Source organism: Heloderma suspectum, chromosome 6 (assembly GCF_057233095.1).
Source record: "Heloderma suspectum isolate Gila_16-S chromosome 6, 16-S_ref, whole genome shotgun sequence".
NCBI lineage: Eukaryota > Metazoa > Chordata > Lepidosauria > Squamata > Helodermatidae > Heloderma > Heloderma suspectum.
The window spans coordinates 91,225,348-91,295,233 of NC_139463.1; the positions used below are offsets into that span (position 1 = coordinate 91,225,348).

Consider the following 69,886-nt stretch of genomic DNA (forward strand, 5'->3'; position numbering starts at 1 on the left):
CCCTTTAGGAATTCTCTGGCCTTTTTAGCATCTAGGGATATCAGAGAATTTCGCCACGAATCTCGGGGAGGCCGAATGCCAGCACATTCGGCCCCCCGAAATCGGTGGCGGAACAGTCTGCCCCCCTGCCCCCCCGGGACGGGACTTGGGCAGATCTTCCTGGCGGCGGCGGCTGCGGCAGCGGTTCGGTGGTGGTTCGGCGGTGGCAGTTTGGCAGCGGCCGCCATTTCCAGTTAAAAAAACAAACAAAAAAAAAAAGTGATAGGCTGCGTAAAGATTTACGTAGCCTATCACAGCTAGATTTTTAAAAAACACAGTGATAGGCTACGTAAATTTTTACGTAGCCTATCACGGCTGATTTAAATTGGTGGCGAAATTGGTGGCGAAACGGTCTGCCCCCCGCCCCCCCGGGACGGGACTTACCTTGGGCGAATCCTCCTGGCGGCAGCGGCTCTGGAGGCGGTTTGGCGGCGGTGCGGAGGCGGTGGCTGCGGCGGCCGGTCTTCCGACCGGCTGCCACCGCCACCATTTCCAGTAAAAAAAAAAAAAGTCATAGGCTACGTAAAGATTTACGTAGCCTATCATGGCTAGATTTTAAAAAAATACCGCGATAGGCTACGTAAATTTTTTTTTTTTTCTTTTAAATCAGCCATGATAGGATACATAAACATTTACATAGCCTATCATGGCTGACTACAGGGACGCAAACAGTGGCAGCTACGGCCGCCTCCATTTGCGCACCCGGCCGGACAGGATTCGGGAGGGAGAGACGGAGTGCCTCCCCTCCACCAGAATTTCAGGGGGGAGGGATGGAGCGCCTTCCCCCTGGCCAGAATTTTGGGGGGAGGGACGGAGCGCCTCCCCCCCACCTCGCATCAAATTTCGTTAAAGGTAAGTCACTTTCGTACATCCCTATTAGCATCACCATTACCTAATGGAAGCAAGCCTCAATGGAGGTCAAAATCCGAAGATAGGGCAACTTGGAAGGACTGGCAGGAGGTCCTGTTAGGTTGAGTGATATTATCAGTGTTGAAGTGCTTCCAGCAGGAATGAGAGATGTCTTATAACTTTCATCTCAGGGGAATTACCTATAATTACGTAGGGATGTACGAAAGGCACTTACCTTTCGTGGATTATGTTTATGGTTGGGGGGAAGGCGTTCCGTCCCTCCCCCCGGAAACCACACCGGGGGGGGAGGGGCTCCATTCCCCCCCCCCCCGGAATCCTGGCCGGCCGGCTGTGCTCCGCAGGGATTCTGCAGAGCTGCCGGCCGGCTCTGCCAGCAGCCGGACATCTGGCTGCTGGCTAGCAGGGACGCAAATGGCCTATCATGTTTTTTAAAAAAACCTAGCTGTGATAGGCTACGTAAATCTTTACGTAGACTATCATGTGTGATTTTTAAACTGGAAATGGCGGCAGCAGCAGCCGGTCAGAAGACTGGCCCCCGCAGCTGCTGCCACCAGGAAGGTACGCCCAAGGTAAGTCTCGTCCTGGGGGAGGCAGGGGGGGCAGGCTGTTCTGCCACCGATTTCAGGGGGCCAAATGCACTGGCATTCGGCCTCCCTAAGATCCGTGGCGGAATTTTCATACATCCCTATAATTATGTTGAAGTCCTCCCTTCATGGATCACTGCCTTGCTGTGGCGAAGGGGCTTGCATAACTCAGTGAAGCCATAAGCTATGCCGTACAGGGCCACCCAAGATGGACAGGTCATGGTGGAGAGTTCTGACAGAATGTGGTCCACTGGAGAAGAAATGGCAACCCACTCCAGTATTGTTGCCAAGAAAACCCCTTGGAACGACACAAGGCTAAAAGATATGATGCCGGAAGATGAGCCTCTCAGGTCGGGAGGTTTCCAATATACTACTGGAGAAGAGCAGAGGAAATTTCCAAGTAGCGTCAGAAAGAGTAAAGTAGCTGGGCCAAAGCTGAAAGGTCACTGAGCTGTGGATGTGTCTGGTGGTGAAAAGAAAGTCTGATGCTGTAAAGAACAATATTGTTTAGGAACCTGGAATGTAAGATCAATGAATCAAGGAAAGCTGGAGGTGGTCAAACATGAAATGGCAAGATTGAACATCGACATCTTGGGAATCAGCGAACTCAAATGGACAGGCATGGGCGAATTTAATTCAGGTGACCATTATATCTACTACTGTGGGCAAGAATCCCTTAGAAGACACGGAGTAGCACTCATAGTCAACAAAAGGGTGGGAAAAGCAGTACTGGGGTACAATTTCAAAAACAATTAAATGATATCAGTATGTATCCAAGGCAAACCATTCAACATCACAGTAGCTCAAGTCTATGCACCAACCACTGAGGCCGAAGAAGCTGAGGTTGATCAGTTCTATGAAGACCTACAACACCTTCTAAAACTAACACCAAAAAAGATGTCCTCTTCATCATAGGGGATTGGAATGCTAAAGTAGGAAGTCAAGAAATCGCTGGGATAACAGGCAAGCATGGCCTTGGTGTACAATATGAAGCAGGACAAAGGCTAATAGAGTTTTGCCAAGAGAACACGCTGATCATAGCAAACACTCTTTTCCAACAGCACAAGAGGCGACTCTACACATGGACATCACCTGATGGTCAATATCGAAATCAGATTGATTATGTACTTTGCAGCCAAAGATGGAGAACCTCCATACAGTCAGTAAAAAAAAAGACCTGGAGCTGACTGTGGCTCAGATCATGAGCTGCTTCATGCAAAATTTTGGCTGAAATTGAAGAACGTTGGGAAAACCACTAAACCATTCAAGTATGACCTAACTCATATCCCTTATGAATATACAGTGGAGGTGAGGAATAGATTTAAGGATTAGACCAGATAGACAGAGTGCCTGAGGATCTATGGACGAAGGTCCGTAACATTGTTCAGGAGGCAGCAACTAGGGATGGCGGTGAATTTCTCCCCGAAACTTCGGGGGGCCGAGCGCCAACGTGTTCAGCCCCCTGAACAAGTTTTGGGGAGAAATCCTCCACACACACCCCGCACTCCGCACCCCCCCGGGACGGGACTTACCTTCACCGAATGTCCCTCCCGGTGGCTGGTCCGGCCGGCGGTTCGGCGGGTGTTCGAGCGAGGCGGGATATCCAGAATGTCTGGATATGAAAAAGTGCTGCCATTGCAATGAAAGAAAAAAAAAAAACGCCCCCTGATAGGCTACGTGACGATTCACGTAGCCTATCACGGCTAGATTTGCAAAGTCAGCCGTGATAGGCTACGTCAATCGTCATGTAGCCTATCACGGGTGACTTAAAAAAAAAAAAAAGTGTACGGATAGTGGCGGCCCCCATAGGGAGCCGCCATTCCCGTTCCTTATTTGGTCGCTGTAGTCTACGTAAATGTTTATGTAGACTACAGCGACTAAATAAGGAACGCGAATGGCGGCTCCCTATGGGGGCCGCCATTCGCGTACGCGCTTTTTTTTTTTTAAAGACACCCGTGATAGGCTATGTGATGATTGACGTAGCCTATCATGGCTGACTTTGCAGATCTAGCCGTGATAGGCTACGTGAATCGTCACGTAGCCTATCAGGGGGCGTTTTTTTTTTTTTTACTTTCGCGTTCGCGGCCAGGCGAGGCGGGAAGCCTCCCCCCCCCGGCCTGAACTTCACGGGGGGACCAGCGAAGCGCCTCCCCCCCACCGCGAACGGCCTTCGACGACAGATAAGTGACTTTCGTCCACCCCTAGCAGCAACTCAATCCATCCCAAAGAAAAAGAAATGCAAGAAAGCCAAGTGGCTGTCTGATGAGGCTTTACAAGTAGCTGAGGAAAGAAGGGAAGGAAAAAGCAAGGGAAGATATATCCAACTGAATGCAGATTTCCAGAGAATAGCAAGGAGGGACAAGAAGGCCTTCTTAAATGAACAATGCAAAGAAATGGAGGAAAACAATAGAATGGGAAAGACTAGAGATCTTTTCAAGAAAATCGGAGATCTCAAGGGAATGTTTTGTGCAAAGACGGGCATGATAAAGGACAAAGAAGGCAGGGACCTAACAGAAGCAGATGAGATTCAGAAGAGGTGGAAATACACAGAAGATTCTGTATACAGGAAAGATCTGAATGTCCCTGATAGCCATGATAGTGCAGTCACTGAACATGAGCCGGACATCCTAGAGTGTGAAGTCAAGTGGGCCTTAGGAAGCATTACTAACAACAAAGCTAGCGGAGATGACAGTATTCCAGCTCAGCTATTTAAGATCCTAAAAGATGATGCTGTTAAAGTGCTGCACTCAATATGCCAACAAATTTGGAACACTCAACAGTGGCCACAAAACTGGCAAAGGTCAGTTTACGTTCCAATTCCAAAGAAGGGCAATGACAAAGAGTGTTCAAAATACCGTAAAATTGCGCTCATTCCACATGCCAGCAATATGATGCCCAAAATCCTACAAGCTAGGCTTTAGCAGTATGTGAACCGAGAACTTCCAGAAGTACAAGCTGGGTTTCGAAGAGACAGAGGAACTAGAGATCAAATCGCCAACATTCGCTGGATCATGGAGAAAGCAAGAGAATTCCAGAAAAACGTCTATTTCTGCTTCATTGACTATGCCAAATCCTTGGATTGTGTGGATCACAACAAACTGTGACAAATTCTTAAAGAGATGGGAGTACCAGACTACCTTACCTGTCTCCTGAGAAACCTGTACAAGGGACAAGAAGCAACAGTAAGAACCAGACATGGAACAACCGATTGGGTCAAAATTGGGAAAGGAGTACGACAAGGCTGCATATTGTCACCCTGCCTATTTAATTTATGTGCAGAGTACATCATGAGAAATGCCGGGTTGGATGAATCACAGGTCGGAATTAAGATTGCCGGGAGAATTATCCACAACCTCAGATACACAGATGATACCACCCTAATGGCAGAAAGCGTAGAGGATCTAAAGAGCCTGTTTTTGAGTGTGAAAGTGGAGAGTGCAAAAGCTGGTTTGAAACTCAACATTAAAAAAAACTAAGATCATGGCATCTGTCCTCATCACATCCTGGCATATAGAAGGGGAAGAAATGGAAGCAGTGACAGATTTTGCTTTCTTGGGCTCCAAGATCACCGCAGACGGTGACTGTAGCCATGAAATTAAAAGACGCTTGCTCCTTTGGAGGAAAGCTATGGCAAACCTAGACAGCATAGTAAGAAGCAGAGACTTCACCTTGCTGACAAAGGTTCGTATAATCAAAGCTATGTTTTTCCCATTAGCAATGTAAGGCTGTGAGAGCTGGACTATAAGGATGGCTCAGTGCCGTAGAATTGATGCTTTCGAACTGTGGTGCTGGAGAAGACTCTTATGAGTCCCCTGGACTGCAAGGAGGTCACATCAGTCCATCCTAAAGGAAATCAAACCTGACTGCTCATTGGAAGGACAGATACTGAAGCTGAAGCTCAAATATTTTGGCCACCTAATGTGAAGAGAAAACTCCCTGGAAAAGACCCTGATGCTGGGAAAGGTTGAAGGCAAAAGGAGAAGGGGATGGCAGAGGATGAGATGGCTAGATAGCATCACTGATGCAATGAATATGAATTTGAGCACACTCCAGGAGAGAGTGGAGGACAGGAAGGCGTGGCATGCTATGGTCCATGAGGTCACACAGAGTCGGACACGACTTAACGACTGAACAACAACAACATATTGAAGTGCAAGGACTTACAGATAAGACACCATGTTTGGGTCACACACGTCTTTAGGAATGGTGTAATAACCCACTGCTGAGTGCGAAAGGTTTAAAACAGCTGGCAAACAAGCTAGCCATAAAGTTAATTTTAATGAAGGGACTTTGAAAAGTAAGGGATCTGCTAAGAAGAAGCAGAAGCAGACGCGGTCTCTGATAATTGTGGATATTGAGAGTATGGAAGAGACGTGCTCTGAGGCAGAGGTTATCAATGTTCATAGATTAGGTTTGTCTGATCTGAATGAGGGTGGAATAGATAGGGGGGGAATTTTGGACCCCTCATCAGATATGATTGATCTGATTACCCCTTTTATATCACCTCATTTGGGCTCATCTCGAGTAGCTGAGCCTTTCAATAAGCCTTTTTGTTCTGAACCAGATAATCCCCAGGCCAATATTGTTCTTTTAATACCTGTTAAATTAATTGCAGAGAAATCAGAGTAGAAATTCCAGTGGAGATTCATCATCCTGCACAGGTTGTTGTAACAGAGCGGTCAGAAAAATCTACATTGTCCCATGAGACCTCCTTTGGGGGTCATTTCGATATTTCTGTACCAGTAAATGGTGTTCATAACCAGGGTAAGATAAGATGTAATGAGGTAATATATTATGCTGCTTCACAGGATATTATCCTGGCCATGGATGCAGACTGACATTTAGAGATCTAGAGTAAGCAGCATTTTAAATGTTTCTCATGGAATGTGACAGAGTGGTTAACAGGATGTTATGTTTTTACAGCTTATTAGATCTTTCGACTAGGGGTGGACGAAAGTCACTTACCTGTCGTCGAAGGCCGTTCGTGGTGGGGGGGAGCCCTTAGCTGCTCCCCCCGTGAAGTTCAGGCTGGGGGGGGAGGCTTCCCGCCTCGCCCGGCCGAAATTCAGGCCGGGGGGGAGGCGCCTCACCTCGCCCGGCCGCGAACGCGAAAGTAAAAAAAAAAAAAACTTCCTCTGATAGGCGACGTGACGATTCACGTAGCCTATCACGGCTAGATCTGCAAAGTCAGCCGTGATAGGCTACGTGAATAGTCACGTAGCCTATCACGGGTGACTTTAAAAAAAAAAAAAAAAGCGCGTACGCGAATGGCGGCCCCCATAGGGAGCCGCCATTCGCGTTCCTTATTTGGTGGCTGTAGTCTACGTAAATGTTTACGTAGACTATGGCGAAAATAAGGGCAACGCAAATAGCTTTGCAGATCTAGCCGTGATAGGCTACGTGAATCGTCACGTAGCCTATCAGGGGAATTTTTTTTTTCTTTCATTACAATGGCAGCGGCGGCATCCGGTCGAAAGACCGGCTGCCGCTCCCGCCTCGCTCGAAAACCCGCCGAACCGCCGGCCGGACCAACCACCGGGAGGGACATTCGCAAAAGGTAAGTGCCGTCCCAGGGGGGGGGTGCGGGGGGTGGGGGGGGTGCGGAGGATTTCTCCCCGAAACTTGTTCGGGGGGCCGAACACGTTGGCGCTCGGCCCCCCGAAGTTTCAGGGAGAAATTCTCCGCCATCCCTACTTTCGACATAATTTTCATCCAGGAGACCTAGTTAATATCAGATTTGATGTTGAATGCATATCTCTCCTATGCGCTCAATGCTACTCCCTCTAATACTAAGGCCCAACCCCGTGGGGGGTTGGCATGTTTGATATGTACTTCAGTGGTGTGTACTGTATTGAATTTACCAGCTTTAAGATCTTTACCAATGACTTGTCTTCTTACTTTGAAAGAATATTCAGTTTTGGTGGTTACTGTTGATATTCCTCACTGTTCTTCACCCTTCTTTTATGAGCAATGCTGGTCTGATCTGGCAACTCATCTTTATGAATTTGGGATTAAATACCCTAGGGCATATATGATAGTACTACTTGGTGATTTTAATGCCCATATTGGAAGGGTTAGGAATGACATTGCTGATGATCTTTATAATAGAAATAGGAATTCCACCGATTCTCGTGTTATTAAACCTGGGTCAGCCTTTTGCCAACTAATTGTCAACTTTGATTTAGTGATATTAAATGGTAATACTGATGGAGATAAAGAAGGGGAATTTACTTCTTATAGTCAGAGGGGAGCCAGAGTGGTCGATCATAGAGCTGTATCACCTGCTCTTGTAGAGGAGTTTTTGTAGTTTACAGTATGGTCACTCCCAGAGAGTGAACACCAACCACTTATATTTCATATTCGGGCATTGGAGACTTTAGAGAATTGTGAAAGAAGGGGATCTTTTCCAATAGCCACTGTCAAAATTACAGCTGGCATTCAACTGAAATGGTCTCATACACTTCAGCAAGAATTACATCATGGGTTAAATAGTGAATTAATTTTGGGAATCAGAGAGAAGATCTTGGTTGTGCAAGATACTCCTGCTGCCTTGGCATTATATAATGATCTAGTTACAACCTTGAGGCCTTTTTTGTCAAGAATGTGAGAGTAGAAAATGAAAGGGTCAATCCAAAAACAACTGGTTTGAAAAAGAATGTCTGGATATGAAAAAGTGCCTGCAGTTTGCAGTTAGGTTATATAAGCAATTTAAATCTGTTTGCTGAAATCCTTTTTCAAGCTTTGCATTGAGTATAAACGACTTCTCTGGAAGAAAAAGCTCATTTCGATAAAGGAATCTTGGCAACAGCTGGCTGACACAGTGAGGTTTTGGTGGTTAGTCGCAGCTTCGGAGGGCAGAAGACGACATGAATTGCATTCTTATATAGCTAAAGATCATTGGGAAGTACACTTTTTTGATTTATTTAATGATCCAATTCAGAAGGAAGAGACAGCAGATTCATCTGCATTCTGCATTCATTTTATTCCATGTCTGGCCACCTGTTTGTTGTTGTTGATCAGTTGTTCAGTCATGTCTGAATGACTGGACAATATTCGGGCATTGGAGACTTTAGAGAATTATGAAAGAAGGGGATCTTTTCCAATAGCCACAGTTGAAATTACATTCAACTGAAATGGTCTGATACACTTCATATCACTGGTGTGATAAAAGAGTGTCTGGATATGAAAAGGTGAATGCGGTGTAGAGTTAGGTATATAAGCAATATAAATCTAACTGTTTGCTGAAATCCTTTCTTGAACTTCACAATGAGTATAAACAACTTCTCTGGAAGAAAAAGCTCATTTTGATAAAAGAATCTTGGCAAGAGCTGGCTTTGAGACACAGAATGACACGGTGAAGTTTTGGTAGTTAGTTGCACCTTCGGAGGGCAGAGGACGACATGAATTGCATTCTTATATAGCTAAAGATCATTGGGAAGTTAACTTTTTGATTTATTTAATTATTCAATTCAGATGGAAGTCACAGGAAATTCATCTGCATTAATATCTTTAAATTTACCCAATGTCTGGCCACCTGTTACCTCAAGTGAAATAACATCTTTAATTTCTGCAATTAGGTTATTAATAGTAAGGCATCAGGTGAGAATTTTATTACCCCTGACATGCTTAAAGCTTTTCAGGATTGGTGGGCACCATCGTTAGGGAGTGCACACTGATCCACCTAACTACAGGCCAATCTGTTTGCTGGATGTAATAGGGAAACTTTACACAAGACATCTCCTTTTGAAGCTGGAGTCTTGGGTGGATGGTAATGAACTGCTGGCACCAGAACAAATAGGGTTTAGGGCTGGACATTCAACCATGGACCACTGTTTTTTTGTTGCAACACTTTATCAACAAACATGTGACTAGAGCATCTAGGCAATTACATGTTGCTTTTATGGCTCTTAAAGCAGCTTTTGATTCCATCCTGAGGCATCTTTTGTGGAAGAAATCAATTAAATTGCTTATCAATAGCCAACTGCTTGAGCAATTCGTGGCTTGTATACCGATACCTCCTTGAAGGTTAGATTAGGTACCCACGGGCAATTGTCCATCTCAGTCAAAACCACTAAAGGGATGTATCTTGGCCCCATTACTTTTCAATCTGTATTGGAATGATATAGTTGAATATGTATCAGGATTACAGTTTGTTTGTTTTTTCCTTTAAGAGTAGGTGACAAATTCATCTGAATATAGTTGTATGTAGATGATACAATACCTTTATCCCACTCCCAAATTGGTATTAGGAGATTATTAAATTAGTTTGGTGCATATTGTAAGAGAATTTGCTTAATTTCAATTATGATAAAACTAAGATCATGTTCTTCAGTAGAACTCGGGTTCATAATTGGACATTGGATGGTAAGTTATTGGAACAGGTGTCTTGTTTCAAAACCTAGGAGTTGTATTTCATCAGTCAGATTCCTGGATAGCTCATATTGATTATGCCAAGAAAAAGCTGGAAAAAGCTATTTTTGACATTCTTACATTTTAGAGATCTAGATGGGGTTGTGTGGCTCCTTCAATTTCGGAAATTTCAAAAAAGCAAATCCTCTCTCAGTTGCTTTATGGAGCACCAATTTGGGCAATGGGAAATGTTTATCCCCTCAAAATGGTCCAAAATAAGTTTGCTCAGCTCTTGTTGGTAACCCTAACTTGAATAGCCCCAGTTCTTATTAGATCAGAGTTGGCGTTTTTCCCCATAAAGGTGCTGGTTTACAAAGCAAACATCAATTATTGGTTGAAACTTCTTTTTTGTAAATCAACAGGGTTTTTTTACCATTGGTATATGGGGAAATGAAGTCTAACTCATGATGAAGCTTTGTATTCAGTGTTGCAGCCAACTTGGGATTCTCAGAACGATATTTGAGGAGGCTTGGTTTCCTTGCTTCCAAGACTTCAGTGAGGCAAAGAGTATTCAATGTGAATGTTCAAGTAGATAATGCACTGTATTTTAAAATCAGTGCCCATTTATATGCACCTTTCCTCACTTTCCTCACTGCCCCTGAAACTTCCAACTTCTTTCACAGATTTAATGAGTTTTGAACTCAGGAAGGCTTTCACTAAGCTTGGCTCAATATTACACCATTAGCACTATTAGAGGGAAGATCCAAGGGGATTCTATATAAAGTAAGGGTCTGTTCCTGTGAATGTAGGTCCACGGAAGATCTGGCCCATATGATTCTTTGGTGCCCGAGATCTGAAGTAGAGAATGAGTAGGGTTGGCGGAGAATTTCTCCCCGAAACTTCAGGGGGCCGAGAGCCAACGTGTTTGGCCCCCTGAACAAGTTTCAGGGAGAAATTCTCCACACACACCCGTCCCCCGCACCCGCCCCGGGACGGGACTTACCTTTCCCGAATGTCCCTCCCAGCGGCGGGTCCCAGCGGCGGTTCGTCGGGTCTTCGTCAGGGGCGGCAGCCGATCTTTTGACCGGCTGCCGCCACTGCCATTCCAATAAAACTAAAAAAAACACCACGCCCCCGTGATAGGCTATGTGACGATTAACATAGCCTATCACGGCTAGATTTGCAAAGTCAGCCGTGATAGGCTACGTAAATCGTCACGTAGCCTATCAAGGGTGACTTAAAAAAAAAAAAAAGCGCGTACGGATAATGGCGGCCCCCATAGGGAGCCGCCATTCGCGTTCCTTATTTGGTCACTGAAGTCTACGTAAAGATTACGTAGACTATGGCGAAAATAAGGGCAACGCTATTTGCGTATTTGTGGCTCAGTGTCCACCCTGACACTCTGGCTGTGGATGGACCTGGTCGGCATCTCTGCGAAGCCTCTGCAGAGTGGAGCCGGCCAGGGAGGATTCCGGGGGGAGGGGCGGAGTGCCTCCCCCCCCCATGGATCCCCTACTGCAGAGCCAGGTAAGGGATTCGTACATCCCTAATTTTTTTAAAAAAAAGAAATACTAAAAAACATACTGGTGCCATTTGGTTTACATTTGGTGGTTCTTTGGGGACAATTTTGGAGAAGGAAATCCTTAAAATAATCCTAGCTTATGAACTATGAAAAGAGGTTACTGCCAGCCAAACCATGGTCCATCTAAAATCCTATGGAGAGCTTCCACAGGTAGAGGAGGCTCTCTTCAGCAGGCAGCTGGACATCATATGTACAGGAAAACAAGAATGATGAGCGAGGGGAGCAGAACTAGAATTCTCATTCCCATTTCACCTCCTTGCACCTAGATCTTGTATGTGAGAAGAGTGATTGAATATGGGTGGATTGTCATTACCATCATAATGAGCATGCACAGAGTGGCAATTAGGGATGTCTGAATCAGCAAAACTCTAGTTTGTTGAGGTTCTCCAGTTTCCACTTTAAAGCTTTTCCAACTCATGTAACTATCAGATTGTGAGCATAGATCTGATTTTTTTTCTTTGAATGTGAAAATGATTGTATATGTTTGTGCACAGTTTTGAAACTTATGCATTTTCCTCCCATTGATTAAAATGTGTTTGTGTACATTTTTATATGTACACATTTTGTTGGGTGTGAATTTCCTCACAGGCTTCAAAATGCTTAGATTCTACCACAGATTCTATGCCAGATATGCCACATCCATTTAGGGATGGATGGAGTCACCTCCATCCATGCTCACCGGGTGCTCACCGAACTGCTGCCACTGCCTGCCCCCACTCACCATGCTGCATGAGCCTCTGGATGGCCTGGCAAGAGCCTGGTGAGGGCTGTGGGGCCCCCCATCCCCTTAGTGAGCTTCCATTTTGCATAAAAACGGAGGCTTGTTTTTGTTTTGTTTTTCTTTCAGAAATGTAATGTTGTGTAAACGGCGGTCGTAAGGGGGGCATTTACAGAACATTAGAGTTGTAAATGGATGATTTATGCCCGCAACATTGTGTAAATGGCCCCTTTCCAGACACCAATTTTGCATAAGCAAAAATGCACAAATTCCCACAAAAAGTGCAAATCCCACGAAATTCACATTCTCACACTTCTTAAACCTTTTTGGTTCTGTTTTGTTCCAATTTTATATAAAAAAATAAATATATACTTATATAATCACATACAAAAACAAAACAAAATAGCAAATATATCAGGGGAAGGCCAGAATGAAATGGCATGCTTGCAGAGCCTTCCTAAATGCCTGGAATGCTGAGGCCTGATATTGCGGTGGACCTGCAATGGCAACATATTCCAGAGGCTGATATGAGCGAAGGTGCTACTTCAAGTAATTTGAACCCAATTCATTTAAAGCCTTGAAGTCAATAATGTCACTTTAAATTGGGTACAGAAACACACCAGCAACTAGTGCAGTTGGTGCAGCATAGGCTTTATATGATCGTATCACCTCACCCACACCACATTCTGCACCAGCTGAAGTCTTGGAACTGTCTTCAAAGACAGCCCCAGGTAGAGCACATTATAGTAGTCCAGCCTTCACGTCACTCATGCATGGATAACTGGGGCAAGGTCCATCCTCTCTAGAGCGGGGTGTGGCTGGCATACCAGCCTAATCTGATAAAACATACTCCTGGACACTGCAAGCACCTGGGCTTCCCCAGTTAGCAGAGAATCCAGGAGAACCCCCAGACTACACACGTGGTCTTTCAGGGGGAGTGCAACCCCATCTAAGACCATTTGTTAACCTGCATCCAGAGTAGTTGGTTTCCCCACCAACAGTACTTCCATCTTTTCAGGATGAAGTATCCGCTTATTTACTAATCCACCTCAAAACAGCCTCCAGACACTGGTTCACAAGTTTGATAACATCCCTGAGATGTGTAGATGGAAACATAAGGTAGAGCTCAGTATCATCCACATACTGAGGATAGCTCAGCCCAAACCTTCTGCCAGCAGTTTCATGTAGATATTACAAAGCATGGGGGACAGGATACAACCTTGCTGCACCTCACAGGCTAATAGCCTTGGGGTCAAACAGAAGTCCCCTAACACCACCTTTCATGACCATTCCTCCAGGAAGGACCAGAACCATTTTGAAACCATGTCACCCAAGCTCAATCCATCTACATGATCGAGAAAAATACCATAGCTAATGGCACTGAAAGCTGCTTAGAGGTCCAGAAGAACCAACAGGGTTGCACTGCCCTCATCTTTTCCCCAGTGTGAGTCATCAACCAGGGTAACCAAGGATGTTTTGGTCCCAAAACCAGGTCTGCAACCTGATTAGAATGGATCTTAATAATCATTATCATCCAACACTACTTGGAGTTGTGAGGTCACCACATACTCCAGCACCTTGCCCAAGAATGGCAAATTTGATACAGGGTGGTAGTTATCTGAAACAACAGGATTGAGATTAGGGGGGTACGAAACCCCACTTACCTGGCTCTGCTGGGTTCCACTGGGGGGGGAGGCGCTCCGTCCCTCCCCCCGGAATCCTGGCCAGCCGGCTCAGCTCTGCGGGGATTCTGCAGAGCCGCTGGCCGGCTCCGCCAGCAACCAGACATCCGGCCGCTGGCTAGCAGGGATGCAAATGGCGGCAGCTGTAGCCGCCGCCATTTGTGTCCCTGTATTCAGTCATGATAGGCTACATAAAGACTTACGTAGCTTATCACATCTGGGTTAAAAAAAAAACGCATACGCAAATGGCAGCGGCTACGGCTGCCACCATTTGCGTTCCTTATTTTCGGCCATCTTAGTCTACGTAAATATTTACGTAGACTAAGACAGAGAAAATAAAGGGGAACTCAAATAGCGCCCGCTACGCTATTTGCGTTCCCCCTTATTTTCATTGTCTTAGTCTACGTAAATATTTACATAGACTAAGACGGCCAAAAATAAGGAACGCAAATGGCGGTGGCCATAGCTGCCGCCATTTGCATACGCTTTTTTTTTTAACCCAGATGTGATAGGCTACGTAAGTCTTTACGCAGCCTATCACATCTAAGGGGGGGGGAAACAGACTGGAAATGGCGGCGGCGGCAGCCGTTCAGAAGACCATTTCCTTCCCTATTTGCAGGCCATCAAAGGGAGTGTTTACTACTGTCAGTTTTCAAGTGATGTGGAAAATATGTGCTAACTTTGCAAGGCTTAGCTTTGGCATATGATATCCAGTGGCTAGGGCTGACACTGTATGTGTGTGTGTCTGCCAATTTCCCCACAGAATTTTCTGGAGCTACAGGTTCCCCAGCTTATTCTAGGATGAGAAAATGGAGGCTCCCACCTAGTGACTGCTGAGAAGAGCTTCACCCTTAAAAAAAAATCACTCACACACAGTAGACTGGTATGGATGGAAAATGCCCATAACACCAACATTCCCCCTGAAACAGCACCCAGTCTAATTTTGAATTGAGTTTTTCCCTTGAGACCAAGCAGAGGTGAGATTTTTTTTTCTCATTTTTTTTCACAATGTGAGCATTGTGATTTTCTCCCCCTTATAATTATCAAAATGACTGTGATTAATTCTGCTTCTTGTTGAAGCCCATCTGGAGACCCAGTTCCCACTAGCAGGCTATGCTAAGGACTGAGAGGGGTTGGATATTACTAGTATGCCCTGTACTCTTCAAATCTGGAGCTAGAATCTAGGAGCAGGGAAGGCTCTCTCAGAGTGACCTCAGATGCTTTGGGATTCAGGTGCAAGGCTTCAGAGCAGAATGTGAGGAGAAGGAGGAGTGAATGGCCATTCAACTCAGGCTACTGTATCCTTGGATACTTTTAAGAATCACACAGAAACTAGGCTGATGTTTGTAACTGAGAATGTAGATCAATAATGATGGTATTAGTGCTTTCATTGCTGATGCTGCCTCTCATGGCAGGCAAGACTCAACTTAAAAAATGCACTGTCAGTGATCCCCTCCCTATTCTTCACAGACACTTTCAACCAGGTGACCTCATCATTGGTGGCATAACGTCTCTTGCCTTGATGCCTAGAGATCCAGATAGCTTCCATGAAACCCCCCATCATTCACTGTTTGGTGAACCGCTGTAAGGATTTTTTTTCTTTCCATAACGTATGTTGATCCAGAATATATTCTTAAGTAGGCGAATTCTGCACATCAGAATTAGATACATTGATTCCAACAGAAAATGTAAATGAGGTCATAGTTACGTAATCCCATTCCATTCCCCGGTCCTTCTGAAGGATACTAGATGGAACTGCTTGTCAATTATCCTTTATATCGATGAAATAATTAAAACTAAGCATGTAAGAACCCCCCATTCTCTGGGGGTGGTCCTTAGTTGGGTAATTTGGGCCATTCCAGGCCCCAGATGAATCCTCCGGAGCCCAGCCATATCCGCTGGAGTTGGCAGAGCAGCTCTCTGGCTCCATATATGATGCAGTATGGTAATGGCAGCTGCCATTAGCATATCACAGCAAAACATACAGCTGTAAATGGTGTACTGGACTGTAAATGGCATATTGTCAGTAAAGCAGTGACTTCGCCCTAAATTGCAGCTGTTTATGGCTGTATTTAGGTCCTAGTCAGTGCTTTAGGGCCATAAATGGTGTACAATACACTATTTATGCCAGCATGTTTTGCATGATAGGCTAATGGCAGCCACCATTAACCTATCACGTCAAATAGGGAGCTGGAGAACCACGGGAACTCCTCCAGACCAGGGGGTAAGTGCGACCACTCCACCACAGACCACAGAGGTCAGATTATTTGGAATCCAGCCTCATTCGAGTCCACGGAGGAATTTTCCGGCTTCCCTAATTAAAACCTCTATTTGTTAAAGTAACAGTAGAGGATTCAGCCAGCCCAGGCATCTCATACTACGAATGGGGACAGAGCATTAATTCTTAAGGTCTCCTATCTCCAGAAAATGACTCATTGAATTTAGCCTCAAGAATGGCAGTGTTCAGTTAAACATCAACACCTTTCCCACCTATATGACATATAAGGGAATTCTACAGATGCAGGTTTCTTGTGGGAACACTTCTAGGATGTATTAAAACATTATCTGCACAGTATTCAATGTGATCTTCTTATGAAGATCCTAATTTTGTCTTTGTCATACCCTGGTTTGTCCACAAATGATTTTCCTGCCATGATAAGGTGCTACTAGGATTCACAACTGATTAAAGAGCATATTATTAAACATGCATAACAGCTGCTATTTTAAGATAGGAAGGAATTGTTGACATCTTTTAATTTAGTCAGCAAAACTTGGAAATCTTGTTTTTGAAGGAAAGGACATCTTTAGTGTGTGTGTGTGTGTGTGTGTGTGAATCCCTTCTTAGAATAACATAGCTAAACCACTATGGTATTGCTAAAAGCATTTGCTATGTTCTATGTGTCAGTCTTTATGGTGCAACACACAGTTAGCAGTTTTTGCTGCAATACACTAATGTGGCTACCCCTCTGGGAATAGCTAAATTGGAATAACCTAAACAAATAAAGATGCATGTCTTTTCTTTGCAGCTCCATTAATTAAGACTGAACTTACCCTCTCTACACATACACATATTGACCATCTAAAGCAGCTGAGGTCTGCAGCCCTCAGTTGATTCATTAAATGCATCCTATTATACCTTGGTCACTAATTCCTCTTATGAATCATTTTTCTTAAAGGAAAAACGAAAGAAAAAAAAATGCATTTTTTTCATAGCAAACAAAAACTCACCTAATGCAGAATTCTTCTGCATTATGCAGGCAATTCTTCTACTGAAAATTATTTCTGGCCTAAGGTGCTTAAACCCAACGTTAATAATAAAAAAAAAAATGAGTAAAGCTCTGTCTCTGTACTGACTCAACTTGTAGAACAGATGCTTTTGATGGAGCACTACCTAGTTGCAATGTTTTTTCCATATGCAGAATTTCCTTTGATACAGCATAGACTTCTCATTGCAGTGTTCTGACTAAGTACTACCAACATATCTTGGCCTTGATATTTGCTGTGAAGGAGATCAATGAAAACCACCATATATTACGAAACATCACCTTGGGATCCATCATCTATGACAGCTATGGTGGAAGATGGACCTATCATGCCACAATGGAACTTTTCACAACTCAGAAGAGATTTATCCCCAACTACAAGTGTGGCATTGAGAACAACCTGATGTCAGTCATCGGGGCACTTTACTCTCAAACATCCCTTGACATGGTAGATATCTTGAGCATCTACAAAGTGCCACAGGTAGGATGTGTGAATGTAGCGTGGGGTGATATGTGATATTCACACCTGCATTGTCTTTTCATTTATGTTGATATGAAGACACAGACATCTCCATTTGAGATAGATGGACATTTAATGTGCATTTGTCAGTTTATATGTTTATTCAAGCCTTTGCATAGTTTTCTTCTAAGATGTCGAGTTCCCCATTTACCAGGAAATTGTGATCTGTGCAAGCACTCAGGCCAGCAATGAAGAAAGACTGGTGAGAGGCAGCAGCTCAAGGGCAATGCCAGCACCTTCCCAGGGAATGGCCTGCTCACCCAAGTGATGGAGTGACTGGCTTAACCGTTGTTGGCAGCCAGGAATGAAAGACATTGTTGCACACTGTAGAGGGACAGCAGCAACTAATGGGCCCATGGAAATGGGTATTGCAGCACTCTTATCCCCCCCCACCCCAACCACTCCTATGAACACTTCCTGGAGGGGCTGTGGCTCAAAGCACATGCTTGGCAACCAGAAGGCTCCTATAGCCTACAATGCAGGGAATTATGTGTGGGAGGATTAGCCTGCAGGATACCTATCCTAGGTCACAAGCCAGGCACAAAGTTCCACATCTGGGGAATATGATGCAAAAAAACACAAGGGCATTACAAAGCCAAAGATGTGGGGGGTGGGGATAAGAATAAAGGCAACAGGGCTCAGCATCTGCCTTCATGCAGTAAGTCTCAGGCCAACCCCCCACCCCCAATACATTTTCCCCCTCTATCAAAATACTACAACCTGGGGTCATCACATGAATCTGATTGGTGGGCAATTCAAGGCAGATAAAAGGAAGTACTGCTTCACAAAGTGCATCGTTAAACCATGGAACTCACTACCATGAGGTGAGGTGATGGCCACCAGTTTGGATGCCTTTAAAAATCCTGGAGGAGAAGGCTGTCCATGGCTACTAGTCCTGAAGGCTATATGGCACCTACCGGATAAGAGACAGTATGCCTAGGTAAGCTATTGGGAAATATGGGCGGGCAGGTGCTGTTGCACACATGCCCTGATGGTGGTTTTTCCATGGGCAGCTGGCTGGACCTGTGTGAACAGAATGCTGGACTAGATTAATCGTCACGTAGCCTATCACGGGGGCGTTTTTTTTTTAACTTTTTGGTTCGCGGCCAGGCGAGGTGAGGCGCCTCCTCCCTGGCCTGAATTTCGGCCGGGCGAGGCAGGAAGCCTCCCCCCCCGGCCTGAATTTCAGCCGGGTGAGGCGGGAAGCCTCCCCCCCCAGCCTGAACTTCACGGGGGGAGCAGCGAAGCGCCTCCCCCCCACTGTGAAAAGCTGTGAGACCAGGTAAGTGACTTTCGTGCCCCCCTACTACTGGATCAGAGACAGTATGCCTATGTAAGCTACTGGGAAATATGGGCGGGCAGGTGCTGTTGCATATATGCCCTGATGGTGGTTTTTCCATGGGCAGCTGGCTGGACCCTGTGTGAACAGAATGCTGGACTAGATGGACCCTTGGTCTGATCCAGCATGGCTCTTCATATGTCCTTATTAGTTTGAGAAGGCAGCCACAGAACTAGGTGTGTGGAAGAAAGGGAGCACAGCCACCTGAGTCACTGACACTCAGCCTAATCTACCTCACAGGGTTGTTGTGAGAATAAATAAATAACAAAATACCTCCTCTTCTATGAAATCTTCTCCAGCTGGTCCAACAATAAGCCCACATAGGCAGAAGAACCCACTTCACTACATGGGGCAACAGAGTCCCATGCCTCAGCTGGAGAACTGAGCAAGGAAAAAATGCCCAGAAGAGGCAAGGTCTAGGCCAAGAGACCCAGGAAGAGCCAGTGGAGGACCATCAGGTGAGCCCTCCTCATGAAGGAGGGAACCCCAACAACAGCCAAGGACTATTGGTCAGTGGGGTCTTGCAACCCCATCCTCCCCAGTTGGGCACTTCACCGCGGGGCAGAAGAACACAAGGGGAAAGAGAAAGCCAGGGATAGCATTGGGCTGGATCCAGGTCGTAAGGGACCTCGGGGACATGGCATCAAGACCAACCCAGCATGGAGGCCGCAAGCTGGCCATGTCTGGGGTGGTGGAAAAGGGTTCATATTAATGTTCTGTGACATGGTGAGCCTTTGGCCCTGCCATCCACCACAGTTCTCCTGGCATGTTGGCCAGGAAGAGGGAATCAGGCAACAGGCAGGCTGGCTGTAAGGAGCCTCCATGTCCTATGTCACCACCATGCCTATTCGAGTGGAAGTCAATAAAGTTGTGGCCAATTTATCATCCCAGCTAGGTCCATGTGGCGGAGAATTTCTCCCCGAATCTTAGGGGGGCCGAGCGCCAACGCATTCAGCCCCCCAAAATAGGCAGTGAAATTCTCCGCCGCCCCCCTGCCCCCCCGGGACTTACCTTTGGCGAATGTTCATCCCAGCGGCGGGCCCCGGCGGCGTTTCGGCGGCGTTTCAGCGCAGGCGGGGGCGGCGGCCAGTCTCCCGACCGGCTGCCACCACCGCCATTGAAAAAAAAAAAAAACTAAAGTAAAAAAAACCCCACACACCCATGATAGGCTACGTAACGATTTAAGTAGCCTATCATGGCTAGATTTCCAAAGTCAGCCATTATAGGCTATGTAAATCGTCACGTAGCCTATCACGGGGTCCTTTTTTTTTTTTACTTTTTTTTTCACGGCCGGGGAGACGGGGTGCTTCTCACCGGCCTGAATTTCGGCCGAGCGAGGCGGGAAGCCTCCCCCCCGGCCTGAATTTCGGTTGGGCGAGGCAGGAAGCCTCCCCCCCTTCACCTGAACTTCAGGGGGAAAAGCGAAGCGCCTCCCCCCCACCGCGAAGCCAAGCTGCGAAAAGGTAAGTGACTTTTGTACATCCCTAATATAAAGTCACCACAGTAAAGTCACCTCTCTGGAAAGATTTATCCCCAGTGACACCTCTGGCATTCAGAACTCGATGTCACTTTCCAACCTCCCTTCACATGGTGGATATCTGGAGTACCTACAAAGTTCCACAGATAGAATGTGTGGGTGAGGCATAGGACTTAAAGAATATATTCAAACTTCCATTGTATTTTGATAATGTGACATCTATGAAGTATATTAAACAAAGTCTGTTCATTAACACTTTTGCAGAGTATTCCTAAAAGATGTTCTATACAGGCAAACTGTGTAAGAATGACTTCTTTGCAATTATCTGAAAATATATGTTTTAAAGTTCTAACCTAGAAGAATGTACATTACATTGTCTCATGATTAAAAGGAAATTACAAATCCCATCCCTCCATAAAAGAGAAAATAATAAATCTGGGCATTGAAAGGGGCATTATATGTGGATTTGCCATGGGACTTTAATAAAATATTTACATTTTCAGAGTATTTTCTGAAAGTTGTGATATAAAGACAAGACACAGACGTCTGTCTTTGAGATATTTTTACATTTTCTTTGCATTTGACCATGCATTATATAAAACAAAGTGAGTGTTTTAAAGCCTTTCCAGAGATCTCGTGCAAGGAGTTCTATACATACAATGCCTGATGCAGCATGGCATTTCCGAATCTAGATTTGTGATAGGAGATGTAAAGTGTTAGTGCTGTTTGTAGCTTGCTGTAAGTGTACCGGAATAGGAGGATTCCCTGACAGCAAATAATTTTGGGTTCTTCACATGCAGCTCATCCTTGTTTCTAGAAAATAATGTCAGCACCCTACAATATGAAAGATGTGGCATCTTTCAAGTGCCTCCCAAAAACTAGGGATGTGCAAGCATCCCAGCTTGGGTTCTCCAAGTGCACCCCTGCTTACCTCCCCCCAGCCATGCGCTCATGCCTGCTCACGCCCTCCTGGACTCACCACAATCCCATCTGGTGAGCACCCGCCATTTCCCCACCTTTTTTCTGCGCAGAACAGGGCATTTTGAAAATGTGCCTATTTAAATATGTGCAGTTTGGGTCCCTGGAAAGCTTAATCAGTGCAATATTAGAGGCATAATGTCTCCAGAATGGGAGAACATCGTATTAAGCACTCCTCTGAATGCATATTTACCATCACCATTAATGCAAGATATCAAAATGTACAGATGTACTAATTTCTTACATGAAGTAAAAACATAATTGATTAAGGGCACAATCCTATGGGGATATGCGGCCACCCTCGAACTTGGAGGTGACTGCCAATTCAATACAGGGTAGGAGAAGTCCAGAGGGGATCGTTCCCCCTGAACTTCTGCAGACCTGCATGTTCGGCTAGATAGCCGATTGTGGCTGCTTACCTGCAGGAAGGCGGAGAGGGGGAGGAGGCTGCCGGATGACACATAGGATGTGTCAAACTGGCATTTCCTCCTTTCCTGCCCCAGAATGCACTGCAGAATGCCCCATTTTGCCCACTCTGCCCTACTCTTCTGAGCATGGAGCATGGGCCATTCCATGCTGCCTGTGAGGCAGCGTGGAAGGGGGGCAAGGCCGGTTCTCCAGGAACTGCCCTCAGAGTATGAGCTTCGAGGTCGGTTCCCAGAAAACTACATATCCTATGGCCATCTAGCTGCTGACTAGCGGCTATAGGATTGCTCCCTAAATCTGGAATTCTTCTGTTTGTTCTCATAAACTGTTCCTTGTTCACATATATTCACTGTATATAAGGATTTGAGAACAACAAAATCTACAAAGAATATCAGCGTACATGCATTTCATTTTACAGGTGTTTCTTTCTTTTCCCCAACCTCCATCCCATTTCCATTTCTGCAGTTAACATATGGCTCTCCTCCAGAAATAACTGATCAAACTGAAATCCTTCCCTTCTACCAGATGGTCCCAAATGAAGCCTACCAATACAAGGGGATCATTCAGCTACTTTTGCACTTCAGGTGGATGTGGGTTGGTATCCTTGTTAAAGAAAACGTTGGAGAAAGATTTGGGCGGATTATCTTTTCAATGTTTCCCCTCCATGGCATCTGTTTTGCCTTCTTAGAAAGAATCAAGACATTTTATTCTAGTAGCCTTTTTGAAGACCTGAATGTGCTTCTGGGAACATATCATGTTGCCATGAACAGCAATGCCAATGCAGTGTTAGTCTATGAAAGCAACAGCTTGTATTTGAGGATGTTGCTATGCCTGCCCAACATGGAAACTGTTTCTATTGAGCCAAAAGGTAAAGTGTGGATCATGACAGCTGAGATGGAGCTTGCATCATATTTTTATCAAAGAAATTGGGATGTACAAGTCATCCATGGTGCGCTGTCCTTCTCTGTTCACTCAAATGAAGTACCAGGATTCAAAAGTTTTCTTCGAACTAGAAACCATTTTTTAACAAAAGATGGTTTCATCAAGGACTTCTGGGAACAGGCATTTAGCTGTCAATTTCCTAATCCTTCTGTTAGCGAGACAGGTTATGACATCTGCACTGGAAACGAGAAGCTGGAGAGTCTTCCTGGTGCTTTTTTTGAAATGAGCATGACTGGCCACAGTTACAATATGTATAATGCAGTCTATGTTGTAGCCCATGCTTTACAGGTCATTCAGTCAGGCAAATCCAAACACAGAGCAAATGTGAATAGAGGGAGAGCGAGTCCTCAGGATCAACAGCCATGGCAGGTACAGCAGCCCTAAGGTACAGCACCCCAATAGCTATTAAAGATGAGGAGAGTGTCAGAAAAAAGAGGTCTCATTCTAACTCAGTGCCAACATGGCTGAATACATGGGCATTTAAACCTACTATTTTCAAAAGTTTGGGCAGTAGCCAGTAAGTCTACAGAACAACGGAGAGGGAAAGAGGTTTCCTTAGTGGTCAGGAACCTTGAACCGCAAAAAAATATATCCATCCAAACTCATACTTCTCGGAATTTTGCAATGGAGTTCAACAATCAAAAAATGACCCCCAAATGCATATATTTGTGATACCACCATTAAAAGATGATTACATTAGGAAACCTAACTGCAAAGAAATTTGTGTGGCAAAATTGCAGACAACAATACATTTATTCAGTGAAATGCATAAAGATGCATGCAGTTTTTATGCAAATGGAAAAAAGAACCTGTTCAATGTCTGAGGTGAGCAGAACTAAGACTGGAAATGGTCTCAATGATCAACTAATGCAAGCCCAGAAAAATGAGAAACTGGGAGAAATGGACAGCTATCCCCATATTTTGCCAGCAGAATTCACTCGTAGGTGATGAGCAAACCTCTTTATTTAGTCTAGGGATGGCGGAGAATTTCTCCCCGAAACTTCGGGGGGCCGAGCGCCAACGTGTTCGGCCCCCCGAACAAGTTTCAGGGAGAAATCCTCCGCCCCCCGCCCCCCCCGGGACGGGACTTACCTTCCCTGAATGTCCCTCCCGGCGGCGGGTCCGGCTGGCGGTTCGTCCGGTGTTCGAGCGGGGCGGGAGTGGCAGCCGGTCTTGCGACCGGCTGCCGCCCCCGCCATTGCAATGAAAGAAAAAAAAAAAACACGTCCCCTGATAGGCTACGTGACGATTCACGTAGCCTATCACGGCAAGATTTGCAAAGTCAGCCGTGATAGGCTACGTGAATCGTCACGTAGCCTATCACGGGTGACTAAAAAAAAAAGCGCGTACGCGAATGGCGGCCCCCATAGGGAGCCGCCATTCGCGTTCCTTATTTAGTTGCTGTAGTCTACGTCAATGTTCACGTAGACTACGGCGAAAATAAGGGCAACGCTATTTGCGAAAATAAACCTACTATTTGCGCTATTTGCGTTGCCCTTATTTTCGCCGTAGTCTACGTAAACATTGACGTAGACTACAGCAACTAAATAAGGAACGCGAATGGCGGCTCCCTATGGGGGCCGCCATTCGCGTACGCGCTTTTTTTTTTTTTAAAGTCACGCGTGATAGGCTACGTGACGATTCACGTAGCCTATCACGGCTGACTTTCCAGATCTAGCCGTGATAGGCTACGTGAATCGTCACGTAGCCTATCAGGGGACGTGGTTTTTTTTTTTTTTTTACTTTCGAGTTCGCGGCCGGGCGAGGCGGGAAGCCTCCTTCCCGGCCTGAATTTCGGCCGGGCGAGGCGGGAAGCCTCCCCCCCCCTGGCCTGAACTTCGCGGGGGCAGCAGCGAAGCGCTCCCCCCCACCGCGAAAAAGCTTCGGCGAAAGGTAAGGGACTTTCGTCCACCCCTAATTTAGTCAGGCATTTTAGGAATGGGGTAAACCTGTGAGTTTTGATCTGATGTTTCTACCTCTGTGCTTTATGTATTCTTGGTATTTGTTGTATCATTGTGGACCACTGTTAAATCAATTTCTGATCAAGGATGACATCAAGGATGACATGAATTAAACTACGTTGCAGACTAGCATGGCTGGGAAAGACCACCCCATGCCATATTTGGGAGCTTCTGTCATGCATGTGTGTATGATATAATGAGCACAAAGGCCCCACTCAGTGTAACATAGTTTCCTACATCACCCACTGTATCTTTTTGCAAACCCTTGTGTTTTCCTTTGATATCCAGCTCTACCACTTTCTCAAAATAGTCTCATTTAACAACAGTGCTGGGGATGAGGTTTCCTTTGACCAGAATGGAATATTGGTGACTGGATTTGATATTATAAACTGGGTCACATTCCCAAACCAATCCTTTCATAGAGTGAAAGTGGGAAAGCTGCATCCCCAGATTGCTGCAGAGAAGATCACCATTCATGATGATGCCATCACATGGCACCGCAGCTTTAACCAGGTAGGTTCTGACTGGAGGTAACATGTTCCAATTTTGAATGCATTTCTGGTATGATGTCAAATCCGATACATGTCTACTCACAGTTAAGACCCACAGTGTTCAATTAGGAATATTCCGAGGTAGTTGTGTATAGCATTGCAGCATAAGGAGACTTGGAGAGCTGTGTCAAATCATGATATGACATGACAACATGTAATTGAGGTGGAAAAGTTAAAATGCAAGTCAGGAAAAGCAACCATCGAGGCATGAATTCTGCGAAATATGACGTGCCCACAAATACAGAAATGTACAAGGAGTTGTATTTAGCTTGGCAAGGAATGTAGACAGCAGTGCTAGCTCTAGCTTTGGAGGGCCCCCGGGCAAGACACTTCGGCCCCAGTCAACCTTCTAAGCAAGACACTTGCTCCTGCTGCTCCTCTTTTGCGACCTTCTTCCACCTGCTTGTTTGCCAGGCACTAAGCCAATGTGAATGCAGACAGTGGCATCTCCTGTTGCTCCTTCTCATCAGAACTGTTCTCTGGACCAGAGGATGGGGCTGGTGAGTGAGCAGGATGAATTGGTGAAGAGGAGGAGCATCGTCAAGGTGGCCAATGTAAGAGGGCCCCTGATGGTGTATGTGTCATTGACAAGTGCTCAACCACTCTGCCCTTTGACTCTGGCCCTGGTAGACATGAACTGAAGTTCAGCAGTAGCAATTATGGTTGGTTTGTTTTTTCAGCATCCAATCATTCCTGAGAAATTGTGTGAAGTGGGTGTAAGATGAAGTTACTGAATGTCATCTTTTCCCTCCATCACATAGCAAAAAAGAAGCAAAAACTGCCAGAGAGCAGCAGTAGCCCATTGGATTTCAACATACTGTAGAACTTTGAGGATACCATTGTTCAGCACCTACTGCCCATTCCCCTAACTGTTCCTCCACCAATCATACAATTTTCCAAACATCAGATCTCATTGTTAATATTCTTATTTTTTTCTGTTTCTGATCTAGGCATTGCCCCTGTCTTTGTGTACTGAAAGCTGCCTCCCTGGTTATTTCAGGCGAAAGCAGGAAGGGAAGCAGATTTGCTGTTATGATTGCCTCCCATGTCCCAAAGGAAAAATGTCAAAGCAGAACGGTAAGAGTTGTGATGTGCAGGGTTATCTTATGATGCTTAGGAACATGCATGACAAATCCATGGAGTGGAAGCCAGACTATTATACAGTTGTGTGTGCAGGAGGCAAATTTGCACGCACACACACACACAGCCAAGAGTGTCCCCAACTGCAGCATTTAAGACATTTCAATTCTGATGAATGGCATCCATCCATGTACCTGTATGGAAAATGCCATTTATTAGTGCCGAGACTCAAGGAGACCCAGTTTTCCTTCACAGATATGGGAGAGAGAGAAAACTCAAAGAAGTTGTGACTAAGTATTGAACACTTATCAAAAACCAGATATTAATAATATGCTGACAGTATATCATCATACTTAAAAAAGGTGAGAAGCTTATAATTTCATTTCTTTCTTTTATTCCTCACCCTGCTTTAAGTGAGCTCCCTTTGCTTACTTACTCTAACTGACTCTAATGCAGGGGTGGGGAACATGTAGGACTTCAATCATTGTTGCACTACAACGTCATTGGTGATGATGGTTGAGGCTAATAAGAGGAGGAGTCAAGCATCTGGGGTGTGACATCTTGCCCGCTCCTGCTATAATGGATTCCAAAGGCCCAAAGAGACAGTACTTTAAATCCATATCTTGCAGCTACTCTAAGGTAGGTGCAGGTGGGGAGGATGGATGATCTAGACTGAGACCCTAGCATGAGAGTGGAGATTGTAAACAGTGAGGTAAGGGGAAAATAATGGGGGTTCTTTTCGACTTCCTGGATAATGCACAGGTTTGTTCTTGGAAAGATTTTGGTATGATGACCACTCCTGGGTAGAGTGACTGTGGTCCTGAACCTTCTCCATTTCTAGACTGTCTCTCTGACAGTGGATTGTTACAAATCCACAAATCCTTAGGTATGGTTTTGTAAACCTTTCTAGATTGATGAGCAGTAACAACCACTTTTTTGAGCTTCTCAGAGATGTGTTTTGATAGTGGCATGCAGTGTTTCCTCACAACCATATGGTGAAAACCAAACTCAGAAAGTTTCTGATCCTTTTACAGGGTGGGTCCTCCCAAACTCACCCCTGAAGTACAACCTCACCACTTAAACACCTAATTCTAATTACTATTTTTAACTGAACTGATGCAACTGGGGGTTCACTTACTTTTGCACATACCCTAACTCTTAGGTACTCATTTGTTGTATTTCACAAGACACAGAATTGGCTAATGTAAATACTATTGGATGTGCAGAAAAGTACTGCTGTTCATGAAGGGTAGTAGGGATGTTGGAGAATTCTGCCACGTATTCCAGGGAGGCCAAATGCCAGCGCATTCGGCCCCCAAGAATCCATCGTGAAACGAAGCCACCCACCCCACCACTCTGCAAAATGAGCCTGGAACAGAGCCTACCTTTGTCGGCCGTTTTGGTGCTCCTCGAATGGCAGCCGCGTCTCTTTCGAAAGGCCGTGATAGGCTACGTAAGTATTTACATAGCCTATCACGGCTAACGCAGGGACACCATTTGCGTCCCTGCAGAGGCCGTGATACACTATGAAATTATATATGTAGCCTATCACAGAAATAGGAAGGAACGCAAATGGCGGCCGCCATAGCTGCTGCAATTTGCATCTGTGTCTATAGCTGTGATAGGCTACGTATATATTTACATAGCCTATCACGGCAAAAGACAGGAGCACAAATGGAGTAGCAGCCTCCATTTGTGTCCCTGCGGAAATATGTACATAGCCTATCATGGCAATAGGAAGGAACGCAAATGGCAGCCACCGTAGCTGCTGCCATTTGCGTCCGTGTCTTTAGCCATGATAGGCTACGTATGTATTTAGGTAGCCTATCATGGCTAACCCCTTCATGGATTACTGCCTAGTTGTGGCAAAGGGGCTTGCGTAACTCAGTGAAGCTATAAGCTATGCCGTGCAGGGCCACCCAAGACGGACAGGTCATGGCAGACAGTTCTGACAAAATGTGGTCCACTGGAGAAGGAAATGGCAACCCACTCCAGTATTCTTGAAAAAAAAAACCCATGGAATGTATCACAAGGCTAAAAGAGATGACGCCAGAAGATGAGCCCCTCAGGTCGGAAGGTGTCCAATATACTACTGGGGAAGAGCAGAGGGTATTTCCAAGTAGTGCCAGAAAGAGTGAAGCGGCTGGGCCAAAGCCGAAAGGACACTCAGCTGTGGATGTGTCTGGTGGTGAAAAGAAAATCCGATGCTGTAAAGAACAATATTGTTTAGGTACCTGGAATGTCAGATCAATGAATCAAGGTAAGCTGGATGTGGTCAGACATGAGATGGCAAGATTGAACATCGACATCTTGGGAATCAGTGAACTAAAACGGACAGGCATGGGCGAATTTAATTCAGGTGACCATCATATCTACTATTGTGGGCAAGAATCCCTTAGAAGAAATGGAGTAGCATTCATAGTCAACAAAAGGGTGGGAAAAGCAGTACTGGGGCACAATCTCAAAAACGATAGAATGAACTTATTATGAATCCAAGGCAAACCGTTCAGCATCACAGTAATTCAAGTCTATGCCCCAACCACAGAGGCCGAAGAAGCTGAGGTTGATCGGTTCTATGAAGACCTACAACACCTTCTAGAACTAACACCAAAAAAGATGTCCTCTTCATCATAGGGGATGATGGACCACTGATTTTGTTGTTGTTGTTGCAACACCTTATCAACAAACATGTGACTAGGGCATCTAGGCAATTACATGTTCTTTTATGGCTCTTAAAGCAGCTTTTGATTCCATCCCAAGGCACCTTTTGTGCAAGACATTAATTAAATTTCATGTCAGTAGCCAACTGCTTGAGCAAATTCATGGCTTGTATACCGATACGTCCATGAAGGTAGATTAGGTACCCACGGGCAATTGTCCAACACAGTCAAAACCACTAAAGGGATGTATCTTGGCCCCATTACTTTTCAATCTGCATTTGACTGATATAGTTGAATATGTATCACGATCACAATTATTTTTTTTTTCCTTTAAGAGCAGGTGACAAATTCATCTCAATATAGTTGTATGCAGATGATACCACACCTATATCCCACTCCCAAACAGATTTTAGGAGATTATTAAATCAGTTTGGTGCATAGTGTAAAGAGAATTTGCTTAATGAAAAACCTACATAAAGATTTACGTAGGCTAAAACGGGGAATCAAAAAGGGACACAAATAGCGCCCACTAGGCTATTTTCATTCCCCTTTATTTTCACCATCATAGTCTATGTGAAACATAGATTAAGAGGGCAAAAATTAGGAACACAAATGGCGGCGGCCTTAGCCGCCACAATTTGCACACGCAGTTTTTTGTTTTTTGTTTTACCCAGAGCCCTCCGTGGCCGGAAACCCAGTTGCAGATGGTTCTGGCCTGGCTGGGACTGCTTGGCTGCTCTGCGGAGCTGCCCCAGACTACAGCCGGCTGCAGAGGATTCGGGGGGGAGGAACGGAGCGCCTCCCCCCCAGGCAAATAGCGTTGCCCTTATTTTCACCGTAGTCCACGTAAATCTTTATGTAGACTACAGCGACCAAATAAGGAACGGGAATGGCGGCTCCCTATGGGGGCCGCCATTATCCGTACGTGCTTTTTTTTTTTTTTAAGTCACTCGTGATAGGCTATGTGACGATTGACGTAGCCTATCACGGCTGACTTTGCAAATCTAGCCGTGATAGGCTACATTAATCACGTAGCCTATCAGGGGGCATTTTTTTTCTTTTATTGCAATGGTGGCAGCGGCAGCCAGTCAAAGACTGGCTGCCGCTCCCGCCCCGCTCTAACACCCACCGAACCGCCGGCCGGACCCGCCGCCGGGAGGGACATTCCGCAAAGGTAAGTCCCGTCCCGGGGGGGGTGGGGGGTGGGGGGGTTCGGAGGATTTCTCCCCGAAACTTGTTTGGGGGGCCAAACACGTTGGCACTCAGCCCCCCGAAGTTTCGGGGAGAAATTCTCCGCCATCCCTACCGCTGAACCGCTGCCGAACCACCGCCGAACTGCCGCCGAACTGCTGCTGGAGCCACTGCTGCCAGGAAGATCCGCCCAGTGTAAGTCCCATCCCAGGGGTGGGGGGTGGCAGACAGTTCCATCACCGATTTCGGGGGACCGAATGCACTGGCATTCAGCCTCCCCTAGATTCGTGGCAAAATTCTCTGACATCCCTAGCAAAGAATATTCAGTGTGAATGTTCAAGTAGATAATGGGCTGTATTTTAAAATCAGCACCCATTTATATGCACCTTTCCTCACTTCCTCACTGCCCCTGAAACTCCCAACTTATTGTACAGATTTAATGAGTTTTGAACTCTGGAAGTAGGGATGTTGGAGAATTCCACCATGGATTCCAGGGAGACCAAATTCCAGTGCATTCGGCCCCCCAGCATCCGTGGCGGAACAAAGCAACCCCCCCTGCCACCCCCGAAATGGGCCAGGAATGGAGCCTACTTGTTTGCGGCCGTCCGGTGCTCTGTGAATGGCTGCCATGTCTGCAGCTGCCATTTGCCTTCCCACAAATGGCTGTGATAGGCTATGTATTTATGTAGCCTATCACAGCTAACGTAGGGATGCCATTTGCATCCCTGGGGTGGCCGTGATAGGCTATGTAATATACATAACCTATCACGGCAATAGGCAGAAACGCAAATGGCAGCCACTACGCCATTTGCATCCCTGTCTTTTGGCGTGATAGGCTATGTAAATATATACATAGCCAATCAGGGCAAAAGACAGGGACGGAAATGCCAGCGGCTACGGCAGCTGCCATTTGCATCCCTGCACAGCCCAGCAGTAGCCGGATGTCCGGCTGCGGGCAGCCATGGCTGGTGGCTCCGCAGAGTCACCACGGAGTGAAGCTAGCCAGGGAGGATTTCGAAGGGAGGGACGGAGCACCTCACCCCCACTGCAGATGTCCCTGGAAGAAACCAAGTAAGTGGTTCATAATGCCCTATCATGAAGGCTTTCACTAATGCTTGGTTGAATATTTTACCATTAGCAGTATTAGAGGGAAGGTCCATATAAATTAAGGGCCTGTTCCTGTGATTGTAGGTTCACTGAAGATCTGGCCCATGTGGTACTTTGGTGCCCAAGATCTAGGGATGTCAGAGAATTCCGCCATGGATTCCGGTGAGGCCAAATGCCAGTGCATTTGGCCCCCTGAACTCCATGGAGCAATGGCCTACCACCCCCCACCCCCCCTGCGGATCCCTCCCGGGATGAGACTTACCTGGGGCGGATGTTCCGGATGGCAGCAGCTCCAGCGGTGGCTTCAGCAGCGGCAGCGACTCCAGTGGCGGCTTCGGCAGCAGCGGCAGTGGCTGAACTTCCAACCGGCTTCCGCCGCCACCGCCATTTGCAGCCTGTCCCCCCCCCATTCGTAATATGCTACGTAAAGACTTATGTAGCTTATCACGTCTGGGTTTTTAAAAAAAAACGCATACGCAAATGGTGGCGGCTACGGCTGCCGCCATTTGCGTTCCTTATTTTTGGCCATCTTAGTCTACGTAAATATTTACGTAGACTAAGATGGCGAAAATAATAGGGATGTACGAAAGTTCTGCCATGGATCTCGGGGAGGCTGAATGCCAGCGCATTCTGTTTGCCATGGCTATTGTGCTAATGCAATCAATATTTGTTATTGTATCAGTCAATTTGTGTGAGAAAAACATTAACAGAATGACTGAGAAAATGGACAATAAATCTGTTTCAATTTCAGATATGGATGACTGTTTTGAATGTCCAGAAGACCAGTATCCAAACAAAGACCAGGATTCTTGTGTTTCCAAGAAAACAACCTTCTTGTCCTATGAAGAACCTTTGGGGATCACCTTAGCTATTTTGGCACTTTCCTTTTCTTTCTTTACAATGGTGGTGCTTGGGACATTTTTGAAACACCACAATACTCCCCTTGTCAAAGCCAACAACCGGGACCTCACCTACACTCTCCTCATCTCCCTCCTCCTATGTTTTCTTTGCACATTGCTCTTCATCATTCCACCTGGGGAGATAATATGTCTCCTCCGACAAATTAGCTTTGGCATCATCTTCTCAGTGGCTGTGTCTTGTGTGCTGGCAAAAACTATCACAGTGGTTCTGGCTTTCATGGCCACAAAGCCGGGCTCCAAGGTCAGAAAATGGGTGGGGAAAGGCCTGTCGAACTCCATTGTTGTTTGCTGTTCCTTTCTCCAGGCATGTATTTGTATTGTATGGCTGGGAATCTCTCCCCCATTTCCAGATGCTGACATGCACTCATTGGTTGAAGAAATTGTACTGGGCTGTAATGAGGGGTCTTCAAGTATGTTTTACTGTGTCTTGGGCTATATGGGTTTTCTGGCCATTATCAGTTTCACTGTGGCTTTCTTTGCCAGGAAGTTGCCGGACAGTTTCAATGAGGCCAAGTTTATCACCTTCAGCATGTTGGTCTTTTGCAGTGTTTGGCTCTCCTTTGTTCCCACCTACCTGAGCTCCAAGGGGAAAGACATGGTAGCTGTGGAGATCTTCTCCATCTTAGCTTCTAGTGCTGGATTGCTGGGTTGTATATTTTTCCCAAAATGTTACCTGATTGTCTTAAGACCGGAGTTAAACACCAGGGAAGAGCTAATGAGAAAAAAAAAACCATGAATAAGCAAACTTTGTAGTAGGATTTAGGATTGCCTTAACAGAAGTGTGTGTATGTGTACATGTTGTTGTGTATTCACTCCATCGCTTTCGACTCTTCGTGACCTCATGGACCAGCCCATGCCAGAGCTTCATGTCGGCCGTCGCCACCCCCAACTCCCCCAAGGTCGAGTCCGTCAACTCCAGAATATCATCCATCCATCCTGCCCTTGGTCGGCCCCTCTTTCTTTTGCCTTCCACTTTCCCTAGCATCAGCATCTTTTCCAGGATATCCTGTCTTCTCATTATGTGGCCAAAGTACTTCAGTTTTGCCTTTAATATCATTCCCTCAAGTGAGCAGCCTGGCTTTATTTCCCGGAGTATGGACTGGTTTGATCTTGCAGTCCAAGGAACTCTTAGAATTTTCCTTCAACACCACAGTTCAAAAGCATCTATCTTCCTTCACTCAACCTTTCTTATGGTCCAGCTCTCACAGCTAGGGATGTACGAAAGTCACTTACCTGTTCGCGGATTATGTTGATGGTGGGGGGGCGCTCTGTCCCTCCCCCCAGAATCCTCCGAGGCTGGCTGTGCTCTGCGGCAGCCCTGTGGAGCAGCCGGCCAGGCCCAGCCAGGCCAGAGCCATCCTCAGCCAGATTTCCAGCCGCGGAGGGCTCTGGGTAAAAATACCCCAAAAAACGTGTACACAAATGGCAGCGGCTATGGCCGCCGCCATTTGCATTCCTTATTTTTGCCCTCTTAATCTATGTAAATATTTATGTAGAACATGATGGCGAAAATCAAAGGGAACGCAAATAGCATAGCGGGCACTATTTGCGTCCCTTTTTGATTCACTGTTTTAGCCTATTTAATATTTACGTAGGCTAAAATGGGGAATCAAAAAGGGAGGCAAATAGTACCCGCTACGCTATTTGCATTCCCCTTGATTTTCGCCATCATAGTCTACGTAAATATTTACGTAGATTAAGAGGGCAAAAATAAGGAACACAAATGGCGGCGGCCATAGCCACCACCATTTGCGTATGTGGTTTTTTTTTTTTTTTTTTAACCCACCCAGCCATGATAGGCTACATAAAGATTTACGTAGCCTATCACCTCGTGTGTTTTTTTTAAACCTAGTCATGATAGGCTATGCAAATCTTTACATAGCCTATCACGTCTTTCTTTTTCTTTCTTTTCTTTTTTTTTTTACCAGAGTGGAAATGGCGGCGGCGGCAGCCAGTCGAAAGACCGGCCACCGCCGCTGCCGCTGCTGAAGCCGCTGCCGCTGCTGAAGCCACCGCCGGAGCCACCACCACCCGGAAGATCCGCCCCAGGTGAGTCTCGTCCCGGGGGAGAACCGTGGGGGGGGCGGGGGGAAGGACATTCTGCCACGGAGTTCGGGGGCTGAATGCACTGGCATTCGGCCTCACCGTGATCCATGGCGGAATTCTCTGACATCCCTACTCACAGCCATAGGTTACTACAGGGAATACCATTGCTTTAACTCTGCTGACCTTTGTTGTCAGTGTGATGTCTCTGCTCTTAACTATTTTATCAAGATTTGTCATTGCTATCCTCCCAAGAAGTAAAAGTCTTCTGATTAGGGATGGTGGAGAAATCCACTATGGACTCCAATAAGGCCGGATTCTTTAGAATCCGCCCCCCTGGAGCCCATGGTGGAATGGACTACCCCCCCGCCACCCCCCAAAATCCCCCCAGGACGGAACCTACTGCTGCCGGCCGGTGGGGTCCATCCACTGCCACCATCCGCTGCTCCAATGCAAATAGCATCCAGCGTAGTGGATGCCATTTGCGTCCCTGTTCTTTCCAGTAATAAGCTACATAAAGATTTACGTAGCCTATTACTGGAAAGAACAGGGATGCAAATGGCATCTGCTATGAGGATGCCATTTGCGTCCCAGTGGCCAGAGCCATCTGGCAGCTCCGTGGACTCACTGCTGAGTGGAGCCAGCCGGGGCCAGCAAGGATTCCAGGGGGGAGGAACAGATCACCTTCCCCCCCTGAGGATTCCCACAGACCAAAGGTAAGGGGGTTTCGTACACTCCTACTTCTGATTTCCTGGCTGCAGTCAGCATCTGCAGTAATATGTGTACATATATACATATACATATACAAATACATATACATACATACATATATCCTTCAAACATCATGCCTGAATTAGAAAAAAAAAACATTGAGGAGAAGCCCCGATTCTGCGAGGATAACACCTTAATTTAAAAGACACACACATCTGGAGCAGGGGATAGGATGGGGTAAAACTTAATCTCATTTGAAGGGATAGAATAACCCCCTGCTCAGTGCAGGAAGCCTGATTCCAAGGCGGTCGCCCATCCAACTGGTGACCGGGGCTGACCCCACTTAGCTTCTGAGATCAGACAAGCAAGCGCACATCCAGCCCTTTGTTTGTTTTCTGAGGAAACAGGGGCTGCTGAGGAAGCTATGTGAGCAGTAGCTGGAAGAAGACATGGGGCTGTCAAGAGCTGTGATTGGACAGGAGGGAAATGCAAACACTGTCATATATGGACAGGCGGGGGAGGGGACTATGACCGGATATGGTAACAAAGGCAGAAAATCAGAGCACATTAAGGGGAAATACTGGGATACCAGGGTATTGAAAGCAGGATCACGGAAGTGGGAAATTCTGGTTCCAATTCGAGGCGGGTACTGCATAGTGTGAAAGGCAGGCGGTGAAACCTCATTGGAAGCGAAAAAAGGTGGTAAGTGTAGATCCAGCCTAGGATGAGAAAATGGGGGCTTCCACTTAGTGACTGCTGAGAAGAACTTCAACCTTTAAACAATATCACTCACACACAATAGACGGGTATGAATGGAAAACGTCCACAACATCAACGTTCCCCCTGAAACAGCACCTAGATGCATTTTGAATTGAATTTTTCCCTTGAGACCTTTGAGATCACCACTCATCCTAAACCTTCCCTATTTTCACCATTGAGTGCAATACTCTCACTTTGCCTCAATCCGAATTGACATGTCTCTTGCTGTTCCATAAAAAAAAGTTAGAAGAGACTAGCAGAGGTGAGAATTATTATTTTTTTCATGATGCCATAGAGAAATCAGAATGTGAGGATTGTGATTTTCGCCCCTTATAATTATCAAAATGACTGTGATTAATTCTGCTTCTTGTTGAAGCCCATCTGGAGACCCAGTTCCCATTAGCAAAGCTAAGGACTGAGAAGGGATGGATAGTACAAGTATGCCCTGTACTCTTCAGATCTGGAGCTAGAATCTCAGCGCAGGGAAGGCTGTCTCAGAGTGACCTCACATGCTTTGAGATTCAGGTGCAAGGCTTCAGAACAGAATGTGAGGAGAGGGAGGAGTGAATGGCCATTCAACTCAGGCTCTTATATCCTTCATGAAACTTAAGCATCATACAGAAACTAGGCTGATGTTTGTGACTGAGAATTTAGAACAATAATGATGGTATTAGTGCTTTTATTGCTTGTGCTGCCTCTCATGGCATGCAAGACTCAACTTAAAAAATGCACTGTTGGTGATCCTCTCCCTATTCTTCACAGATACTTTCAACCAGGTGACTTCATCATTGGTGGCATAACTTCTTTTGTCGTTATGCCTAGAGACCCAGATAACTTCCATGAAACCCCCCATCATTCACTGCTTGGTGAACCACTGTAAGAAAGTATATATTTCCATATATTTCCATTATATATGTCAACCCAGAATATATTCTTAAATACACATCAGAATTACCTCCTGTCATTACTAATTTCAGTGTAAATGACATCATGCTTATCTAATCCCATTACATTTGCTTGTGCTTCTGAAGGGAACTACATGGAACTACTTTTCTATGCAACCCTTATACTGAAGGATTAAAATAACAATTAATTTCTATAATGGTCTGGGATTCTGCCAGCACATATGACCTATACTTGGGTTGGACTCAGAGCATTAATTGCTAAAGCCAACTATCTCCAGAAAATGACTGACTGAATTAATCCATAGGAATGGCAGCGTTCAATCAAAAGACATGCAACTTTTTCCACAATGCAAAAGAAACTGGAATCCTATACATACATCTTTCTTGCAGGAATACCCAGAGGGCACCCTGGAAATGATTTGCATTGCATTCATTGTAATCATATTAAAATCCTTATTTTGCCTTTGTCATATAGGGTTCTGTTTTCTTTTCAAAAAATTCTCTGCCAAAAACATTTTGCTACTAGGTTTCCAAAGTGGTTACTTTATTGCATCTCTTATTTTTGAAATAGGAAGGAAGTGTGAGCATCTTAACATTTAGCCAGAAAAAGATTTGAGCTATTGTTTGAAGGAAAGGGCATATTTCATATATTGGCTTTCCCACTCCCTTCTTAGCATAGGATACGTAGCTAAACCATTATGGCATAGCTATAATACGCTGTTACTTGTGTCCGTTTATGCTGCAACAGATTAACATGCCCACCCCTCTGGCAATAGCTAAACTGAGAAAGCCTAAAGAAATGAAGATGTAGGACTTTTATTTTCCACCTCATTAAGTAAACCTGAACTGACCTGTAGGGATGTTGGAGAATTCCGCCACAGACTCCAGTGAGGCTGGATTCTTTAGAATGGTGGAATGGCTCCCCCGCCACCCCCTGAAATCCCCCCCGGAATGGACCTACCTGGCAGTGGATGCGGCAGCGGATGCAGTGGCGGGTGTAGCAGCGGCTCCGGCTCATCCTCTGGCCGGTGCTGGGCTGCTGCGGCCAAAAATGGTGGCCGTAGTAGCGGCCGCCATTTGCATGCCTGCATTAGGCCATGATAGGCAATGTAAGTATTTACATAGCCTATCATGGCAAAGGGCAGGGGTGCAAATGGCCGCCACCATTTGCATCCCTGCCTTTTGCTGTGATAGGCTACGTAAATACTTACATAGCCTATCACGGCCTAATGCAGGCATGCAAATGGCGGCTGCTACGACGGCCGCTGTTTATGGCCACAGCAGCCTGGCAACGGCTGGAAGTCTGGCTGCGGCCAGCCCCGGCCAGTGGCTCTGCAGCCTTGCCACAGAGTGGAGCTGGCTGGGGAGGATTCTGGGGGGAGGGATGGATCGCCTCCCCACTACCACCGAAACCCTGGGCTGGAACCAGGTAGGGGATTTGTACATCCCTACTGACCTGTCCTTATATACACAGACATCAATCAGCTAAACAAGTTACAGCTTGCTGCCCTGGTTTCTAGCCATGAAACTGCAACTTGTACAATCCTCACTATTTTCTTCGATGCATCTTTAAAAAAAGGCCTTTTTTTAATAGCAAACACACACACACACAAGCAATTCCTCCACTGAAAAAGATATCTGGGTCTGTTCACACTATCTAAGGCTATCATTAACTGATTGAATAAAATTCTGTTAGTGTATTTATTCAAATGACAATCCTAAATATATTTAAAATATATAGTGCAGTGAGTGATGGAGCAAAACCCAGCGGCAATGGTTTTGGTAGATGCAGAATTTCCTTTGATACAGCATGCTATTCTCATTGCAGTGTCCTGACTAAGAACTACCAGCATATTTTGGCCTTGATATTTGCTGTGAAGGAGAACAATGAAAACCACCAGATCTTACCCAACGTCACACTGGGCTTCAATATCTATGATACTTATGGTACTAGATGGACCTATCATGCCACAATGGAACTTTTCACCACTCAGAACAGATTTATTCCCAACTACAAGTGTGGATTTCAGAACAACTTGATGTCAGTCATTGGGGCACTTAATTCTGCAACCTCCCTTGATGTATCAGATATCTTGGGCATATACAAAGTTCCACAGGTAGGATATGCCCATGCAGTGGCATTATATTCTATTATGGAGAAGCACAGAAGGCACATCCTATCTCAAGTCATCCCTTTCCTGAGATTGGTTACCCACTGCTTTTGTCTAAGTTAAGTGAGGTAGAAGGAACAATTTATACTATCTTTAGGCAGGGGCTGGGAGAACCACCTTGTGAATTTAAAATGGGCCAAGGTTTCCACAACAGAGTAATTTCTCATTTTGGACTCCTTAGACTGCAAATTTATCATCATAATTAATGCAACATTACAAAAGCTTAAAATTAAAAACAAAGGCCTAAATTCTGAAATATTTGCTTTAATGTTGAACTCTTCAATTTATTCTCATAAAAATGCACATTGAGCTCTCTGAAGTAATATCAGGTATATAACTGTTGTTGGCCTCTGTGAAGCTGTAATGTATCTGAGTAGGTCTGAGACCTTGTTTTGTTACTGTCAAAGGCCTGTGCTGTAGTTGCTTAGTGACATTCTGAAGGGGAAAGAGAGACAATCACTTTAAATATTGTAAATGGAGCCATGATTAGGTAGATTAAATTCTGATTGGCTGAGGATTCCAGCCATGTGGAAAAGAGCAGTTAGGAAATGACAGTTAAGGAGTTGACTGTTGATGACTGAGTTAGTTCATTGGTAGACAAGAATGGAGCAGGTCTGTTAGTTGGTGGGTGGTGTTATAGAAGGACTAGGAGAAAGCTGAGGGGAAAGTGAGTAGCTAAGGCCTGGATATTAAGCTATTCTTTCTCTGTGTGATAACCACATGTGGCTGGTGAAGTTCAGGCATAGGGAGCAGGAGGCTGTGTGATGCCAGGAGGCTGCCCTAAGATCTTGCCGGAAGAAGGTTACACAAGCAAGCAGTAAAAACCCAGATAGACTGTCCAAGCAGCCACAAATACCAAAGGAGGAGCTTTGAGAGTCAGATGAAGATAGTACCCAAGAGCTGGACATGGTTGTGAGTGTATTTGGCTGGGGTGAAGGTTTAGGGAATTTGGCCTGAACTAAAAGAAGTTATTAAGATGTTATTAAGTGTCATCTTCAGTCCAAAAAAATTGTTACTAAGTAGGCTTTGGAAACCCCCAAAGTATATATTAGTATTCCCTTATTTGTAAAATGTCCCTTTAACAAATTAATTTGTTAAATCATCTTGTCTCTAGTGTTGGTGCTCATCTAATACCCAAGCCTCTTATACCAGGCTACTAGGAAGTTTTAAAGTATTCTAAGTGAATTGGTGGCAGTGGAAAAGGGCCAGCTTGGCAGAGAGTTATGCTGCAGTGGCAGAGTGCTCTTTAGGCTGTGAAATACAAGCATTCCCTGCCAATAAATGACCCCATAGGTGGGATTTCCCAGTGAAAGAGCAGTTTCCTCTATGTCCTGGGGAGAGAAAATTCCCCCTAAGCACATATATTCAATGTTGTACAGAGCCAGAGAGCTAGCCCTATGTTGAAGGTGAGTATGGTGAGTCACATCCTGTCAGTATAACCAGAAATTGGGAAAGTAACTGTGCTGGTTTATACTGAGAAAATGGCTGAGCAAACATATGAAATCTTGGCAATGTAGGAGAACTCTGGTTGAGGATGTTCTGTGCCAATTTTGAGGTAGAACAGATAAGGAATTGTTTGTTTCTAAAAAAAGTAAAATTTTGACAAGTGACATCCAACAGTTTGACAGATATCTCTCCCCCCACCACACCTCATTAGATTTATCTGGAATTTATTTTCTAATAACACTTCCTCATTAATACAGCATCTTTTGGCAAATGTTCTGTTATCTTAAATAAGGGATAAATTGTAGTATGTGCTGTGATCCAGGAGAACTATAAGGTCTTCGTAGGTTTTGAAAAAAAAAGTGTGATATTTCACCCCATGAAGGCTTATGCACCACAACGGAGAGAACAGCTCTAATAGTGCCCAATAATAGTCTTCAAAAACATGTAGGAAAAAAATCCACACTATAAAGCACATGGTCTTCGATGTCTATATACTAATGCCCAGAGTATGGGAAACAAACAGAGCAAACTTGAACTCTTAATGTGGGAGGGACGTTATGACTTGATAGGTGTAACTGAGACGTGGTGGGATGACTCCCATGACTGGAATACAGCAATTGAAGGATATAACTTATTCAAAAGAACAGGGGGAACAGAAAGGGAGGTGGAGTTGCACTATATGTTAAAAAAATACATATCTCTGCACATAAATACAGAAGGTTGGGCTTGGTAGTCCTATCAAGAGCATCTGGGCTAAAATAAATGGAGCAAAGAATAAAAAGAACCTGGTGGTCAGAGTCTACTACCAGCCACCCAATCAAGGAGAAGTTGAGGATGAAACGTATGAAAAGCAAATAGCCAATGTTTCAAGGAAGCATGATGTAGTAGTAATGGGGGACTTCAATTTCCCTGATATCTGTTGGGAGACAAATTCTGCAAAACATGGCCCCTCCAGGAAATTCCTGACTTGTATTGCTGATAACTTCCTCCTACAGAAAGTGGAGGAAGGAATTAGAGGATTGGCTATCCTTGACTTGTTCCTCACCAACAGAGATGACATAGTGGATAAAGTAGCTGTTACAGGAATTCTGGGGGAAAGGGACCATGTTATACTTGATTTCTTGGTTCTAAAGGAACATAAGAACATAAGAAGAGCCATGCTGGATCAGACCAAGGGTCCATCTAGTCCAGCATTATGTCCACACAGTGGCCAACCAGCTGTCAACTGGGGACCCTCAAGCAGGGCATGAGCATAACAGCACCCTCCCACCCATGTTCCCCAGCAACTGATGTACATAGGTTCACTGCCTCTGGTACTGGAGGTAGCACAGAGCCATCAAGACTAGGAGCCAATGATAGCCTTTTCCTCCAGGAATTTTTCTAACCCACTTTTAAAGTCATCCCAACTGGTAGTACTTCCTGTGGTAGCGAATTCCATAGTTTATCCATGTGCTGTGTGAACAAGTCCTTCCTTTTATCTGTCCTGAATCTCTCACCAATCAGCTTCATAGGATTCTCTGGGTTCTAGTATTTTGAGAGAGGGAGAAAAATGTCTCCCTTTCCACATTCTCCACACCATGCATAATTTTGTAGACATCTAATGTCTCTCCCCTTACCCTCCTTTTTTCCAAGCTAAACAATCCCAGCTGATGTAACCTTCTCTCATAGAGGAGATACTCAAGCCCATTGATCATTTTAGTTGCCCTTTTCTGCACCTTTCCAGCTCTACAATATCTTTATTTAAGTGTAGTGACCAGAATTGTACACAGTATTCCAAGTGTGGTCAGGCATAGATTTGTATAGAGGCAGTATGATATTGGCAGTTTTATTCTCAATTCCTTTTTCTAATTATGCCTAACATTGAGTTCCCTTTTTTTTAGAGCGCTGCACACAGGGTTGATATCTTCATTGAGCTGTCCACCACAACCCCAAAATCTCTTTCTTGGTCAGTCACTGCTAGCTCAGATCCCATTAGGCTTTACTTGAAGTTGGGATTTTTTGCCCCAACATGCATCACTTTAAACTTGCTTACATTGAACTGCATTTGCCATTTAGATGCCCATTCTCCTAGTTTGGAGAGATCCTTTTGGAGCTCTTCACAAGCCCTTTTTGTTTTAACCACCCTAAACAATTTGGTGTCATCTGCAAACTTGGCCACTTCACTGCTCAGTGATAACTTCAGATAATTTATGAACAGGTTGAAAAACATTGGTCCTAATACAGAACCCAGTGGGACCCCACTATTTACTTCCCTCCATTGGGAAAAAATAAAAAATACCACTTATTCCTACTCTCTGCTTTCTGTTCTTTAACCAGTTATTGATTCATAACAGGACCTGTCCTCTTATTCCATGACTGCTAAGTTTGTTCAGGAGTCTTTGATGAGGGACTTTGTCAAAAGCCTTTTGGAAGTCCAAGTAAACAATGTCTACTGGATCACTCCTGTCTACATGTTTATTGACACTCTCAAAGAACTCTAAAAGGTTAGTGAGGCAGGAATTATCTTTGCAGAATTCATGCTGATTCTGTTTCAGCATGGCTTGTCCTTCTATATAGTTACTAATTTTCTCTTTAAAAATGCCTTTAAACAATTTACCCAGAACAGACGTTAAGCTAACAGGCCTGTAATTTCCCAGATCCCCCTGGAACTCTTTTTGAAAAATGGTGTTACGTTGGCCATCTTTCAGTCCTCTGATATAGAGGCTGACCTTAGGGACATGTTGCATATTTTGGTTAGAAGATCAGCAATTTCATATTTGAGTTCTTTGAGAACTCTAGGATGGATACCATCTGGGCTGGTGATTTATTTCCTTTCAATTTTATCCATAAGGTTGAGAACTTCATCTTTTATCACCACTATTTGCCTCAGTTCTTCAGACTCCCTTCCTGAAAACATCAGCTACAGGTATCTGTCCTATCTCTTCTGCAGGAACAAGGATGAAAAGAATTCATTCAGCTTCTCTGCAATCTCCTTGTCCTCCTTTAGTACTCCTTTAACTCCATTGTCATCCAATGGTCCAACTGCCTCCCTAGCTGGTTTTCTGCTTCTGATGTATTTAAAGATTTCTGTATTATTAGCCTTGACATTGTTAGTGATATGCTCTTCAAAATGCTTTTTCGCATCTTTTATTGTCTGTTTGCATCATCTTTGTGCAAGCTTGTGCTCCCTTTCCTTACTTGGGCAAGACTTCCATTTTCTGAAGGAAGCTCTCTTTTCTCTAATAGCTACCTTAACACTGGTCATTAACCATTCCAGCAACTTCTTGGACTTTGTGCTAACTTTCCTAACCCGTGGTATACATTTTTGCTGGGTTCTGTTATTGTGGTATTGAGTAATCCCCAAGCATTTTGAAGGGATTTAATCCTTTTGACTCCCCCTTTTAGATTCTGTTTCACCAGTTCCCTCATTTTAGAGAAGTTCCTCTTTTGAAGTCAAATGGTTGTGTGTTGGACTTCCTGGGCAATTTTCCACTTAAATATATATTAAATCTGATAGCACTGTGATAACTGTTTCCAGTTTGTTCAACAACATTTACATCTCCTAATAGGTCCTGGGTGACACCATTGTCTTATAGGCCCCTTCCAACCCTACTATTCTATGATTCTATAAGGTCTTATTTGCAGATTGGGAGGGGGAATACAACAGGGTGTGAGTGCAGCTAGGTTGGAATGGCAGCACATTAATGCTTTTCACGCCTGATGACCCACTGTAGGGGGATTCTTTCTGAGTGGATTGTAAGGAGATAGAAGGACACAGAGCTTTTAAAGAATTTTCTACCCTTCCCTAGGGATGTACGAAAGTCACTTACCTTTTCGAAGGGTGACATTTGCGGTGGGAGGGAGGCGCTCCGTCCCTCCCCCCAAAATTCTAGCCAGGGAGGGAGGCGCTCCATCCCTCCCCCCCAAAATTCTGGCCAGGGGGGAGGTGCTACATCCCCCCCCCGAATCCTGGCCGGCCGGCTCCGCAAATGGCAGCGGCCGTAGCCACCGCCGTTTGCGTCCCTGCAGTCAGCTGTGATAGGCTACGTAAATGTTTACGTAGCCTATCACGGCTGATTTAAATGAAAAAAAATGTGCGTACGCACATGGCGGCACCCATGGGCACCGCCATTTGCGTTCCTTATTTTGGCACGTCTTAGTCTACGTAAACATTTACGTAGACTAAGACGGCAAAAATAAGGGGAACGCAAATAGCGTAGATGCTACGCTATTTGTAATCCCCTTATTTTTGCCATCTTAGTCTAAGTAAATGTTTACATAGACTCAGACGTGCCAAAATAAGGAACGCAAATGGCGGTGCCCATGGGCGCCACCATCTGCGTACGTGCATGTTTTTTTTTTCTTTTAAATCAGCCATGATAGGCTACGTAAACATTTACGTAGCCTATCATGGTGTTTTTTAAAAATCTAGCTGTGACAGGCTACGTAAATCTTTACGTAGCCTATCACGTTTTTTTTTTTTTTTACTGGAAATGGCGGTGGTGGCAGCCGGTTGGAAGACTGGCCTCCGCAGCCACCACCACCGAACTGCTGGCGAACCGCCGGCGGAGCAGCCGCCGCCAGGAAGATTCGCCGAAGGTAAGTCCCGTCCCGGGGGTGGCGGGGGGGTGGCAGAACATTCTGCCACTGATTTCGGGGGGCCGAATGTGCTGGCATTCGGCCTCCCCGAGATTCGTGCTGAAATTCTCTGACATCCCTACCCTTCCCTCAGTTGCCAATCAGTGACTGTCTGTAACTGAGCCCTACAATTACTTCTGAGTCCTGGACTGCACAGCTAAAGACAGGTTTTATTTTAAGAAATGACCTATCAACATATCAACATTAGACTCACATATCTTATTGTTTATTGACTTGATTTAAATCATTCATTCATTTGGATGCTTATTTGGCACCCTCCCCACAAACTAGCTGATATTGACTTCTGTTTCTCACATGGCTGAAATAAACTGTCTAATTCTACTGTGTTTTGGAGTGCAAGGCAGAATTTATTTGGGGTGGGGGGAGACAAATCAGAGCAGCATTCAACTGAAAGAGAGTTTTCCTACCAGCCACGCACCCATTCTGGACTATTGATAAGTCAGTCAATCCACTGAGTTTATTGCATAAAGTCATAGCTTATATAATATGAAGTAATGTTAAAAGGAATTTCTTTATTAGAGATCTTATCAGAGAGTGACTCCATTCTCAGAAGCAGTAGAATTTCTTCCCTGCAAGATCACCAGAGACAGCCTCAGTGATCAGAGGCAGAATAACTTTGATTACAAGAAGAGATCTGCCACCCCTCTCTCCTCTCTCTCTCTCTGTCTCTCTGTCTCTCTCTGTCTCTCTCTGTCTCTCTCTCACACACACACACACACACTGGCCAGAAAAGCAGAATACAGAATGCATAATGTGCCCCAACAGTTATTAGTGCACTATTCAGTACCAATTTGGGATGGACGAAAGTCACTTACCTGTCCTCGAAGCTTTTCGCGGTGGGGGGGAGGCACTTCGCTGCTCCCCCCGTGAAGTTCAGGCCGGGGGGGGAGGCTTCCCGCCTTGCCCGGCCGAAATTCAGGCTGGGGAGGAGGCGCCTCGCCTTGCCCGGCCGCGAACTAAAAAGTTTTTTTTTAAAAAAAAACAATGCCCCCGTGATAGGCTACATGACGATTAACGTAGCCTATCACGGCTAGATCTGCAAAGTCAGCCATGATAGGCTATGTTAATCATCGCGTAGCCTATCATGGGTGACTTTTAAAAAAAATAAGCATGTACGCAAATGGCGGCCCCCATAGGGAGCCGCCATTCGCGTTCCTTATTTGGTCGCTGTAGTCTACGTAAATCTTTACGTAGACTACAGCGAAAATAAGGGCAACGCTATTTGCGTTGCCCTTATTTTCACCGTAGTCTACGTAAAGATTTATGTAGACTACAGCGACCAAATAAGGAACGCGAATGGTGGCTCCCTATGGGGGCCACCATTATCCGTGCGCTTTTTTTTTTTTTAAAGTCACCCGTGATAGGCTACGTGACGATTAACGTAGCCTATCACGGCTGACTTTGCAAATCTAGCCGTGATAGGCTACGTTAATTGTCACGTAGCCTATCAAGGGGGCATTTTTTTTTCTTTTATTGGAATGGCGGCGGCGGCAGCCGGTCGAAAGACCGGCTGCCGCTCCCGCCCCGGACGAACACCCGCCGAACCGCTGGCCGGACCCGCCGCCGGGAGGGACATTCGCCAAAGGTAAGTCCCGTCCCGGGGGGGGTGCGGGGAGTGGGGGGGTGGAGAATTTCTCCCTGAAACTTGTTTGGGGGGCCGAACACGTTGGCGCTCGGCCCCCCGAAGTTTCGGGGAGAAATTCTCCGCCAACCCTAGTACCAATAAAAAGCACTAGTATAGATCTAGCCATTGTAATGAGCTAGTATATGGAGTGGTTCAGTAATACTTTTAACGCTAAAAACATCTTCTGATGAGGTGGACCAAGATTGAAGGTTTTATGCCATAATATATATATATTTTTACTCATTAAAGTAGTTCTTATTATTTTTTTTTACTAAAAGTAAAGGTAGCTGTGCAGGCCATAGGAAAAATGACAAAATCCATACTTGAACAATACCATTATTGGACAAAATATGAATTATGGAACACTTTCCCTTTTACATTTTTAATTTATGATTTTTGGTAGAATAATTGATTTGAACCTCCCCCCCCCCCTTTCAATAAATTCTGTTTCTTGTTTTGTAAGTTGCCCTATGGTCTCTGGGTCCTGGTGGACTGGAGTCATGGCATGCTAGTCTACGATCAGCTTCTTTCTCCTCCTTCCACTCCTGTATGTATGAACTAGGGGCCCATAGTTTCTTCCACCCTACAGAGTAGTTGGTCAGGAAAGTGGGGCCACATGTGGAAGCACTGCTGGGACCTGAGTTCATACATACAGTTGTGGGGAAAAATGCTGGCCCCAAACTAGTGTGCCACACTTCCAGTCCAACAGAACCCCTGTTCCTTGAAAGCAGGCATGGAAAAACCAGCAATCAACGTATAAAACAAGAAACAGGATTTGTTGAACAGGAAAGGGAAAAGAGGGGAGGATGCAACACAAACATTGAAATGAGTAAATAATTCAAAGTATGTCTCAACACAATAAAATAGAGGGAAGGGGGTACAATAGCTATATAGTCCAAAAAACCAGCTTATTTCTTTAAAAAGCTCCCTAGCTGTGTATTGCCAGAGTCAGAAATAACTGTAGGCCTCAGTTATTGAATGTTGATTATGTAGCCTCTGCTGTCTGGTAACTGGGGGAAGGGCAGAATGGTGCTGCTACTCTTTCCTGGTCTTTATTCGGACCCTCAGGACTTGTATTTTCTGTCCTGCCTCCCCCCACCCTTTTCTCTCCTCACAGGTAGGGATGTACGAAAGTCACTTACTTTTTAACAAAATTTGATTCGAGGTGGGGGGGAGGCGCTCCGTCCCTCCCCCCGAAATTCTGGCCGGGGGGGAGGCTCTCCGTCCCTCCTCCCCGAATCCTGGCCGGCCGGGTCCGCAAATGGCAGCGGCCGTAGCCACCGCCGTTTGCGTCCCTGCAGTCAGCCGTGATAGTCTACGTAAATGTTTACGTAGCCTATCACGGCTAATTTAAAAGAAAAAAAATGCACATACGCAAATGGCGGTGCCCATGGGCGCCCCCATTTGCATTCCTTACTTTGACACATCTTAGTCTACGTAAACATTTATGTAGACTAAGACATCGAAAATAAGGGGAATGCAAATAGCGTAGCATCGCTATTTGCGTACGCGCGTTTTTTCTTTTTCTTTTAAATCAGCCGTGATAGGCTACGTAAACATTTACGTAGCCTATCACTTCTTTTTTTTTACTGGAAATGGCGGCGGCAGCCGGTCGGAAGACCGGCCGCCGCTGCCGCCGCTGCACCACCACCACGCCGCCGCCGGAGCCGCCGCCGCCAGGAAGATTTGCCCAAGGTAAGTCCCGTCCTGGGGGGGGTGCAGGGGGTGTGGGCCATTCCGCCACCGATTTCGGGGGGCCGAATGCTCTGGCATTCGGTCTCCCTGAGATTCGTGGTGAAATTCTCTGACATCCCTACTCACAGTCTCCTCATAATCAATTCTGAGGTTTAAAATATTATTTTCCATATAGCACTGATTTCTTGAAGCTGAATATGGTTGATGTCTACCATCCTTAAAGGTCCAGGCATTGGAATGGCAGCTTCAGTTGCCTGATGGTTCCAGTTGCATAGACCCTATGAACTGGTTTGCATTATCAAAATAAGCCACCATGGCTTAAACAAACCACAGTGGTTTGTTGTGAGCTGTGGTGCATGCCAGTGCATGTTGGGCATGGTTTGCATAATCAGCACCCTGCCACAGCTTATCCGGTCATCTGAAACTGGACAGCATGGATGGTTGCAGGGTTAAACAACCCTTAAATAACCTTACAACAGTTCTGTTCATGTAACCAGCTACAAACAGACAGATCTGGGACTTAGGTCAACCACTTTGCCACTGATAGCCATCAAGAGGAAAGGTACTGATGAAGCTGAAACTAAGCACATTGCCCTAAACAGCAATTTACTGGCATTGTGACACTCAGTGTAGAATACAATATGGAAAACCCTTAACACAACATGATAAACATTTGTTTTTTAAAAATGTCATTCAATACAATTTTCAAAGATATCAGCACACACATTTTCTTTATTTATTTCTCTTCCCCAATCCAATTTCCATTTCTGTAGTTAACATATGGCTCTCCTCCAGAGATGAATGATAAAAGTGAAAGCCTTCCCATCTACCAGATGGTCCCAAATGAAGCCTTCCAGTACAGAGGGATTGTTCAGCTACTTTTACACTTTAGGTGGATTTGGGTTGGTATCCTTGTTAAAGAAGACGATGGAGGAACATTTGTGCGGGTGATGTTTCCAATGTTCCTTCTCCATGGTATCTGTGTTGCCTTCTTAGAAAGGATCAAAACATTTTATCTGGGTAGTCTTTTTGATGACCTGAGTGTGCTTATGGGAACATATCATGTTTCCATGAAGAGCAATGCCAATGCGGTGTTAGTTTATGAAAACAATAGCTTATACTTGAGGTTGTTGCTATACCTGCCCAAAATGGAAATCGTGTCTACTGATCCTAAAGGTAAAGTGTGGATCATGACAGCAGAGATGGACATTGCATCATACCTTTATCAAAGGAGTTGGGATATTCAAGCAATCCATGGTGCTCTGTCCTTTGCAGTTCACTCAAATGAAGTACCAGGATTCAAAAAATATCTTCAAGCTAGAAAACATTTTTTAGCAAAAGATGATGGCTTCATCAAGGACTTCTGGGAACAGGCATTTGGCTGTGTATTTCCAAATCCATTTGTTAGTGAGAAAGCTGATGGCACCTGTACTGGGGAGGAGAAGCTGGAGAGTGTTCCTGGTGCTTTTTTTGAAATGAGCATGACTGGCCACAGCTACAATATATATAATGCCGCCCATGCTATAGCACATGCTTTACATGCCATTCGGTCAGGCCAACCGGAACACAAAGCAATGGTGAATAGCAGGAGAGTGAATCTTCAGGATCGACAGCCATGGCAGGTAATGTCCTGAGCAGGCCAATTTGGGACAGCACCATATCTTTCAATTCTGATATGGTCCCAATATGTGTTTAAGTTCTCTTAACCACATTTTACTGAAATGTCATCCATTAATGTTTATGAAATGGCATGGAGTGTGGAAGTGCATATGAGGACATATTGCATATGGTTTCTGTGTTTAGCACTTCTTGGTTCTGAGTTCACATCTCCCATTTCCCAGATGTGCTACTATTTCTTTGGACTTTCTTCATGTTTTTGCTTTCTTATGAATAAGAGTTTCCATAAAAAAAAACTTTACTTTCAAATTACAAAGCATATTCTTCAAGGGGTGGAGGCACAGGTGAAACATCTGAGGAAATCAGAAGAAAGCAAGAGATTGGGAGAATCAGTGAGGCTTGAGCTAATTGAGGTTCTCTGAATTCTGTCCCTGATTGTGTGCATGTGTGTGTAGGAGCGGGGGGGGGGTGAGGTTGTTCAAATGGGAAAAGTGTGCATTTAGGTGCACATTTTGAACCCACTGAGTAAAGTATGGGTAAAGGTGATGTATTTTGTTGGATTTAATAAATAAAGAATGAACATGCATTTTATTTTATTTTTCAAAATGTGCATTTTTAAGTGTGCATTTTTCTAATGAAGGCATTTTGCGAACATGATCAAGAACATACAACCCCCTCCCCATGTGCTTGCCTTTGCATTTGGGGGTTGCAAATGGGGCAAGTTCTAATGTGTAATGAAATGAAATTCTTTTCCATCCCTAAGGTAAGCAAATGTGCCTCGATTTCTGGGTTGTGCACCTCTCTAGATAAAATAATTCACTTAAGACTCTGTCTGCAATGTTCCATTCCTTTATGGGACGTGCTTGAGCATTCTTTTTTGAGCATCTCTCTCCATTTTTCAGTACATGCTTATGAAGTTCATTCACTTTTTGCAGCTGACATGCAGGACATCATCACAAAATTACTTCTAAGAACCTCTGATACACTGCATCTCCCTCATAAGGAACAATACAGCTTTTTGCACCCTAAGCATGAAATGCATTAGATTCCTCAGTATCTCCTTGTGAGCGATAGTGCCAGTGCTGAAATCCTGTTTGGAAGCTTTTCCTCTCAAATATGTCTGGGGGAATGGGCCAGGTGTGCTTGTATTGATAAGTTTGTGTGTTCTTACCTGAGAGTTCATGTGATGTTAGGGGGTGTTTGGAGTGGGTCTGGGTCATTCAGTTTGCTGAAGGCTGCTCTTAAAAATAGAGAAATAAGTACGTGCCCCTAAGTTTTTCATAGTAAACGTTCCACAACCCCACAGTCACATCCGCATACCATATTCCTCATCCTGTCTATGTAGTTTATCTGCTTTGGGACAATGAGAATTTCTGCCTCATTAGGGAGGATGTGACATTAAGGCTTGTGGGCTTTAGCTCACAATTTCCCTGCTTTGGGAGCTTGTCTGAAAACTCAGTAGCCTCATTTTTTGTTTTTGTTTTTCATAAGTCATAGAGTATTTGCTTATTGAATTATCTTATAGGGTAGTATCCAGTAGGGACCATGCATGTGTGGTCAGCCCCACCAGGCTGCAGTCCACACATGGCCACAATATAATGCTTGCAGGGGCAAGCCCCAACGCAAGCAAAAACACTTGTTTCTGGAAAAGGTGAGACCTGCCCCTTCCAGAAACCAGCATTTTTGTTCATATTGGTGCTTGCCCCCAGAAACACTATAGGTTATCATGGCCATGCATGATATTGGGCCACACACAGACCGGGCTGGTGGGGCTGGCCATGCATGCACAGCCCCTACTGGATACTACCCATGTCTTCCAACAAAACATCCTTCTTCAGTCAGGAATTTTAAGTGTAGTCTATCTGGTGTTTCATCTCTGTGATTTATGTCCTTATTGGTGTTGCAATTTTAAATTAAATTAAAGGGGAGCAGGGCTGGGAAGCAGGGCACCGCATGAGACATTAGGGAGTTTCTGCCATGTGTGTAAGAGGTAAGTTTCCTGTAATACCCATTAATATCTTTTTGCAAACCCTCATTTTTTTATTATTATTTTTAATATCCAGCTCCACCACTTTCTGAGAGGAGTCTCATTTAACAACAGTGCTGGGGATGAAGTTTCTTTTGACCTGAATGGAAAATTGGTAACTGGATTTGATATTATAAACTGGGTCACATTCCCAAACCAATCCTTTTATCGAGTGAAAGTGGGAAAGCTGCATCCCCCCCAGGCTCTTACACAGGAGATGTTCACCATTAATGATAATGTCATCACATGGCACAGTGGCTTTAACCAAGTAGGTTCTGACTGCAGGCAATTTGGGGATTATTCCCATTTTGACTGAATTTCTGGTACCGTATGACGTCCAAAGAGAATTTCCATTGGTAGTGCTAAGACATTTAACATACTAAATTTTGTATTCTTGGTATTTACATGTAACATTGAAAGGAGTGCAAATCAGCAATTGGGAAAGCAGGATAACAATTCAAAATTTCACAAAAGCAGGGATATATGAGCTATTATATAAAACGTCCTTCAGTATTCAATAGCACTTTGAGGTGAATCAGAAAATCCCATGGAAATAAAGAGACAGGTTTTAAATATTTAAGAGTGCACTATACATGTGTGTGTTTCCATCTCATTGAACTCAGTAGGGTTTACTTCTGAGTAGGTATGAATAGGTTATGATTTAATTACAAGTGTAACATCTTCACTGGAGAACTGTGTTTATTCATTATTTGCCATGACACCACATAAAAAAAAGTGGAGAAGCTGAAAAGAATCCCTGGAAGAGCAACAAACATGGTTGTAATTTTGAGAAAGATGATATAATAAGAAATATAGAAGTTGTTGCATTTTATTAAAAAAGAATCAATGCAAAACATGAAAGAATAAGATACTAACCAAATCCAAAATCCACAGTTATCAATACATTTACTAGAACCAACCAAAATGCCACAAAAGTGGGCAAACCTTGGGGCTCTGCAGAATTGTCATTAGGCTCTGTGGTTCAAAAAGCATGGCATGGAGCAATAAATATAGAAGTCAAAAACGTTGCCAAATATTGTGGCCATGAAGTTTGCAGGTTTAGTTTGCACAATCTCATAGTGAGGCAGTCCTTCTCTAGCTTAACCTAGCTAACTACTAGTCCAGTTCTTTTCAGGTTGCAAGTATGCCCCTTCCCTGAAGAATTTTGTTGAATAATTATTTTAGATAGGGGATTAAGGTATCCCCAAATGTTTTATAAAAGTCTCCAATGAAACCAGCAAGTCCTGGTACTTTTCCTCCCCCCTCCCGCTTTTTTTTTTTTTTTAAATAACCTCTGTATCTGGCTCCATTAATAGTTGGTTCAACATCATACAGTGTTCCTTTTTGAGTGGTGCCATGCAAACAGACATCTGTGCCTTCAAGGTTCTGGATTGTAAATTGAATATAACACCTTCAAAAACCTGGCAAAGACTATGCTGATGTCTCATGACTGGTACAGCAGTTTTCCTTCCCTGTTTTCCATAGCCAGAATAAAATTATTACCTGTTCCTTTTCCAGGGCTCCTGCTAATCACTTCTAATTTGTTTTACCAGATCGATAATACTTTCTATTTACATAAGCTGTGGAGGTCTGGATTTTAGTGGCTTTTGCCACCTGAAACTTCAATGACTTACCATTAATGTATTAGCATTTTCCTGGTGCCTTTGTGTTTATGTTCAAGTTGTACCCTTTTGACTCTGTTAATGGCTTCAATGCTTGCTTGCTCTCTCTCTCTCTCTCTCTCTTTAAAATATGTATGCCTCACTTATACAAAACCACTCAATAATCACTTCCGGTGTGTCCCATAACAATGCTTTTGAAATTCCTGGAACAATGTATACAAAAGTTAATGGGAGCAGAGTGGGAACAAAGATGGTATTTTCAGCAAACCACCCCTCCCCAGATAATGTATAAATAGAATGTAAGGGTAAAGTTACTGAATGGGATTTTTTCCCTTCCATCATGAAACAAAAGGAAAAGAAAAAAACTCTAATAAAACTGCTGTAGAGCAATGGCAACTCATTGCATTTCAACAAACTTTAGAACATTGACAATATCTTTATTCAGTGTTTCCTGCTCATTTCTTTAATTGTTGATTGAGCAGTCATAAAAATTTCCAAATTCATATTCTGAATGGTAATATTCTACTTTTCCACCATGTTTGGACTAGGCATTGCCCCTGTCTGTGTGTACTGAAAGCTGTCGCCCTGGTTATTTCAGGCAAAAGCAGGAAGGGGAACAGATTTGCTGTTATGATTGCCTCTCATGTCCCCAGGGGAAAACATCAAGCCAGAATGGTAAGAATTGTAATGTGCAAAGTTATCTGAGTGGGAGTTTTGTGTGTAGGATGCAGAGACCACCACCACCACTTAAGTGTAACCCCAACTGCAACACTGTTTTTTCAGCGGTAGAGCCGGTAGTATGTGCCATCCTACCATACACTTATATGGATAAAACTCAAATTTACACTAGTACAGTTGGACTAAAAGAGTAATTTATTAGTAACAAGAACCAGGGAGATGGGTCAGGGTCAACATTTACTTCAGTGACATGGGAGAGGGAGAAAAGTTATCAAAGAACTTGCAAGTAATTACAATTTCATTTCCTTCTTTCCTTTCTCACCCTGCTTAAAGTTAATAATCTTTCCTGATATACACTCACTGACTGTTATGCATGGGTGGAGAATCTGTGACACTCCAGCTATTGTTGGACTACTACAGTACAGTATCATTCAAGGTGATGGCTGGGTCTGATGGAAGCAGAAGTCCAAGAACCTCTGGGGAGCCCCATGTAACCCACCCCTGCTAGAACAGATTCTAACATGCCCATTGCAAACAACTTCTCACCAATAATCTAAAACTGGGACATGCTAATTGCAATTGGAGCAATGGCCTTCTGTGGGAGGAGAAAAAATGTTTGTTTTAATCAGGACTATGGGTGATGGACATAAGAACTTGCCACAGTCTTAGATAACCCTTATTTATTTCATTTCTATTATGACAATTTCCAAAGGGTAACTATGTTAGTCCTCTAATGAAAACGAACAGAGTCCTGTGGAACTTTCCCGCCCCATACTTCCCATGACATCCCCTCCACTCACCTGGAAATCCTACACAATAGGCCAATTCACACAATCAAATAGGCCACAGTGGCTTGTTTTAATTCCCAGTGCATGCCATCTGCCATTTCCCTAATTACCCACCCAAGCACAGCTTGTCTGAACCTGAGCAACATGGCTGGAGGGGAAGCAACCCTCAAATAACCCTGCAATGAGCCATGGATTTTGATTATTCAAACTGGGTCAAAGAGTCTAGAGGCCTGACTGAATTGTGTGTGGGGATCTGCCCAAATCAGGCAGAGAGACCTTTCATGAGTGGGGCCCTTCCTCTTGTGGAAGTTTCCTTCCTCTAATGCAGGGGTTCAGAATGTCAGGTCCGGGGAACAAATCTGCCACCTTTCCCAGGTACAAATCTGCCACCTTTCCCTTGACCAATGATTGTTTCGTGGTTTTTCTCACCTTTTGTGCAACACTCCCCAAATTTTAAAAGGTCAAAATACCTCTCCTAAGGCCTAGTTACTGACAGTAACAGCTTTAAGATAAAATATGGTGGTAGTTGTGGCAATTTTGACCCCCCCCCCTTTGACTTTGGCCCTACCCACCACTGGAATGTGCCCCCTAAGAGCCTCTCTGAAAATGAATTTGGCCTTTGGGATGAAAGAGGTTCTGCACCCCTTATCAAATGGAAGGCAGGTCGTGGATCCAACACCATGTGTCACTGTCCTTAAAGTGGCCATTTTTCTGCAAAGAAACCTAAAAGGGATATTTGAACAAGAGAGAGCTAAGTTACAATTCATCAGATGTTCAATTTTATAGCTTCAGATGAAATTGGGAATCTTTTTTTCTTTTCTTTTTTTGTTAGACTACCCATGTTAATTGACATACCCAGTCCAACAGTATTTCCAATATCAACAACTGTTTTGTGAATGGTCACTATTATTAATATGGATATACCTTCTCCATTTCATTGGGCTAGAAGAAAGCACACTTGCTATGTTTGTGTTGGAAGAGCTTGCTTACACGCACACACACACGCACACACACACACACACACACACAAGTTAAGAGAGAAAGTGGCATGTGGCTTCAAGTTTCCTGATAGTTCTTCCTTCCTTAGTCTAGGCACCAAGGCTTAGAGCAGTAGAGGGCAATTCAATTCCATAAAGGTCCCATACGTAGTGGCAGCGGATATCTTGTCAGTTGTACTGAATTCCCCCTTCCTTTTGATACGGAGTATGTATTGCTTGTACTGATTTGGGAAGAGGGAGCAAGGCTGCTTTAAATTTAGGTGGTGAAAGGAGAGTGGGACAACTATTTCTCTAGGAAGTTGGGCAATTTGCTACTTGGAAGGAGGATGACTAGGTAACTGCATACCTTTGTTTATAAGTGGGATGGTGACACCTTTGCTTTTGAGGGGTGAGAGGTCATGCATCTTTTGTTCTGTTGTGGGATTGATGATAACGATAACAATAATAATATAACAATAATAATGAGGGGGGGAAATTGCCTGAGGGTTTTTCTGCCTGAGGCATGAAAATCACTCGGTCATGAATCTGATGAAGGGAATGCAGTCTACAAAAGCTTCTCCCATAAAAATGTCTTAGGGCGCAATCCTATGGGGATAGGCAGCCGCCTCCGAACTTGGAGGCAACAGCCTATCCAATGCAGGGCAGGAGCAGCGCGGAGGGGATCTTCCCCTCTGTGCTTCAGCTGCCCTGCATTCATGGCTAGACAGCCAATTTCAGGTGTCTAGCTACAGGAAGTTGGAGTGCGGGGGGGATGCTGGATGACGCATAGGAAGCATCAGAATGGCATGTCTGCTCTCCCCACCCCGCCCCCAGGAACACCCCATTTTTGCTGCTCTGTGCTCCTTCTACTAACATGGAGTGCGGGGCTGATCCGTGCTGCCTATGAGGCAGCACAGGAGGGGGTGGAGGTTGGTTGTCAGGGAACCAACCTATCCTATGGCCATCTAGCCACTGACTAGTGGTCATAGGATTGTGCCCTTAGTCTTTAAGGTGTCAGAAGACTCTTTGCTGATTTGATTTCTGGGATTTCAATCTTTCCTTTCTATAAAATAATAAACGTGGCTATCTATCTATCTATCTATCTATCTATCTATCATCTATCATCTATCTATCTATCTATCTATCTATCTCAATATATTATAATTTCAGTCAAATAATCTAAACGGTTTTAATAAAATTAAGTAGGGAGAAATATTTTTTAAAAGGCAACATGAGCAGACTTATCTGTATTTATTTTTAAAGTCTCCAGCAAACACTTTCCCACTCTAGAATGACTGCAGGGGTCCCAATATGGTTTGGGATCTTATCAAGGTCGATAGGTGTATTAACCATTTTCCCCATTGAGGTCCCAGTCCAGATTGGGAGCCCCTTGCCTGCAATTCTTACTACAAAATAGCAATCTATGAAAACAAATGGGTCACTCTGTGAACATACAAAGAGAGGTTGTATGAACAAGGATTCTGTTTCTGTTCACTTGAATGTGAGCTGAATTATCAATGTGAATTGGGAACCAGGGATGGCAGAGAATTTCTCCCCGAAACTTCAGGGGGCCGAGCGCCAACGTGTTCGGCCCCCCGAACAAGTTTCGGGGAGAAATCCTCCGAACCCCCCCGCCCCCTGCACCCCCCCCGGGACGGGACTTACCTTCACTGAATGTCCCTCCCGGTGGCGGGTCTGGCCGGCGGTTCGGCGGGTGTTCGAGCAGGGCGGGAGCAGCAGCCGGTCTTTCGACCGGCTGCTGCTGCCGCCATTGCAGTCAAAGAAAAAAAAAATGCCCCCTGATAGGCTACGTGACGATTGACGTAGCCTATCATGGCTAGATCTGCAAAGTCAGCCGTGATAGGCTACGTCAATCGTCACGTAGCCTATCACGGGTGACTTTAAAAAAAAAAAAGCGCGTATGGATAATGGCGGCCCCCATAGGGAGCCGCCATTCCCGTTCCTTATTTGGTGGCTGTAGTCTACGTAAATGTTTACGTAGACTACGGCGAAAATAAGGGCAATGCAAATAGCTTTGCCCTTATTTTAGCTGTAGTCTACGTAAACATTTACGTAGACTACAGCGACTAAATAAGGAACGGGAATGGCGGCTCCCTATGGGGGCCGCCATTAGCGTACGCGCTTTTTTTTTTTTTAAGTCACCCGTGATAGGCTACGTGATGATTGACGTAGCCTATCACGGCTGACTTTGCAGATCTAGCTGTGATAGGCTACGTGAATCGTCACGTAGCCTATCAGGGGGCGTTTTTTTTTAAAAAAAAAAAACTTGCGCGTTCGCAGCCGGGCAAGGCGGGAAGTCTCCTCCCCGGCCTGAATTTCGGCCAGGGCGAGGCGGGAAGCCTCTCCCCGTGGCCTGAACTTCGCGGGGGGAGCAGTGAAGCACCTCCCCCCCACCGCGAACGTCCTTGACGACAGGTAAGGGACTTTCGTCCATCCCTATTGGGAACCCTAATTATCAAAGGGACTTAGAATGCAAGGGCAGGAAAGTTGGTGGTGGGGCTGGTGTGCATGCATCCTATTTGTGCCCATTTTCAGGAGGATAAGCGCAGAGGCCAGGGAGTTATGAAGAATGAAAACCAGTCTGAGACTTTTTTGTTTTGTACTCAACTTGAAACAAAGGCACAGAAAGTGCAATAGAAAAGGAGTAGATCATAGATGTGGAGAAACAGTCTATGTTTTCCAAGCAAGTACTCAATACTACACTCTCCCAAGTCCCAGAAACTTCAACAAAATGATTTTAATGTTCCTTCTCCTGAGAAAGAGATAACTACCAATGAGGTGGGATATATAAAATCATCCAATGTGAAGGTAGAGTTGCCAGTGACAAAAATACAACCCCTCATTTCTTTCCTGTTTCATCCCACCTTACTCTTTTCCATACAGGGAGAGATTGGTGAAAAATGTATCAGTTTTGGGAGCAGGCTGCCTCTATTTCTGTGTCCCTCTGAATCCTGAATTTTCACAAACATTCAGATTTAGATTTGGTCTGCTTCAGAGAAGCCTTGCTTTGATTCGGACACCTACCAAACCTATCTGAATCATCCTGATTAGGTTCTGGATTTGTCTGACACTAAAGCACATACCTAATATATACCACCTTTTCTAAAGAGCTTTCTGGCTTGCTAACTATAAATAATAATAATAAACTTTAAAACAATAAGATTAAAATAATTCAATAGCATAATAATAGACAAAACTGACAATAAGTAGCTATCATTGGCACAATCATTTGAGTATCAAATAATGTGCATCAGAAGACTAATAACAACATATTTCTGAAAAGTGAGAATAAATATTTTCATTTTCAGATACAGATGACTGTTTTGAATGTCCAGAAGATCAATATCCAAACAAAGACCAGGATTCATGTGTTTCCAAGATAGCAACTTTCCTGTCCTGTGAAGAACCTTTGGGGATTTGTTTAGCTATTTTGGCACTTTTCTTTTCTTTCTTCACAGTTTTGGTACTCGGGACATTTTTGAAACACCACAACACTCCCCTTGTCAAAGCCAACAACCGGGACCTCACCTACACTCTCCTCATCTCCCTCCTCCTATGCTTCCTTTGTGCCCTGCTCTTCATAATTCCACCTGGGAAGATAATATGTCTCCTCCGACAAATTAGCTTTGGCATCATCTTCTCAGTGGCTGTATCTTGTGTGCTGGCAAAAACCGTCACTGTGGTTCTGGCTTTTATGGCCACAAAGCCGGGATCCAAGATCAGGAAATGGGTGGGGAAAGGCCTGGCCAACTCCATTGTTCTTTCCTGCTCCCTTATTCAAGCATGTCTTTGCATTGTATGGCTGGGAATCTCTCCCCCATTCCCAGATGCTGACATGCACTCAGTGGTTGAAGAAATTGTACTGGGTTGTAACGAGGGGTCTTCAAGTATGTTTTACTGTGTCCTGGGCTACATGGGTTTTCTGGCCATTATCAGTTTCACTGTGGCTTTCTTTGCCAGGAAGTTGCCGAACAGTTTCAATGAGGCCAAGTTTATCACCTTCAGCATGTTGGTCTTTTGCAGTGTTTGGCTCTCCTTTGTTCCCGCCCACCTGAGCTCCAAGAGGAAAGACATGGTAGCTGTGGAGGTCTTCTCTATCTTAGCTTCTAGTGCTGGATTGCTGGGTTGTATATTTTTCCCAAAATGTTACCTGATTGTCTTAAGACCTGATTTAAACACCAGGGATAAGCTAATGAGAAATTAAAACAAATTCTGAAAGAACACATTTTATTGAGGATTGCCTTAATGGAATAATCAATAACTTTTTTTTAATCCCCTTTTCATTGATTCTCCATTTCTGCCTCTTTTTCAAATTTTCAATATTTAAAATCTGGATGTTATTGAAGTTAGTTTTTGGGGTTCTTTTAGGGACAGTTGTAGGGAAAGAAATTCTAAAAAAAACCACAAACTCAAGATCTGTGAAGATAAATTAACATGAGTGATACCACTGGTCCATCTAACATCAAAGGAAGCACTTTGTTAATACAGGAGGATCTCCTCAGCAGGCAGTTGACCTCCACATATAGGCCCCAACAAGAATGATGAAGCTGAAGCAGAGCTAGTGAAATCATTCCCACTCCCACCACTTGAGGATAGAGGTTACATGCCAGGAGTATTATTCAATATGGCAAAATTATCACACAGTCATAAGGAACATGCATAGAGTATGAATGCATGTTCAGTCCGATGTGTGAATACCACTAATGTGAAACACAACCCTTGCATCTCATTTTCCTTCCACACAGAAAGTAACAGTAACGGCCCATAGAATCCCAGAGTAGTTCTGCTTCTGAGGAAGAGCAGTCGCTCCTGGGAGAGGAGTGCGCTCCTCTTTCCCAGGACCAACAGCTGACAGAGATTCCTCTCAACAGCATTGTTAGTTTAGTTAGCAGTCCAGGGAGTGACCAAGCACAGATAGCAGACTTGGCGGATGTGCGACACAGACGCAGAGAGCGGCGCCAGATGGAGGGCGCGGAGAGGAGGCGTAGTGCCAGGTTGGCGCGCAAACAACGGCTGCACCCAGAGAATCCAAGGGCAAACAGGAGGGACTCTCCCTAGTCCTTAAGTTCAGGGGTATGCCAGTAATTCCCTTTCAAACGGGGACCAACTGTTCCAACTTAGGGCATAGGTACTGTGCTGCTCAGATCTAGTTGCAAACGGTAGAGTTGTTAAGTTGTAAAAGAGGAATAAAGCTTTGAAAGGAATCCCTTTGTCTGGTGCTCTTACACTGGATTTCTGCCTTGAGAAAGACAGCACATGACCCCCAGCCCCCATGTTTCCTTCAATTACCAAATGGAAAGTAAGAACAGGGATGACAGCCAGCATTTTTGCATTCAGAAAAATGGTGTAAAGCCCTGGTCTTTCTACTTCCCCAACTTCCCAATTACTTTAAAGATGTAGTTACAGTTTTGTTTTGCTTTTTACTCAAATTTATATTCATTGAACCTCATATGGATCAGAACCCTAGGGTAGCTGGTAGGTTGCTTGAATGATTTGCCCTACAGCTGTGATTTATATTAGAATTTGATTTCTTTTCGGCAATGTAAATCGGAGGTATTTATTTATTTATTTATTTATTTCTGTACTGCCCAATAACTGAAGCTGTCTGGGCGGTTCACAAAAATTAAAACCAAAAAGCACACAGTAAAACAATATAAAATATTAAAACATTAAAACCACAATATAACAATCCAACCAGAATAAATCCAGAATAAAACCTGGCAGCAATGCAGAGTGTTTTAAAATACAGATTTAAAACACCAAAGCTAAAAGACTAGGAAGTGAAAATGCTAAAATGCCTGGGGAAAATAAAAAAGTTCTTCACCTGGCCCCAGAAGGAATAAAACATAGGTGTCAGGCAAACCTCTCTAGGGAGCTCATTCCACAGCTGGGGTGCCACAGCTGAAAAGGCCCTTTTCCTGGTAGCCACCCTCCTCACTTCCTTTGGCAGGGGCTCATGGAGAAGGACCACTGAGGATGATCTTAGGGTCCAGGCAGGCACATATGGGAGGAGGTGATCCTTCAGATAACCTGGCCCAAAGCTGTTAAGGGCTTTGAATGTTAATGCCAGCACTCTGAATCGGGCCCGGAAATGGACTGGCAGCCAGTGCAGCTGGAAAAGTACTGGCATAGTATGAGCTCATTGGCCAGTCCCTGTTAACAGTCTTGCTGCCCTATTTTGGACCAGCTGAAGATTCCAGACTGTTTTCAAAGGCAGTCCCACATATAACGCATTGCAGGAATCCAGACGAGTAGTTATCAGAGCATGGATAACTGTTGCTAGGCTATCTCTGTCCAGATAAGGGCATAGCTGGTATACCAGCCTAAGGTGATAAAAAGTGCTCCATATCACTGAGTTCACCTGTGCCTCAGGTGACAGTTCTGGGTCCAAGGGAACCCTCAAACTACGAACCTGATCCTTTAGGGGCAGTGCAACCTCCCCCAGAACATGTTGAACATCACCTAGCCAGGCAGACAAACCACCCACTTGTCTGGATTGAGTTTCAGTTTATTGGCCCTCATCCAGTCCATTACCATGCCCAGGCACTGATTCAGAACAGCCACTGCCTCACCTGGGTTTCATGAGAAAGAAAGGTAGAGCTGGGTGTCATCCACAAATAGATGACACCTCAGCCCACACTTCCGGATAGCCTCCCCCAGTGGTTTCATGTAGATGCTGAACAGCATGGGGGATAAAATAGAGCCCTGTGGAACTCCATGGCACAATTGCCATGGCACAGAGCAATAATCCCCCAGCACCACCTTCTGGAATCGGCCATCCAAGTAGGAGCGGAACCACTGTAGTGCAGTGCCTCCAACTCCCACACCCAGACAACCTATCCAGAAGGATATTATGGTCGATAGTATCAAAAGCCACTGAGAGATCCAGGAGAATCAACAAGGTTGCACTCCCCCTGTCCCTCTCTCAGCAGAGGTCATCCCACAAGGCAACCAAAGCAGTTTCTATTCCAAAACCAGGCCTGAAGCCTGATTGAAATGGATCTAGATAATCCGTTTCATTCAAGAGTGCCTCGAGTTGTCCTTCAACCACCCATTCAAGCATCTTTCCCAGGAAGGGGATGTTGGCCATCAGCCAATAATTGTTAACATCCTCCGGGTCCAGGTTAGGCTTTTTCAGGAGTGGCCTGATTACCACCTCTTTTAAAGAGGCTGGCACCACTCCCTCTCTCAAGGAGGAGTTTACAATCTCCTGGACCCAGCCAGACATCCTCTCCTTGTTTGATGTAATAAGCCACGAAGGGCAAGGGTCAAGCACACAAGTGGTTGACCAGACTTGACCAAGCACCTTGTCCTCATCCTCAGGCTCCAATAACTGAAACTTATCCAATAAAAGTGGACCAGACAGTGCTCTGAACGCCTCTACCAATGGAACTGCATTAATCATGGTGTCCAATTCATGATGAATCTGAGCGATCTTGTCTTCAAAGTGCCATGCAAACTCATCACAGTGTGCTACCGAGGGTTCCAAAGTCTCTCTCCCCAGCCCAGAATGTAACAGGCTGCAAACCACTCAGAAGAGCTCTGCTGGATGACACTGGGAAGATGCAATGTTGGTAGAAAAGAACTGTCTCTTTGCCACCCTCACCGGCACAGGGTAGGCTCAATAATGAACTCGAACTTGTGTTCAGTCAGACTCAGCAAAAGGTTCCATCCAGCTGAGTTCTAGCCATCTCCCCTCTTGCTTCATTACCCTCGGCTTGGGTGTATACCAAGGAGCTGGCTGGGCTCTGCTCAGGGAGAGAGGGTGCTTGGGCACAATTGTGTCAACCACCCAAGTCATCTCTGCATTCCACAGGGTGACCTGGGCTTCAACAGGAGCACGAGCCATACCAACAGGAAAATCCCCCAGAGCACTCTGGAATCCATCAGAATCCATTAGCCTCCAGGGGTGGACCATTTTAATAAGTCCCCCACCCTTACAGAGGGGAAAGGCTGTCAAGAGTCTAAACCACAGCAGGAAGTGATCTAACCATGACAAGGGGACAGATGTTAATTCCCCCACTTTCAGATCACCATCCTTCTGCCCAGTTGAGAAAACCAGATCAAGTGTGTTTCCTTTTACATGTGTTGGGCCAATGACATGTTGGGACAGCCCCATGGTTGTCACAGTGCCCGTGGAGTCCTGAGCTGCCCTGGATACATGGATGTTCAGCTTCGGCATGGATGTTGAGATCCCCCAAGACCATCATCCTAGGGGTCCTCAACACCAAGTCTGAGACCACCTCCATCAGTTCAGGAAGGAAGTCTGATCTGCAGCAGGGTGGGCAATACACCAGCTGCAGAGCCGCTGGACAAGTCAACCCGCAGCAGGGCCTCCAGCTGCTGCTGGGCTGCTGTGGACGCAAATGGCGTCCTGAGTAAAGGATGCCATTTGCACCCCTATGGTAGCCCGTGATAGGCTACGTAAATATTTACATAGCCTAGCATGGAGAAAACGGAAACGCAAATGGTGTAGGGGACGCCATTTGCGTCCCCGCTTTAGCCGTGATAGGCTACGTAAATATTTGCGTAGCCTATCACGGGCTACCATAGGGATGCAAATGGTGTCCCCTACTCAGGATGCCATTTGCATCCACAGCAGCCCGGCAGTGGCTGGAGCTGCCGCCGCTGCCGCTGGAGCCACCGCCGGAGCCGAAGCCGCCGCCATGTAGGCTCTGTTCCGGGGGGCTTTCGCGGGTGGTGGGGCGGGTTGCTCCTTTCTGCCATGGATTCCAGGGGGCCAAATTCACTGGAATTCAGCCCCCCTGGGATCCATGGCGGAATTCTCTAACATCCCTACGTCATCCTCCTCATCCACAATGAAAACATGGATGAGGGAAATTTTATTCTGGACCACCGTGGCATTCAGCAGCAGCAGCAGCAGACCTGAAGGCAATCTAGTAAGGCTGCCGGGAACCATCTGGTTGGGGGAAGAACCAGAAGAGGGGATAGCCATAAGATGTCTAGTTATGGGGCACTTGATCTAATTTGGGACCACAGTAGGGTGAGCGGAAGGGAAGGATTAACATCTCCCTCCCACCACCAATGGTAGGGTCCCAATATGTGTAGTAAGATGTAGTCTGACCTTGTGAGGTCACATTCCATAACTGAAGGAATGCACATTGCACATAGAATGCAGGAGCTTTCCCCTGCAATGTACAACCCCTCTGAAAGTGTTAGAGTGCTGGCAATGTTCTAGCCTCAGTATGAAAATGAGGACGTACAACATAACTTTACCAGCAGAGCTTTCATGGGCCTTTATGAGTCAGAAAATATTTTTTGAAATTAACAAGGTTATCATGACTGTCATAAGGAGCATAAACAGAGTGTGCATGTACAGTGTGTTCCACATGCAAAAATAAATAAATAAATAAATAAATAAATAAATAAATAAAATGTAATGACATGTGGACTGCTGCTCAGAACTTCACCAAACTAATAAAAGGCAATCCTCCTCAACAAGTCTGAATACTGCACCTCGCTGTTTCCCCCGCAACAAAATTTGAGAGAAGTAGTGATATGCCATGGCATACATTGGAGATAAAGGTGGATATGTGTAAATTTTCATCACTTTTTAAACTTGTTGAACCTGTGACAAGTTAAACTGGATTCATTTGAAATTTTGCACAATTGAGGCCTCAATATTTACATAGACTAAGACAGCCAAAAATAAGGAACGCAAATGGCAGCAGCCGTAGCTGCCACCATTTGTGTACGCATTTTTTTTTTTAACCCAGACGTGATAAGCTACGTAAGTCTTTACATAGCCTATCATGAATGTGGGGGGGGGGGGGACAGACTGCAAATGGCAGTGGCAGCTGATCAGAAGACCAGCCGCCACCGCCGAAGCCGCTGCTGGAGCTGCTGCCGTCCGGAACATCCGCCCCAGATAAGTCTCGTCCCAGGGGGGATCCACGGGGGTGGGGGTGGGGGGGCAGGCCATTCCGCCACGGAGTTTGGGGGCAGAATGCACTGGCATTCGGCCTCACCGAGATCCATGGCAGAATTCTCTGACATCCCTAAACTTCAGGGGGTGTTTTAGTGTCTTTTTGTTTTTTATTAAAAAAAAATTGAAAGAAGACCCCTCAAGAATTGCCTACAATTAAAAAGGTATGTGGAACCCTGTCCCCCTCCCCAAGGAGATAATTCTCCACAATTCTCACTTCTCCCATCCTCTTTTACAAAACTCCCTCCCCCATCCTGAAAATGGATTAATTGAAATCTTTGGCACAGCACTAATTACAAATGACTAGAAGAGGTGAGAAATGTACTTTTCATAAGGTCCCAGTGAAATTAAAATTTGAACTCTGAGATTTTCTCTCCCACTATAATTATTAAAATGACTGTGATTTATTCTGCTTCTTGTTGAAGCCCATCTGGAGACCAGTTCCCACTAGCAAGGACTGAGAAGTGATGGATAGTACAAATATGCCCTGTACTATTTAGACCTGAAGCCAGAGACATGGGACAGGGAAGCCTCTTTACAGTACCTCTGATACTTCAGGATTTATATTCCAGACTTCAGAGCAGAATGGGAGGAGAGTGAGGAGTGGCCATTCAGCTTAGGCTAGTGCATCCTTGGAGACCCTTAAGAATCATACAGAAAGCCAGCAAATTGTTCTAACTGGAAATTTAGATCAACAATGCTGGAATTAGTGCTTTCATTGCTGATGCTGCCTCTCATGGCATGCAAGATTCAACTTCAAAAATGCACTGCCGGTGATCCCCTCCCTATTCTTGACAGATACTTTCAATGAGGTGACCCCATCATCGGTGGCCTAACTTCTCTTGCCTTGATGCCTACAGACCCAGATAGCTTCCATGAAACCCTGCATCATTCACTGTTTGGTGAACCACTGTAAGAAATTATTATTTTTTCTTTCCATTATGTATCTTGATCCAGAACATATTCTTAAGTAGGCCAGTTCTACACATCGGAATTAGATAAACTGATTCCAACACAGAGTGCAAATGAGATCATGTTTCTGTAATGCCATTTCATTTCCTCGTACTTCTGAACAATAATAGAGGGAATTCTTGGTCTATAATCCTTTATATTGAGGAAAACATTCAAACATCCTTTCATTAGAGTAATGGTAAAGGATTCAGCCAGCCCACAGGTCTTATGCTAGGTTTACAGTCAGAGCATTAATTTCTAAGTTCTCTTATCTCCAGAAAATGACTGATTGAATTTAGCCATAGGAATGGCAGTGTTCATTCAAATATCATGCAACTTTCCCAACTATAATACATAAAATGGAGTTCTATACATGCAGTTTTCTTGCAGGAATACATCTAGGATGTATTAAACATTATTTGCGTAGTTTCAATGTGATCCTCTTATTAAAATCCTCATTTAGCCTTTCTCTTACCTTGTTCAGTTTTCTCCTCAAATGTAGGGATGTATGGAAGTTCCACCACGGATCTTGGGAAGGCCAAATGCCAGCGCATTCGGCCCCCCGAAATTGGTGGCGGAATGGCCTGCCACCCCCCCTGGACGGGACTTACCTGGGGTGGATCTTCCTGGCGGTGGCGGCTCCGGCGGCGGTTCGGCGGCGGTGGCTGCGGCGGCCAGTCTTCTGACCGGCTGCCGCCACCGCCATTTCCAGGTTAAAAAGAACAAAGAACAAAAAAAAGTGATAGGCTACGTAAAGATTTCCATAGCCTATCACGGCTAGATTTTTTAAAAAAAACACCGTGATAGGCTACGTAAATGTTTACGTAGCCTATCACGGCTGATTAAAAACAACAACAACAACAAAAAACGCGCGTACGCAAATGGCGGCGCCCATGGGCGCCACCATTTGCATTCCTTATTTTGGCACGTCTTAGTCTACGTAAACATTTATGTAGACTAAGATGGCGAAAATAAGGGGAACGCAAATAGCGTAGACGCTACGCTATCTGTGTTCCCCTTATTTTTGCCGTGCCGCCATTTGTGTACGCGCGTTGTTGTTTTTTTAATCAGCTGTGATAGGCTATGTAAACTTTTACATAGCCTATCACGGCTGACTGCAGGGACGCAAACGGCGGCGGCTACGGCCGCCACCATTTGCATCCCTGCTAGCCAGCGGTCGGATGTCTAATCCCTAGAATGTCACACTTGTAGTTGGGGATTAATGTCTTCTGAGTTGCGAAAAGTTCCATTGTGGCATGATAGGTCCATTGTCCACCATAGCTGTCATAGATGATGGATCTCAAGGTGACATTTGGTAATATCTGGTGGTTTTCATTGATCTCCGTCACAGCAAATATCAAGGCTGAGATATGTTGGTAGTTCTTAGTCAGAACACTGCAATGAGAATTCTATGCTGTATCAAAGGAAATTTGGCATCTGGCAAAATCATTGCAATGGAGAGAGCAATCCAATGGCCGCTAGACACTGTCTAGAGGGCCATAGGATATGCTTATTTCTGGGAACCGACCTCAGAACCTATGCTCCCAGGTCGATTCCTGGAAAACTGACTGCCCTTCTTGTCCACGCTGCCTCTGAGGCACCAGGGAGTAGCGCCATCCTCTGCGCTCTCAAGAGGAGCATTGAGCAACTGAAAATGGGCTGGGGGTGTTCAGGGGTTGGGAAAGCGGAGCTGTGCATATGACACATCCAACGTGTTGTACAGCAGCTTCCTCTCCCGGTCGCCCCCCCTGCCACTAGCGAAAAATAGCAAGGCAGGAGAGGCACAGAGGGAATGATCCCCTCGTGCCTCTCCTGCCTTGCTTTGGATAGACAGTCGCCTCCGAGGTCGGAGGCGGCTGCCTATCTAGTTAGGATTGTGCCCTAAGTTGTGCTCCATCAAGTGCTTCTGGTCTAGAACAGAACTCACTGCATCATGTCATTAAAAAACATGTTAGGGTTGTCACTTTAGTCAATACACTGACAGAGATTTTCTCAATTGCTTATTTGATTAATTTGGTTTAAAATTCTTAGCCAAACATCTTCATTTTCCCTGGAAATGAAAGATCCCTATGAAGAATTAGACAGCAAGGTATCGAATGCATTTTAATGAATAAAATTAAGGCTGCAGACTTCAACTGGTTTAGTAGGGAGGGGGAAGTTCAGTCATAATTAATGGTGCTGACAATAAAAGGAATGCATCTGTATTTGTTTCAGTTATTTCATTGTAGCTATTCCAAAAGGCGTAGCCATATTAGTCTATTGCAGCAAAAAGTACAACTTGTCTGTTGCACCATGAAGACTGGCACATAGAGCATAGCGAATGCTTTTAGCACTGCCATAATGGTTTAGCTATGTTATTCTAAGAATGGATTAAAACACACACGCACACACAGACAATATCAAAGATGTCCCTTCTTCAAACAGTACCTCAAAGGTTCTGATGACTAAATTGTAAGATGACCACACTTCCTTCCTATCTTAAAATAGTAGCTGTTATACTTTTCAAAAAATGAAAAGTATTTTTTTCATTTTTTATTAAAAAAATGATTACTCAAAAACATTTTTGGGGTCATAGTAGCAACATATTATAGCAGGAAAATCATTTGAGTAGGGATGTACAAAAATCACTTACCTTTCGGGGATTATGCTGACGGTTGGGGGGGAGGCGTTCCGTCCCTCCCCCCGGAATCCTCGCCGGGGGGCAGGCACTACGTGCCTCCCCCCCCACGGAATCCTGGCCAGCCGGCCGGTTGTGCTCTGCAGCGATTCTGCGGACCCGCCGGCTGGCTCCGCCAGCAGCCGGATGCTGTTTGCGTTGCCCTTATTTTCGCCGTAGTCTACGTAGATCTTTACGTAGACTACAGGGACCAAATAAGAAACGCGAATGGTGGCTCCCTATGGGGGCCACCATTAGCGTACGCGCTTTTTTTTTTTTAAGTCACCCATGATACGCTACGTGACGATTAACGTAGCCTATCACGGCTGACTTTGCAAATCTAGCCGTGATAGGCTACGTTAATCGTTACGTA

General features: G+C 44.9%; 2 protein-coding genes across 2 annotated transcripts; both read left to right on the forward strand.

Annotated features, from left to right (window-relative positions):
* The first annotated feature begins 26,240 nt into the window (after positions 1-26,240).
* On the forward strand, positions 26,241-32,975 carry LOC146341807 (vomeronasal type-2 receptor 26-like). The gene is made up of 2 exons (XM_084807695.1): positions 26,241-26,358; positions 32,071-32,975. The coding sequence occupies exons 1-2, from the start codon at positions 26,343-26,345 to the stop codon at positions 32,973-32,975; spliced, it is 921 nt and encodes a 306-aa protein (XP_084663821.1). The 5' UTR covers positions 26,241-26,342.
* Positions 32,976-38,630: 5,655 nt separating this feature from the next.
* LOC146341808 (vomeronasal type-2 receptor 26-like) lies at positions 38,631-60,175 on the forward strand. Its single transcript, XM_084807697.1, has 3 exons — positions 38,631-38,774; positions 54,045-54,171; positions 59,269-60,175. Exons 1-3 carry the CDS (start codon positions 38,631-38,633, stop codon positions 60,162-60,164), a joined length of 1,167 nt encoding a protein of 388 aa, XP_084663823.1. The 3' UTR covers positions 60,165-60,175.
* Positions 60,176-69,886: the final 9,711 nt, after the last annotated feature.

What these genes read in the sequence shown, in the direction of transcription:
- LOC146341808 (XM_084807697.1), top strand. Translation starts at nt 38,631, where the DNA reads ATGGAACTTTTCACCACTCAGAACAGATTTATTCCCAACTACAAGTGT. An exon ending in GCATATACAAAGTTCCACAG is followed by an intron (nt 38,775 to 54,044) that starts GTAGGATATGCC and finishes TGTTTGGACTAG; the next exon opens with GCATTGCCCCTGTCTGTGTG. An exon ending in GAAAACATCAAGCCAGAATG is followed by an intron (nt 54,172 to 59,268) that starts GTAAGAATTGTA and finishes TTTCATTTTCAG; the next exon opens with ATACAGATGACTGTTTTGAA.